General features: G+C 43.3%; 1 protein-coding gene across 1 annotated transcript; it reads right to left on the bottom strand.

Moving 5' to 3' along the window:
* Positions 1-16,841: 16,841 nt before the first annotated feature.
* LOC307236949 (sodium- and chloride-dependent GABA transporter 3-like) lies at positions 16,842-66,236 on the bottom strand (the record flags this gene model as incomplete). Its single annotated transcript, XM_080009544.1, has 15 exons — positions 16,842-16,960; positions 20,391-20,400; positions 21,514-21,684; positions 23,213-23,313; positions 23,419-23,521; positions 24,072-24,209; positions 24,497-24,609; positions 25,368-25,492; positions 25,867-25,970; positions 26,488-26,622; positions 26,849-26,981; positions 32,678-32,789; positions 33,348-33,485; positions 33,830-33,964; positions 66,107-66,236. 15 exons carry the CDS (start codon positions 66,234-66,236, stop codon positions 16,842-16,844), a joined length of 1,767 nt encoding a protein of 588 aa, XP_079865670.1.
* Positions 66,237-72,089: the final 5,853 nt, after the last annotated feature.

Genomic DNA, 72,089 nt, shown 5'->3' with positions numbered 1-72,089 from the left:
TTGGCCTCCAAGTACAGCAGACGCACAATTGAAAAAGGTGTTGTGCACAGTTGAGGAGCCTAATCAACTGTGCTCTTATGGAACTGGATTCGATGATGTCACAAAAGACAAAACATGAAACTGAATGACTGCAATTGGAATTTCTTCTCCAACTAAGAGCTGTGGAATGACTGACCACCTTAAGTCCGGCTGGAAATTATATCTGTGTGATTACCATAAGGACTGCTTCTGTGTTTTCTCAGCCATTGTTTTATCAATCTGTCTATCCTGATAGTACACAGATCATTTCATTTTCTCTAAGAAAAAACGCATTCTAGTAAGAATATTGCCAAATTTAAATTAAATATATATTTTTTAATCACACATTTTATTTATGTATTAATTTGGGACAGTAATAAACACTAAACATTTATTTATTGCAGAGTTGGCAGATATTTTAAATTTCTAGTACTATAAATCGATATAGTGATACCAGTATAATAAAAACGGAAGTAAGCATAGTCTTAATAAATTGAACAAATATATATATATGTAACCAAAGTGTAAATATGTTATAAATAAGTGAAGTTCGCCAAAATATGTTCTTTAGTACTTTTGTTTTTGCATCTGGCACTTTCATACCACGCTTACGCACCTGGATGGTCAGAAGGGGGCCAATGTGAGATTGCTGTTGATTGACTACAGATCAGCTTTTAATACCATAGTCCCCAACAGACTGGCTGTCAAGCTCCGGGAGCTAGGACTGAATATTACAATTTCAACAAATATCTGTGATTGTATAGTTTTTTCCCCTTCAGTGCTACATTGAACAAAATAAATATCGGACCAGTTTTACTTTATGTAAACTTAACATTCAACACTTAAGTAGAAAATTACAACATACTTGGCAATAAAAAACAACAAAACTTTAGCACACAGACTCCAGCTTCGCTCCAAATCAAAATTTAAAAATAAAACAATTATACATTTTTCTTAGTAACAATGCAAAAAAATAGTGGAACAGATACTGCATCTTCACTTTACTAAACCGAACATAATAGCTAACCTAATTACTACCTATCTAACTAACTGAAACAAACTGATTCCTAAAATCCGGGAGAGACTCTTGGTGTTGTTGGGGTACACCAGTGGCTGTTTATCATGAAGCAGATGCCCCCACCTTTGGATGGCCCCGACCATTTAGACCATTCTCAAACCAGAAATATTCACAAATCCTGGCGTTCGTCAGATACGATAAAACAATATATGAGTGATTTTGCTCTTGGCGCTCAAATAACCCACATTCTAGAGAACACACATATAATCACCACCACACCAAATTTTTTCTAGAATCTACCTTTTCTTTACAAGTAACCCAGCAATGTCGAAAATCACTATTCCTGAAATTCACCCTATTGTAATTTCCCGATCACGACCCGATTAGTTTAGAAAAAGAAAGGACAAGAATGCCTCAATAAACTCAAACAACGACTAAAGGAGGTGCACTCCCAACGAGCCCATCATCCACCGAGCAAATACGAAATGAGATCCGAATAATTACATGTCAACATGTTTGTATCATCCGTCAAAAGACACAAGTCCTCATGCAACGAACAAGAGCAAACTATTTTGAATTCAATTAAATTTTTTCAATTTCAAATCAGGTAGATTTCTTGCCAATCAAATGAAATTCAATAGAGAAAAAGCACTTTTTACAGTCATCAAAGATCCACAGGGTAGGATAACCTACTCCACGCAAGACATCAATAACATATTCAGAGACTTTTATAGTAAGCTTTATCACTCGGATAAGGAATCTAATATATCAAACTTGAACTCATTCTGTGATGATATTGACCTTCCTAAACTTTCGACAGAGCAGGCTACCCCTTAGATCAACCACTTACTCTAGAAGAATTCAGGAATGCTCTCTTCTCTATGCCCAACAATAGATCACATGGATCAAATGGCTACCCAGTGGAATTATACAAACACTTCTGGCCACTTATATCCCCATTATTCATCAGAATGGTTACAGAGGTCGAGTCAACCTCCACCATGCCTCCGCATATGAATACTGCTCTCATTTCGGTTTTGCTCAAACCCAATAAGGACCCAAACCTCACCTCCAGTTAAAGACACATAAGCCTTAATAATTGCGACCTTAAGATTATAAGTAAAACACTATCCAACAGAATTGAGAAAATAATTCCATTTTTGAATTCACCCAGATCAAACAGGCTTTGTCAAAGGCAAACACTCATCCAGCAATATGCTTTGTTTATTCAGTATGATCAGCATATCTCAAAGGAACAACTTAATGCCTTGCTATTGATATCTCCACTAATCTGTCAGATTTGTTTACCCTTAACGTCACTCCATTGCTCAAATCCATTGAAGAAGAGCTTATTCGATGGAACAAACTACCCATCTCACTAATTGGTAGGATGGCAGCAGTGAAAATGTACTTCTAAAAATAAACTATATATTTTCAATGACCCCAGTGCAACCAACAGCACATTGGTTTACTACTCCAGACTCAATAGTCAATACATTTTATTGGAAATACAAGAAACCGAGAATCAAACTAGCAACACTACAGAAAAACAAAGACTGTGGAGGTCTACAGCCCCAAACTTTAGATACTACTATTGAGCAAACCATCTTCAATTTATAATTAAATGGTTAAAACCAGGGCAACAATTGGGCCATGGATGGCGAGAAATTGAATTCATTATCTGATCTACCATTCCTTACTAAATCAATAAGGAAACATAATTGCTTTAAAAACCCATTCATCGCAACAACTCTGTCAGCCTGGTGGAGATTCCTCAAACACAGTGGTCACACCTTATCACCAAAGAAATTCATGCCAATCTGGCACAACCTAGATTTTCTGGTTAAAGACAGACAAATAATCTGCAGGTCTTTGAAAAGACAAGGAATAACTTATCTGGAACATCTTTTTGAAAACAATTTACTTATATCCTTCCCAACCTTAACCCAAAGGTATAATATCGGTGGCCACGGCTTCCTTCAATTCCTTCAACTACAGCAGTCCCTTAAAGCTAAAATCAAATTGACGAACAATATCCTCCAACCACCTCCAATGATTGAACATCTCACTCATATCAGTCACTTAAAAAAATCCCTTTTCCAGAATATACAAACTTTTTTTTAAAACAGATGACACTTTAGCTTCACCTACAATGTAATGGGAAAGAGACCTTGCTGTTCCCACCGATATCAACCTGTGGAAGCTTATTTGCAATAACGCCTTTTCTAATGACCCGCAACTCCAAAATGCAAGTCATCCAATATAAGACTCTGCAAAGAGCTCATATCATGGAACGCAAAATATTCAGAAAGGGTTTTTTTGGATGAATACATTTGCTTTCACTGTTCCCTTAAGACCAGAGATGACAACTTTCATGCCTTCTGGCTCTTCCCACCTATCTTTGCATTTTGGCCAACATCACCAAGAAACTACCTTCCGATTTGTCCTTGTTGCGGTATTTGTCCTTACAGGTCGCAGCATTCCAGTCTCCCCGTCTATATGTCTTCTCGGTGAACTCTCTTTAGTTGACCCACCACTTAAACACCACCAACCCATTTTCATCACCTTAACAATTGTCAAGAAAACAACATTACTCAATTGGAAATAGAGATCTAATCTTACCCCATCCCAAAAGGTACAGTTATTAATAGAATACATCTCATTGGAAAAACTATTGGCAATATCCAAAAACAATGTTGATTCATTGAATGAAATATGGGTTACTTTAATCACTGACATAACTCCATCAATTAATACTCGCCAGCGACCCGCCCAGGATGGTGGGTCGCTGGCAGGTCAGTGTGGGGGCATGGTTGGCTGGGGGTGGGCCTGGTGGCTTTAGGTGTACTGCGCCGCCGGGTGCCCTCAGGGCCCTTGGGGTGGCTGCTTGTTGTTGTGGGTGTGGGCTGGGCTGTGGGAGGCTGCTGTTGGCCTTTTGCTCCTGCTCCGCGGCTTCTCTGCGGCAGGCGCCGCAGGTATCGGGGGTGGTGGAGGGCATGTATATCTGGCAGCCTGCTGGCATCGGCAGGGGGGTTGGGGCTAAAATCCAGGTGCCCCGCGCTGAGCACACTCTGCTACGTGGATGGACACTTGGTGCTCAGGCCGGGTTTGGGCGTCTGGTTGGCTGCTGTGCGGCGGGCTTCGACATTACGCTGGCCCTAGGTGGGCAATGGGGGCCCTCCAGCCTCTCTGGGGGACTGGGGGTCTTCTGGCCACAGGGCAGGGTGCTCGGGGCTTTCCTGCAGCCGTAGGGTGTCCACGGGGCTACGGAGTTCGGGGGGGCTTCGGGGCCCCTTCGGCTTCTTGGAGGCGCTGCGACATATTACCGACCTTCTACATCAATGCCAATGGGGATAAGTCATGTACACACACACACACACACACACACACACACACACACACACACACACACACACACACACACACACACACACACACACACACACACACATACACACACACACACACACACACACCATCACACTTGCTTCAAGTGCACACCAGCACCCTCCTGGTTGCATTCCTCTCCTTTCCTCCCTCATTTGCTGCCGTCATTATGACAGGAAGAGACCAAGTGACCAGTTGTAGTTCCAGTTTTCCTGGACCTAATTCACTGTTTTTCAATACATGTTGTCATCCAATGTTCATGTTTTTTTTGTAAATGTTGTGTATTTCTATGTTTATTTGTCTCACCGTGGTGATTCTCCCCCTCGTGGAGTAGTGATCAGTTGTTTATAGACCCAAACATGATAAATAGTTCTCCAAAGAGGGGGGTTGGTGGTGGCTCTACATAACCAAAAACTGCTCTTGTCATTCTACAGGTCATACACATGACAGAGTTATTGCAGCAGTTCTTGATGATTTAAGAATTCATAAAGAGTTGCATTGCAGGTTGAGCACTTGAACTCCACTTGCAGACTAACTCTGTCCTGAATGCAATGGCATACAAATACTCTGTGTTGTATGCCCAGCATGCTGACAGCACAGTTAAAAAAAAATAAAAACAAAACAATGAACATGATGTTGAATTATTAAAGTGTTTTATTTAGTTGTGTTGGAGAATTCTCACTGCGTGGTCGATGAGGTAACCCTGTTAAATTTATTCTGCAGAATAAAGAAAGATACAGATACACTTAAAAGCGGTGAATGGCTGAACACTTTAATGGTATGGTCACAGTGCCGGCGACGGGGCACTGCAAAGTTACATGCTGCAAGTCATTTCAAATGGAATGCGGCTTCATCGAGCTGCAAGGGGTGGAGTGGCAACCAGCGACAAGCTGACATCTTCATGGCAACAAAGAATGTTGAGCAGGTTTCAACTTTATGCAAATGAGCAGCGCTGAGAGCGACAGCCAATAGGGGGGAGATATACTCTCAATGGCACTAGTCCTTTGAAAATGGACACTTGGACCACTGAATTGTTCTTGATCTTTTTAAAATGAAAAATGTCACATAAACTATCGATGAAATAAAGAAGACGTCATTTTATGTTTCTTCAACAAGGACAATTTGTTATTTTAAGGGACAAATGGCAAGATAATTTAAGTAATTTTTTCAAGAGGTTATTTATTGAGCCAAGTATACAAAGTACACCATTTTAATAGAAAATAAGTAGACACGTCGCCATCTATCTATATAATGTCTATTAACTATGGAACTTGATAGAGGTTTGAAATGTTTGGCGCTACCGCAACGATAAAGCCGGCAGTGTGATCATATGGCGACAAGAGGAGAGCTGCTTGGCTTCACAATGCAGCCCTGTTACCTGCGGTGTGACCCTACCATAACCTTGCCTCTGCTGAAGAAGGCTTTATACTGTGCAAGGTTGCGTTCTATTTGTTAGATGTCATTCACAAGATTACACCTTCCAATCAAATATCAGCTGGTGTGTCACTCATACAATGATTTGCAGTCAAAGTCTGGTCAGAGTTACAATCTTATTGTGCTAAAACAGACCACAACACACTTTTCAGCCCCGCTGTGACTATTTTTATCTTTACAAATGGTTGAGGAGACAATGACTGTGATGCGGTCTTAATAGTATGGAAAATAATGAAATCATTATCTCAAATAACCTTTATGTGAGCCATGTGTGAGTCATTTAAAAACAAGGCAATGTGTTTTTAAAGCTGCACAAGTTACAAATAAGGCTATTTCCTTAAATAAGACTTTGGGACCCACGTAATCGGGATTAGGGAGGGAATCTTTCTGGCAGTTGAACGCTGACATGGCAGGGGTTTTATTTATACAGGTACTACTCACTTAACGACCTACCTGTTTAAAATTACCGTTCTCAGTGTCAAGCATCTCATTGCACATCACTGTTCTCAGTCTCAGTCTTGTTCCCGCAGTCTGTCAGTATTCACTACACTAGTGTTCGCAATCGTCATGCCCCCTTACCGACCAATTCGCTTAATGACCGGGTCCTAGGAATAGATCTCGGTCGTTAAGTAAGGAGTATCTGTACTTCCTGGTTCTGAACTACATGGGCGGTGTGTGGCCGATCCTGGATCTACCCACAATGAATCATCGCATAGCAACTCGTCCATTTTGGATGCTCACCGTGAATGTGCTGCTGTGGGCAATCCATGGCAGCGATTTCTGCACCAGCATCGACCTGAAGGATGCCTACTTCCACCTCTCGATAGAGTTGGAATAGCCTACTAATAGCCTAATATGAATAGCTTACCAGTACACCAGGGTGCTGTTCGGCACAGTTTTCCCACTGTGCCGAGGCAGCACTTTTGCTGGACCCAGTGCGCCATTGATTGTGGGTGTTGGTCGTAAAACGATCCCTTGACAGGATCTAGCCTATTTGAGAGATCCCTGGACCCTCACACAGGGTGTGCATCTGGGCTTAGTCTACTTTTACACACAGGTTCACATGGATGACTCCCTGATGGTAACGGGGTGGACATGGCACATCAACCTCCTGTAGCTGGAAGCTGTGTTACTGGTCCTAAAGAATTTCAAACCCCTGGTACGGGGCCAGGTCAGACAGCCGGGCTACGGTGGCCTACATCAACTGCCAAGGGGGCATGAGGGTACCAGCGCTCCATTAGGCGGATGAGATGCTGTGGGAATGGGCGCAGCTGTGGCTTCGATCTCTGTCGGTGAGCCACATCCCAGGCCATCTGAACATGGAGGCAAAGCAGACTCCCGCCTTCATCCAGATATAGTGCTCCAGATGTGGAGATTATTAGGGATGGCACAGGTCGACCTCATTGCGTCGAGGGAGATGGCTCAGTTTCCTCTGTGGTTCTCCCTCCACGGAGGGATGACCCTCCCCTGGGGGTGGACGGGTTCGCACTCCACCCGTGGTCAAAGGGTCTTCTTTATACGTTACCTCTGTCAGGTCTGTTTTCCAGACTGATGCCCCGGGTCACTTTGGTTCACGGAGCTCCAGCCACTGATCATGACAGGGCCATGGCAGATCCCCATGCACCGCGATGCACTGTCGCAGGCTGGGGCCTTGGTGACTTCCTTACCAGCCTGGGACATCCTCTGGTGGCCTGGCTCCTAAAAGGCACAGGCTTGAACAGCATGGACTGTCAGATGCTGTGATTTCCACCATTGTGGGCTCTCACACATGGTCCGCTTCTCGGCTCTATGACTCCAAATGGAATATGCTCAAATAGTGGTGCGTCGACAGTGAGGTCGACACCTTGTGCTGCTGTGTTGTTGAATTCCTGCAGTCTCTGATGGACAAGCAACGCACAGCGTTCACCATGGAGTGTACTCACTGATGATTTCGCCTGTCATTCAAGATTCAAGATTCAAGATTTTTATTTGTCACATACATATACATACTTTCATACATATATGCAGTGAAATGTAATGCAACGCACCCGGTGATAGCACACAATATGTCCTAGGAAAAAAAATAAAAGTAGAAAATTCCTTTCTAATAGACTGACTAACTGACTCCTAAAACGTAATACAGTAAGTTGAATACTTATAGAATAAGATAAAAATATATAGAATAAAATATAATAAAAATAAATTGAAATAAAATGGAATAGATAGAAGGAATATGCCTATGTATATACAGATATGTGCATTTAAAGTGGCATGTGAATTAAAGTGGCATGTGAATGTGAATAGAGTGAGGTAGTGTTTGGGATAATACAGCACAGTATACAACAGTACGGCGCAGCAATACGGCATCACGAACAACCCTGAACAGTGACACAGTATGCGGTACAGTATGCTACATACAGTACAGTAGGTAGTGGAGCCTAGTGTATGGTTCAGTTAGGACCCCTGGTGAGGGCAGCGTTGACAGTTCTAATGGCTTGCGGGAAAAAACTCAGTCTCAGTCTCTCTGTTCTCGCTGTGTGACTGCGGAGGCGCTTGCCTGACCGCAGCAGCTGAAACAGTCCGTTGTTGGGGTGATGAGGATCCTCCATGATCCTGCGAGCTCTGCTACTACACCTCCTGGTGTATAGCTCCTGCAAGGGGGGGAGGGTAGTTCCAGTGGTACGTTCAGCTGAACGCACCACCCTCTGCAGGGCCCGCCTGTCCTGGGCAGTACGGTTCCCAAACCAGGCAGTGATGTTGCCTGTCAGGATGCTCTCCACTGCTCCAGAGTAGAAGGACTTGAGGATCCTCACCGAGACCCAGAATTTCCTCAGCTGCCTGAGATGGTAGAGACGCTGCCTCGCCTTTCTCACCAGAGTGTCTGTGTGAACAGTCCATGTTAAGTCCTCTGTGATGTGGACTCCCAGATATCTGATATAGCTGCTCACCCTATCGACAGAAGTCCCATTAATCCACAAGGGCGCGTGCGTCCTCGATTGTGATCCACGCCTAAAGTCCACAATCAACTCCTTGGTTTTGCTGACGTTCAGGTGGAGGCTGTTGTCCTGGCACCAGAGTGATAGGTCAGCCACCTCCTCGCGGTAGGCCTTCTCATCGCAGTCGGTGATCAGGCCCACGGCCACGGTGTCGTCAGCAAACTTGATGATGGTGTTGGAGCTGGACCTGGCCACGCAGTCATGTGTGTACAGGGAGTAGAGTAGGGGGCTGAGGACGCAGCCCTGGGGGGATCCTGTATTCAGGGTGAGGGAGCTTGACATGTACTTCCCCACCTTGACCACCTCGGGGCGGCCTGTGAGGAAGTCCAGGATCCAGGTGCACAGCGGACCATTCAATCCGAGCTCCATCAGCTTGACAGCCAGTCTGGTGGGGACTATGGTGTTGAAAGCTGAACTATAATCGATGAACAGCATTCTCACATAGGCCCCCTTCTGGCCATCCAGGTGCATGAGCGTGGTGTGCAGTACCTGGGAGACCGCGCCATCCGTGAATCTGTTTTGCCGGTACACAAACTGCAACGGGTCCAAGGTGCGGGGAAGGGAGGCGCAGATGTAATCCTTAATCAGCCTCTCGAAACACTTCATGACCACTGAGGTGAGGGCCACCGGACGGTAGTCATTCAGGCAGGAAGGAGAGGCGATCTTCGGGACAGGAACGACGGTGGACCTCTTGAAACAGGACGGGACCACTGATTCAGCCAGGGAGATGTTGAATATTGTGGTGAACACCGGAGCTAGCTGGTTAGCACAGGTCTTCAGTACTCGTCCAGATATGCCATCTGGGCCCGCAGCTTTCCTGGTGTTCACCCGCATCAAAGCCCTCCTGACCTCGTGCACGGACACTGAGAGTGCGCGCTCGTCCCCAGCGGTGTAACTCCAATTAGCCGGCGAGCTGGCGGTGTTGCTGCCAGACTCGAACCGCGCATAAAAGGAGTTCAGTTTGTTGGCCAGGGAGGCGTCCACACTCGTGGCTGGGGAGGAGCTGCTCTTGTAGTTTGTTATTGTTCGCAGCCCCTCCCACAAGCGTCTCGTGTCCCCCCGCTCCATCTGCAGCTCCACGGTGTCTCTGTACGTCCGTTTGGCGTCTCTGTACGTCCGTTTGGCGTCTCTCACCGCCCTCCACAGATTGTACGACGCCGCTTTGTAATTGTCCATATTACCAGATACAAGACCGTCGTTGTAAGTGGCCGTGCGAGCATTCAGAGCGCAGCGGATGGATTTATCAACCCATGGTTTCTTGTTTGGAAATATCCGAACTTTCACCGTGGGAACGATTTCATCCGCGAGCGTAGTCACAAAACTTACTACAACCTCCGTAAACTCGCTGACGTCACTTGAACTCGTTTGGAACATGTCCCAGTCTACGTCAGTCAGAGCGTCCTGAAGCGCAGCCTCCGATTGGTCCGTCCACCGCTTCACTTCCCTCGTCATCACCAGATCCCGCGCGATCAGAGTCCTGTAAACAGGAAGTAGCGAGATTGCGGCGTGATCTGATTTCCCGAAAGCATGGAGCGAGACGGGCTTGTATCCGTTCTTGTAAGGAGTGTAACAATGGTCCAAAGTTCTGTCTCCCCTGGTGGCACACGCGATGTGTTGGTGGAAATTCGGCAGAACTTTTTTAAGGTTGGCCCTGTTAAAGTCCCCAGTCACCACCACAGCCGCGTCGGGATGTCTGTTCTGAAATCCGCACAACACATCGTACAGAACCGACAGAGCTGCGTCGGTGTCCGCTTGCGGTGGGATATAAACGGCTGTAATGATGACCGTGCTGAATTCCCGGGGGAGATAAAATGGACGGCATAGTATGGTCAGCTGTTCCAGGTTCGGCGAGCAGGAGTGGGAGAGGAATTTGGTGTTGTTGGCGTTACACCAGCGGTTGTTTACCATTAGGCAGACGGCTCCACCTTTGGATTTCCCCGACTCTCCCGTTCTGTCGCCGCGGAACACGGAGAAGGACTCGGCTGGACGTATGGCTTCATCCGGCACCAGTGGGTTCAGCCATGTTTCCGTCAGACAGAGGACGCAACAGTTCCTCGTGTCTCGCTGGAATTTAATCCTCGCTCGAAGTTTATCCATCTTGTTCTCCAGAGACTGGACGTTAGCAAGTAGGATGCTTGGCAGAGGTGGACGGTAAGGTTGCGTCCTCATTCTGACCCGAATGCCGCCTCGTTTACCTCGGTGCTTCCTCCGTGGGCCCGCTCGTGGAACAGCGGCTCCATTTTTGTTGTTGTTGTTGTTGTTGTTGAGTGTTCCCGCGTAGGATTTCCGCCGGCCACTCTGCTCCCACGGATAAAAAGTCCCAAAGTTGTTCGTTTAGGGAAATTTTTATAGCCATGAGTGCATCGCGGTCGTATGAGTTAACTGTTGATGTTTTTTTGGCGGACATTATGATAAAAAAAGGAAAAAAATACTAAAATGTAAGAAAGTAACCGGAGCGCCGGCGCAGGCGACCGCTAGGGGCGGCACCACTATCGCCACTGAGGGTTTTGCTAATGGTCAGGTGTTTAGTCACCGACTCATGCAGCATTTGAACTTTGAACTTTGAACTTTGATTTCTTAATTGGCCTGTGACACGGCAGTCCTGTGATGTGCTCCTCAGTGGGATCCGGAACTGGTTTTGGATGCGCTTTGCAGCACGCCTTTCAAACCTATGTCTCAGATCCTGCTAAAACTCCTGTCCTTTAAGACGGCGCTTCTTTATTGTTCTGACCTCTGCAAAGTCTATTGAGGATCTGTGCACGCTGTCCATGCAACCTGCTTGCTTAGCCATTATTGGTGATCTCAGCAGTTACTTAGGTGTTCTCAGCAGTTACTTAGGTGTTGCGTCCTAACTTGATGTTTACACTGAAGGTTGTGATAAGCTTGTACAAATCGAGGGTGGTTACTCTCCATGCCTTTCTTCCTCCTCCTCACCAGGATGTGCCGGAGGATCGTCTTCACTGTGTGTGTCCCATGCACGCACTGGCTTGCTACGTGGTGCACAGCCACAGGAAGGCCACAACTTCAGTTCGGTTGTCACAACTGAACCCAACTGTTTGTGTGCTTTGGAGCAGGCATGCTAGGTTGGCCAGTCTCTGCACAGCACCTTTCTCACTAGTTATGCGACTGTATTGTGATGGCTTATATTGGCTAACAATGGCTCCGCTCGAAGTGTGGCGGCCTCGACTGTTCTTTTAAGGGGTGTCAGGGTTCAGGACATTTGCACGGCAGAGTATAAGTCGTCTCTGTCTTGATTTGTCCGGTTTTACCTGCACAATGTTTCCGTAGGGTCCCTTTCCCAGTCTGTGCTTGGCAATGTCTAGATAATCAGGTCTGGACAATTTCTGTAGTCACCCTTTCACACATGTAGAACACCGGAACCAGAGATCCTGTCCATATCAGACGTATTCACACCTATTGGAAATACTCTGTTTGGTTTAGGCAAGGGGCAGAGCCTGGGTAGAGCATGCAGGAGGCCGGACGTGATGCAATGACACAAGGCGCTGCAGGGTTTTACAGCACACCCAAGAAGGAGGACGAGGCTAGGTTTTAATTGTGACTTTTGTATTGGACATATCTGCAATATAAATGAAAGGGTTGAAAGGAATATAAATAAAGGAATATAAATAGTGGTAAACGGCCCTTCTTCACCCTCGGTGAATGTGTGTGTTGATGATGTCACTATCATGTAATATATCACATGTTATATATCATATATCATGTCAGTAGCATGAAAGAGGAGTCATAAACACGCTACACGCCCACTCGCTCACTGTGAATTTTCCGGACAATAACCTGCTCTGTTCACACATACCGCAAAATCAGACGTTATGCTGACTTTGTACTAGAGTGCTGGCTGGGTAAAGTCTGTTTAATGTCCAGTCCAACTGATGGGTCGAACATTTTCGTTCAAACGCACAGATTGTCTGGGTAATGTCCGGATAATTTCAGGGTTGCAGTGCATTTGTGGAAGCAGCTTAACACTCTCTCTGTGCATACAGTGTGTGGTGTTTATGAAAGTCTATGAAAATGGCTCCCCATTTTCCTTTATTGGGAACGATGGATTGCCAGGGCCGCAGTTTGTGCATGGTCGTTCACTGTTGGCTTTGGCTGCTTCAGCATTCACCCTGGACCATGATAGACTTGAGGCGTGTTCGGGTCCAGCTTGGAGTATAGTATCAGGGGTCTTCTCGGCTGGTACACCAATAGGGGGATAGCCCCTACTGATATAGAACAAGAGTAAGTGTAGTTTTGTAACTACAGTTCGATGAAGAAGGTGTAGCCCCTAGGGTTTATACTTTACTTGACCCCCCATTAGTCATCCAACCCCCATCAGCTGAATTGGTTTCAGAGGAAGAAGGGGGGCACTTCTGGGGTTTATATAGGCTATGCTGCTCCATCTTGATTGGCTGAAGCGAGTGCATGTGATGAATTGCAGTAGTTCGGAACAGGGGGTTGGATGTATACAAATTGGAGCTGAAGGGGCTACGCCTCCTTCATAGAACTGTAGTTACAAAGCTACGGTAACTGTCGACTCATGGCTCTCCATGGCACATGGTTCCCTATCCTTGGCCTTGACGGATATAGCGTTGAATTCTGAATAATATGAGATTCTTAGTTGTGATTACCAGTTGGATGTTGACATGAACGTGCCATACCCTTATTCTAAAGGTGTTGTCCACCATTTCATTATTTTATTCTCATTAGTTAGGTTGAAGATGTGTAAGTCTGTGCTTAGTTGCTGAGGTGACTAAACTGCGTAGTCCCGTGTGTCATAAAAGTTCAAGTTGTGCCACTCTTAATGGGTCCACTTTAATCTGAACAGAGAACATAATCAGCTTACCGAAATGATGTGGGTGTATTACACCTTTCAGGAACATAACTCTTTGAGAAAGTGGTCTGATGAAATGTTGATGTGTGTAAAAATCGTGAAAAATAAAAAAGGTTTGGAATGCCCAAAATACAAATACAAGTTTTGTAGCAAAGAGGGAGAATATGCATATGTGGGCCATATTCAGACCCATAAGAAGTCAGCTGTTAAACACGTAGGTATTTGTCAGTTTAAATAAATGTACAAATGTAAAATTGCCTCAAAGCAAGAAGGTCCTGGGCTCGATTCCCGCCTGGGGCGCTGTTGGCACCGTGCTCCGGCGGGTTCTCTCCCAAATAGGAGCCTTTCTGTGTGGAGTTTGCATGTTCTCCCCATGCTCACATTGGGTTTCCTCCACCTAACATCAGTATGGACCCCCATGAAAAACATGCACACATCACCATCGTCTGACCAGCGATTGTCACCTGGTGCAAGTTCCCTGGGCGCATCGACGAATGCGGCCCACTGCTCCTGGCTGCCCCCCCGGAGGAAGGACAAGTCAGGATAGGAGAAATGCAGAGGCCACATTTCACTGGCCACCACCCAAAAAGCATGTACGTGTGTGTGTATGTGTGTGTGTGTGTGTGTGTGTGTATATATATGCATGTGTTGTAGTGTGGTGTGTCATGTGACAAATAAAGATTCTCTTACTTCTTACTTCTTCTTACTTCTTGTAAGATGTGCAAATTGTCCACTAGTAATGTTAAGCATTTTATTTCGATGTTAATTTGTATAAAGTTTTATTTTGAATATTGCTATAAGAATATAGTACTGTATGTATGAGTAGTTTGTAAACCGGTTTTCTCTTTGTTTGTAGGGGATAAAATGTACAGACCGCCATTATCAGTGCTGCTATTGTGTAAGGATTATAACCAACGCAAAATGTATTTTTGAGTCAAGTGCAGAAGCCTCCAGCACCTCTGCAGCCTCCAGCGTCTCTGCAGTGTCCAGCAAATCTGCACCCTCCATCATCTCTGCACCCTCCATCATCTCTGCACCCCCCATCATCTCTCCACCCTCCAGCATCTGTGCACCCTCCATCATCTCTGCACACCCCATCGTCTCTGCACCCTCCATGGTCTCTGCACCCTTCATGGTCTCTGCATCCTTCAGTGTCTATGCAGCCTCCATCATCAATGCACCCCCATTGTCTCTGCACCATCCAGCGTCTCTGCAACTTCAGGCGTCTTTGCACCCTCCAGCATCCCTGCACATCCAGAGTCTTTGCAGCCTCCAGGGTCTCTGCATGCTGCAGTGTGTAGTCTAGTCTATTTTTGCTTCTATTTTCACATTCTCACTACCATTTTCCTGCTGCAGCACTTAAAGAAGAAACAGAGGCTCTAACCACTGGACACTTATTTATAAAACTGTTTATAAAAGATTACTTCCAGCACTAGCTACAATGGACACAGCTCCCCTTACTTCAGTAAGATAAGCTAAGATAATTAGCAGCAAGATATCCCCCTTATACAAAGATAACTTCCACAAACTTCTACAGAAGATTGCAGTGCTGGAAACCAAAATTCACGGGTTAGAAGTAAATGTGATGGGTAGGAGCTTTGTAGGGGGTTTTATGGGCCATGGTGTGGAGCATTGATCAAAGTGTCTTAGTCAGTTTGAGCCTGAACCCTCTCAAGGGGCTGGTTCCACTCACTGTGATGGGCCGTCAACAGTTCTATCATCAGCACGTCATTAGTTTACAAAAGTACGCAACTTATTCCTTCGGCCATCGTAACAGAACCTCTTGCGCTGTTCTCCAAAGCCTGGTTGAATGATTCCACCACCTGGACTCAAAACAGTGGACAAGATAATACTAACATGCGGCTAATTTACGCCAACAAACAGACAAGAACTAGGAGGGCTGTGTCCTGGGTAATAAATCTCCTCCCTGTGACTCTCTCGGTGCTAAGTATAAAAGTAAATAATTTCCCTGGGAAGCGAGGGGACAACAAACAGGCACCCTGAGATCTGTGATGCGACCGGCTGGCCTGCATGATCATCCAGGCATAGCACATATTCCACCCCCGACCTTGGTAGAGCACAATCGTGGACAGCTGCGAAAGGGAGAACGAGCAACAAACCTCCCCAACAACCAAGTGTGCAATTCGGGAACAGATTTGATCCACTGTTGCAGGACCCTGGGCCTCTGTCATGGATAACCTTGGGATAACCCAAGGTTATGACATTGATAACCTTTCATCTTCACACAGCAAAGTAAGCACTGAGAGCAACTCAGAATGTAAAAGGTTACAGGGGAAGCTAACGACTGGGCCCCAAACTCTGAATTTGTGTGACTTTGCTGTAAGAGATGTAATAAGTACTGTATGTGCAGTAAGAACACCAAAATGTTCTCTGACATGACAGAAAGAATCAGAATCGTCTTTATTCCCAAGTAATTTTACACGTACAAGGAATTTGTCTTGGTGTATAGTGCATACATGAAACATCAATGTAAAACAATAAGTAAAATATATAAGAATATGAAAAATAAGGCTTTTTTTTAAATAAAGCTGTACAGTTTGTGTAGGAATGCGCAACTGGTTCATTTAAAGTGTAACAGCATGTGCAATGTTCACAGATAAGAGTCCATAAGAATGAGGAATGTGTGTTAATGTAACGCAGTGACATGCCCATTCAATTTAGAGTGTACAGGAGGGTGAGGGTGAGGGTCTGTTTCATTAGTTGGTGGGGTGGAAGGTGTCAGCCACAATCTTAGCTGCACGCCTCAGGGTCCTGGAGGTGTACAGGTCCTGTAGAGATGGTAGATTGCAGCCAATCACCTTTTCAGCAGAGCGAATGACACGCTGCACTCTGCCTCTGTCCTTGATGAACATTACATTACATTACATTACATTTAGCAGACGCTTTTATCCAAAGCGACTTACAACTGTTCAAACACCGACGGACGCAGCCATCAGGAGCAATTAGGGGTTAAGTGTCTTGCTCAAGGACACTACAGCATGCGCCTGGGATCCAACCAGCAACCTTTGGATCACTAGACCACAAGCTCTACCGCCTGAGCTACCATCCCCCTTGATGGTTGCAGCAGCGTACCAGATGGTGATGGAGGAGGTGAGAATGGACTCAATGAAGGAGGTGTAGAAGTGCACCATCATCATCTTAAGCTGGTTGAATGTCCTCAACTGCCCAGGAAGTATGTCCTCTGTTGGGCTTTCTTGATGATGGAGCTGATGTTGAGCTCCTTGATGTCCTGGGAGATGATGGTTCCCAGGAAGCAGAAGGACTCCACAGAGTAGACTGGTGAGTTACACAGGGTGATGGGGGTGAGTTAGGCTGCGTTCTTCCTGAAGTCCACAACCATCTCCATCGTCTACACAGCATTGAGCTCCACGTTGTTTTGGCTGCACCAAGTCACCAGATGGTCAAGCTCCCACCTGTAGGGTGGATGCGTCCCCACCAGAGATGAGCCCAATGAGGGTGGTGTTGTCCGCAAATTTCAGGAGCTTGACATACTGGTGGCTGGAGGTGCAGCTGTTTGTGTACAGGGAGAAGAGCAGAGGAGAAAGAATGCAGCCTTGAGGGGAACCAGTGCTGATGGTCTGAGAGTCAGAGAAGTGTTTACCCAGCTTCATGTGCTGCTTCCTGTCAGACAGGAAGTCTGTGATCCACCTGCAGGTGGAGTCAGGCACGCTTAGCTGGGAGAGCTTGTCCTGCAGAAGAGCCGGGATGATTGTGTTGAAGGCAGAGCAAAAATCCACAAACAGGATCCTGGCAGAGCTTCCTGGCATACCTTCCTCCAGGTGCTGGAGGATAAAGTGGAGGGCCAAGTTTACTGCATCGTCTACAGACCTGTTGGCTCTGTAGGCGAACTGCAGGGGGTCCAGAGGGGGTCTGTGATGGATTTGAGGTGGGAAAGCACAAGGCGTTCAAAAGACTTCATCCACATAGAGGTCAGGGCGACGGTTATGTCATCATTAAGTCCTGTGGTCCTTGACTTCTTTGGGACTGGGATGATGGTGGTGGGTTTAAAGCTGGCTGGTACATGGCATGTCTCCAGTGAGGTGTTGAAAATGTCTGTGAACACCGGAGACAGCTAATCAGCACAGTGTTTCAGGGTGGATGGAGAGACAGAGTCTGGTCAGGCTGCTTTGTGGGAGTTCTGCCTCTTGAAAAGCCTGTGGTGGGGGAGAAGGGGGTGCCTCTAAGGTAAGTAGTTGTGAAGAGTCTTTGGAGCTGGTAGGCTGGGGCTGGTGGAAGGTGTCACAGGGGATGATGTCAGGACTGCCCCATTGTCTTTCAAAGCGACAGTGGAAGTTGTTCAGGTCCTTGGCCAGGCATAAGCTGTTCATGGATTGAGGTGTTTTTGGTTTGAGGTTCATGATTTGTCTGAACCCTTTCCAGACAGAGGCAGAGTCATTGGCTGAAACCTGGTGTTGAAGTCGCTTTGAGTACAGTCATTTAGCATCTCGCACCTCTTTGCTAAACCTGTACTTAGCCACTTTAAACATGTCTCTGTCCCCACTCCTAAATGCCTTTTCCTTCTCTGACCTTTGCTGTCTGAGTTTAGCAGTGAACCATGGCTTGTCATTATTGTAACTCACCCTGGTACGTGATGGTACACAGCTCTCTTCACAGAAGCTGATGAATGATGTCACAGCCTCTGTGTACTCATCTATACTGTTGGTAGAAGTCCTGAAAACATCCCAGTCGGTGCAGTCCAATTTTTTATCAATTTTTATTTTCTGCCTGAATACAGGAATCAGGCAGACCATGACGTGGTCAAAGTGTCCCAGTGCCGCTCGGGGGATGGCTGATAGGCACTGCTTACTGTGGTGTAACAGTGGTCCAAAGTATTCTCCTCTCTGGTGGGGCATTTTATAAACTGACTATATTTGGGGAGTTCATGGCTGAGGTTTCCCTTGTTAAAGTCGCAGACGACAATAACTAAGGAGTCCGGGATTGTCCGTTCCACACACCCTATCTGGTGGGTGAGCATGCCCGGTGTGTCCTGCACGTTGTCCTGCGGTGGTATGTAAACACCAACCAGTATGAATGAAACAAACTCGTGGAGAATGGAAGGGTTTGCAGTTAATGAACAAAGATTCCAGATCAGTAGAACAGTGCTGACGGATCACTATCTTGTCATTACACCAGTTTGTGTGGAAACATAAACCTCCACTTTTTATTTTTCAGCTGGAGAGTTCTGTCCTGATCTGCTCTGAACAGTTGGAAGCCTGCCAGCTACGACGCAGAGTCTGGTATCGTTCTGCTCAGCTATGTCTCCGTGAAGCACAAAAAAGAAGATGAAGAAAAGTCTCTGTTCTTCCCCATCAGTAGCTAATGGGGATGGTAGCTCAGGTAGTAGAGCTGGTCATCTGGTAGTCTAAGGGTTGCTGGTTTGATCCCAGGCTCCTCCTGCTAGCATGCTGTAGTGTCCTTGAGCAAGACACTTAACCCCTAATTGCTCCTGATGGCTGTGCCATCGGTGTTTGAATAATTGTAAGTCGCTTTTGATAAAAGCGTCTGCTAAATGTAAATCCACCCATCTGCTAAATGTAAATCCACTCTACCAGCTCACATGTGATCGGGCTAGTAACCTCTCCATGTGAGCCACACCCTCTTTGATATATTCAATATACCAGAGTGGAAGAAGAATGGAAAAAGAATGTTGGGCTTCTAAAATTACAGAATCTGAAGACGATGACGGGAACAGAAGCAACAACTACAGTAATGCCAAACCACCCCCCACAAACATACAGCACACCAATACATGAAGATCACCCTGAATATCCACATCAATGTTTGTTGAAAGAAATTGAATGGTTAGGTTTTTATTTTTATGTCACATATTCTTTACAATGACATATGTTTTGATTGATCACGTTTCATAAACAACATTAATTAAGGTATGTGCCAACATTTATAGAGGAAACAAAACATGCAAGGCTCTACTTAAAAACAGGCTATTGCTTACATAACACTTATAACGATACTTATTGTGTGTTACAATGTCATGTGTTATAATCACCACTGAAAACTATTCTTTTACATTTAAAATTGATACACATTTTTATATCATATCAAAGGTTAATATTTCTATAATCACATATGTTGTCATATATATCAATTCAGGGGTTGGAAATGCTCAAAAGGTAGCACATTTGTAAATATTTTCTTGCTCTATTGAGAGACAGGTTGAAAGCCCTGAAAACATACAGGTTGAAAGTCCTGATATGAGAACAGGAGTTTGTTTTTCTAATAACCAAATGTGAATGCTGATCATTTTTCTAGCACTCTTGCAGGTAGCCCTTGATGATTCTAGATTGTCAAAAGAATGTTAAGCTTACGCGAGTTGATTTTCTCCCGTACCCTAATTGATTTTTCCCGTATATCCCCCCCTTGGGATATACGTGAGAAAAATCAATTAGGGTACGGGAGAAAATCAAATTTACTATTTTTTTTAAAGGAAATATAATTGTACTATACATAAAGAAAGTATGATAATTATCTTGCCAATATGCTATGAATTAAATAAGTGTTGAAAAAACAATTCTGGTATCAACCTATACCACAGGGAACGTGTGTACTTTTCAGAGATGAACGATGAGACTTCAACCATAAGCTGCTCAAACAAGATGTAAACTGTGTTTGTGTGTTTTGCCGAAGTTGGTGTTCCAGATAGTTTTAGGCTCCGGTCTACGGGCTAGACCCCTAATAATGGACATACCATTCAACTCCTGGAAACACAGACATAAAGAGTCAAGCCCGTCAAGACCTTGTGTGGAAAGTGGGCAGCCTGAATACCCTAGACATACAGACGGAGTCATTGTCATGAGGTATGTCAAAGCATGCAGTTACACACAGATCATTCACACACAACATCAATCATATCATTTTAACTCTAAAGCGGTTACCATATGTTGTGATCTTCAATATTTTTGAAGGGTTCATGTATTTTGGTGTTAGATCATAGCCTGCATTGTAAGCCACAGATGCATATCTTGTATGTGTATTGAACCAGATATAAGTTTTGCTTTCCAACATAAACCGTGCAAGGAACCAACCGTTTCACATCCAACGAATGCTCCTTAAACGTTTGGGTTTCACCTTGGATAATGTGTACTGTGGTTAAGGCACCAATTTCAGACATTATATTCATCTAACAGATAAGAGCTTAGCAAATCTCCAAATCACTCATGGCCAATTTCTGAACAACCTCTCAATATTCCAGTGTTTCCAGGTCTCAGGGCAAGGCCGTGATGGAGCATCATTTCGGCCTCATTTGGAAGGGCTGTCACTGCTGTAGTCGTCTGCAGCTCTTCGCGGCATGCAGAGTCTCCAACGGGTTCACTCAGGAGTTTAAGATTCTGTTAAAATCCAGGGGCAGTGTGTGTGTGGGGGGGGGGGGGGGGGGGGGTAGAGTTGGTGGAGCTGTATACAATTGTCATTTACCCTGTGCTTGGGACACATGTGGCTAATTTCCAATGTCCTAGAATAGGTCTTCATCTACTTCCGATCTTTGCCATCTTAAAAAACCTTCCTGAGACAATAATAAATCAACATACAAATGTGAATTGGTGATGTAGTGATGCCACAGAATGGAAAAGCCCTTTGTTTGTCGAGGGGAACTTCATGTGTAGAAGCACAGTTTGTGTTGTACTTGAGCGACCTACCTAAAAGATATCCTATAAAGACCTCCCTGTATCAAGGAGTTCTGAGTTGTTTCAACACAGAATAAGTTTTACAACTGTTATTCTACCTCACTCCTGAGTATATGACGCGATAAAGAAACAAACGAGAGTGTAAAATCCTAGCCTAATGTCCAGCCCTAATAGCTTGTGAGGTCCCACCTGAGTAAGGCTTCCCCGGGCAAAGCAGATGTTGACAGCACCCCACAGCGGCACCATGAGTATGGAGGAAAGGGCCATGGCCCATCCGACACTGTAGGCCCAGTCTGGGTACACGTAGCCCTGGCTGGATGTGAGTGGCTGGTGGTACAGGAAAAAGCAAACAAGGCAAACCTGGAAGACACAGAAGACCAGACGAAGTTGTTCAGATGGAGGTTTCTCAGACCTCTAAGAGAAACCTAACTGTGACAGTTCTTGCCACCAAACGCCACCCAAGTGGCATTTTCAGGGCCCTCCGGCACAGAGACAGTTGTAAACACCAGTTTATTGGAGATAGAAGGCTAGGTGGAATTAGTTAGGAGCAGACTGAACGTGTCATGACACGGGCTCCTCTCCTGAATGCGTGGAGGGGGTTTTTAAACCTGCCTTTCATTAGCCCAACCAACGAGCATCAGGTGTGGCGCCTCAAGCCACCCCATAACCCCAACACCAAACTGAGGCCATGAAAGATTCCTGGCCAAAGCCTACGCCGGCCCCCGCCACCAAGCAGAGAACAAAAATGAAAAGAAATGCTTAAAACAGACTCTGACCCAGGGTTACTATACCTAAAAATAAATACAATACTGGACTCTGAAACAGGGTTCCCAAACCTTATACAAATAAATGTAAAACAAATTAACTGGTCCCCTTCCAGAGGACCTGGGTTCCAAAGAGCAGCATGGAAAATCAGCCTACTGCCACCAGGGCGACAACAGACTGCCCCCCTACTCCCTTCTGGAGCATGGGGCCTTGGGCTGCTGCGCTGGCTGGTGACACCGTGGCCGGACTTGGCTGCTGTGGGGCCGAGGGGTGGCATGGCTGCTGGGCTGCTAGATGGTCCCAGCAATGGCTGCTGGGCTGAGAAGCTAGCTGCCAGTGGTTACCTGTGATGGATGTTGCGCCGCTTGTCCCCCGGTCCGCCGCCAGACCCCCTGGGTGCTGCTGCTGCCAGTCGGGAGAGGGTTGGTGCTGGGCCGCCCGTTGAACCGCTGGTGGCTCCAGGACATCTTCGGACGGCCCTTCTGTGTCCCTTCCCTGTGCCGGAGTCCCTGCTCAGGTGCCAGTGTGGCAGTTCTTGCCACCACATGCCATCCAAGTGGCGTTTTCAGGGCCCTCCGGCACAGAGACAGTTTATTGTAGCTAGAAGGCTAGGTGGAATTAGCGAGGAGCAGCTTGAACATGTCATGACATGGGCTCCTTTCCTGAGTGTGTTTGTTGATGGGATTTTTAAACCTGCCGCTCATTAGCCCATCCAAAGGGCATCAGGTGTGGCTGCTCATCCCATCCATCGCACTGTTTTGTATTTTTTTAAATTAACAATGCCACATGATTTAAGTTAAGTGCTTCTTAGAGAAATATAATGCAAAGCTTTGTTCAGAGGCCTCGTTAACAATTTTGCTAACATGAGCCAAATGTAGATCGTGTGGACAGCAATGCATGTCTGTTGCCCTGTGAAGTTTAATTTTAGTCATGTTGTTACTGTATCCCATACTGGCTCCATTAGGATGCTCCATTCTCCATGGAGAGAATCGTAGCCATCACACACTTGTAGTAATGCTAAATGGGCAGTATACCCAATAGACATTATGGTGTAGTAAGTGTCATGATGTATCCACTGAGCTACAAAAAGCCTCTTTTAATTCCTGTTGAATATGTGACTCACCAGGCAGAGCAGAGGGGTCAGATAGCGCCAGCAGAGCTTGAAAAGAAAACACGGCTTCTGTCCAACCATATCCTCAATGGCGTCATACATCTTGTCAGCCCCTAAATGATAGTTTTACAGAACACGTTTGAATAAATACTACCTTTTTTGCTTTAAATTCTTTGGATATGCAAATGTAGTTGGATGATGATGTTAAAGGAACTGACCAAAACCCCAGCCCACGGCCAGGGACTCGCAGACAGCCACACAGAGTAGACAAGCTCCATTACAGCCATAGTAGTCAATAAGCTGAAAAACATAACCACCCCCCTGGAAAAAGACAATAGAATTGAAAGTGGCATGTGAACGTAAACAAACATGTTGGTTCATCACCAAAACTCCTAGAAGTAATGAATCGTGAGCTTAGAACTAAAAGCCCATGGACAACACCAGGATTTTTTACTGTTAGAAACCTTTGCCCCATGTCTGCACCTCCTTGATGAACCCACATGGGTTTTTCAAACAACCCCACTAGAGGCAGAGGAGCATTCACTTTCCATCACAAGTAAGCACAGCACTGACATATAATCTTTCACTCTGATTGAGCAAGTACAGCCATAACATACAGTATATACCCACAGAAAGGTATTTTTATTCTGATCTTGTGTACTTTAAAGGAATTCTAGGCTGGCCTTCTCCAAAACAGCCCCAGAAAAAAAACAGCTCTGGTTATCATCAATGTTGTCATGCATATCTTGTCAGCCCCTAAATAACTCCTGCTTGTACAATGAAAAGAGATGATCCCTTAAACATGCCAACTGGATAAAGGCTAACCATTGGTTGGTTAGTCACTAAATACATGAAATTGTGGGGATGAAACCTCAGTAGTGAGTGAAATCTGGAAGAGGAAGCAGGAGAGGCAGACGATGAGGAGGAAGACTTCCCTGCGCCATGGCCGGCGCAACTGCCCTGGGAACATGTCGGTAAGCGAGGAGGTAATGGTCTCCAGACCTACAAACTGAGGGAGAGCCAAAGGAGTGAATGTTCGCTGTGAGATAAATACAGATTTATGCAAGTACATTTAATCATAATTCTAACACAAACAGACTGCTCGTCATGGGGCATGGATCCTTTTTCATTTGAGTTTGCAAAGGGCCCTGCACACCCTGTTTTTCAAATGACCAATTGTGAGACCAATTTATAAAACCAAATTATTTGACCAGATTTCAGGGTAGACTGTAACTTTGACCTCTTACACTGCATGGAACCCAATATTGTGACAGTATTTCCTAGTGTGTGTCTTACCAGTGTGTCCAATCCCAGCAGAATGAGCATGAGGAAGAAGCAGACAGCCCAGAGCTGAGGCAGCGGCATCATGGCCACAGCTTGGGGAAACGCTATGAAGGCCAAACCGGGGCCTGCATGAACATACAGGGAGTTAATGGCTCAACTGAGAAAACACATAGTTATTTTGTAGCTTCTCACATATAGCCTGTCACATATGCATTGGAATATTGATATGTATAACCATTCCATGAGCTCCATCGCCTCTTGTCAGAGAAAAACCCAAAACTATTAGCTCTCTGGTGGGGCTTGCGGGAGTTTGGATAAAAGCTGCGAGATGTATAGGGATTGGTTGACATTACTGTTACTGATGTGTCAGAAACTGTGGCTTTGCAATTGCTTTGTTTGTTAGATTTTGAAGGGAATCTGACCTGGTGACAAGCAATCGTAACGTTTGTAATAATTTTCTCGAGATACTCTCAACAATGATCTAATTTGCTAAGGTCAGGTCGCGATTACCTGGTAATTGACCTGTAGGTACGCTATTCACAATTTATTGAATTAACCTAAATTTACCAATACTTAAATTGTGAGAAATCTACCTATAAATTGTAAGTAAATTGTGAGAAATGTGGCTTTTTTTCCTTATCTACTGCAGCTCTTGTCTTCAGGTTCAAATATAATTGAGGTGTAGGGTTGAAATAACACTTTGGACCAAATTTAAATATACGTATATATATTTATATATATATAAAAATAAAAAAAAAATAAAAAGAAAAAAAAATATATATATATATATAAACTGTATAGTCATTCGTTTGTCGTTCTAGGATGTCAATCAAAGCACATAAACCAGTCCTGCATTGACGACACAAATAACAGAATACTTTACCAGAGTCCACCACCATTTCGATGGAAACACCCTGTTGGTGGGCCATGAATCCCAGTGTAGAGAATACAGCAAAGCCAGCTATAAAACTGGTAGCAGTGTTCAGCACACACAGCCACAGACTGTCCCTGCACAAAAGCAAGAGTATAGTGTGTTTCTTGTGAAATCTGAAGCAGTGAAATTGGTTATGAAACTATTCTGCATGTTTCTAGTGTCAACAGAAAGTGTTATTCATTAAATTAATTATGGATAAGATTTGAGACAAAGCCATAGTCCAGATTCCCATTCTATAACAATACACTGTAATTCTTCATCTTCAGGATTGGCCGTCCATCGGAGAGTATATATTCAATTGCCTCAAAATCAAAATCCAGATCTTATGTAATGTATAAGTATATAATGCATATGTAATGTAATTGTGTTGAACAACAATGATGTTAAGGAAAATTGTGACAATACAGATTGAAAAGATTTTTTAAATGGGGCAGATGTTGGAGCTCACTTGTAACAGTTGTTATTGATGTTGTTATAGCTGCTCAGCGTGTTGACAGTCCCTGCCGCCACACCGTAGGAGAAGAATATCTGAGAGGACGCCTCCATCCACACCTGACTTACCACAAACACATACATTGTATATCGATGCCAGCTAACATTCTCAGAAAGCTACAAATGTTGTAACACAAAGAATGTACATGAAGTGTATCTCCATAATTTTGAGGAAAATAAAGTCTCTACCGACATCTTTATGTTTCAATGTTCAGTGCCAGTAATTGGCTAATCTTCACAAGGTTGATGTGAATTATACATGATTTTAAGCTTATACTATGATAGTGGCATAAAATTAACAAAAAAAGACATCACATGAAGTGATATAAGTCATTCACCCTATGACCGAATACTAGTGATGCAGAAAGAAAAATCATAATTTTGAGACAATCTTTCATTTTAGAATGTGTGGAACTACCATGTGTTGTCCCTTATGACAACATTTTCATCCCCCATCCTTAATGAAACAGAGGGGATCACCACTTCTACCCAAACAGGCCTTCTACTTCCAGCCTGCCCCATCTGACACATCGTACCACTAGGGACAGAAAGTAAGGTCATGTGGGCTCATCCCCACCTGGAGGTCCGCTAGCCGTGTGGGGTCTGGATACAGGTAGAAGACCACACCCTGCCAGGCTCCTGGTAGCGTCAACCCCCTGACCAGCAAGATCGCCAGCATTACATAGGGGAACACAGCCGTGAAATACACCACCTAAATAAAGATAGGCCAAAACAGTTCAGGAAACATTTTAATGAGTCGAATTTTGATCTCCTACTGTTGCTGATATTGCCCATCCGAAAAAATTATCTATGTTTCTGAATGTATTCAGACTCAGAAGAATATGGAAAACTCATTCTGCTTTTCCAGAGGTTACAGACGAAGCCGATCAAACGCAAAAAATGCGGTACTCCACTATACAGGTTCTTGTTTCAATTACCTTTCCAGTGGAGCGGACTCCCTTCCAAATGCTGAAGTAGCAGGCCACCCAGCAGGCCAGGAGACACAGCACCAGCTCCCACCTCACTTCTCCCACCACTTCTATCCCCCCAGATAGGGATAGGACACGTCTCCTGCACAGGGGAAAGACAGACACATTTTCTATAGATACTCATCTTTCAGCTCCGACTTCCCAACTTACATCCAACCTCTACAGATCAAAACACTCAAATCACGAATCACAAATAACAAATCACACATGCATAATAATTATAATAATAATAACATTAATAACAATAACAATATTGTTATTATTATTATTATTATTATTATCATTATTATTATTATTATTATTATTATTATTATTAATAATAATAATAAAACAACAACAATAATAATAATAATAATAATAATAATAATAATAATAACATTATTATTAAAGTAACTGTAATATTATTAGTATTATTATCATCATTATTATTATTATTATTGTACATGTCCTTACATTCCTCAGTGCTTTGGAGGTGGGTGGGAGGGAGGACAAGATGATCGTGGCTGTCAAATCTCATTTAATTTATGAAAAAACTAATGCTACACTATATACAAAGTTATGTTCTTGGACACTTTTGTCACCACAGTTAACCATCTTCAGCAGCTCTTCTTCTGTGCATTTGCTTTAATCACACTTTATTTATGTATTTATTTGGGACAGTAATCAACACATCCTCAACATTTATTTATCGGAGATTTGGCAGCTATTTTAATTTTGGAATACCATAAATCGATAAAGTGATTCCAGTACAATAAAAACAGAAGTATGCATAGTCTTAATTAATTGAACAAATTTATATATATATATATTTATATTTTTACATATTTAAATTTATTTATATATATATAGGTGACCAAAGTGTAAATGTGTTGTAAATAATAAGTGAAGTTCGCCAAAATATGTTCAATAGTACTTTTATTTTTGCACCTGGCACTTTTATACCACACAGACGCACCTGGATGGCCAGAGGAGGGCCTCTGTGAGATTGCTGTTCATTGACTACAGATCAAGTTCAAGTTCAAGTTCAAGTTCAAGTTCAAGTTCAGCTTTCAATACCATAGTCCCCAACAGACGGGCTGTCAAATTCCAGGAGCTAGGACTGAATATTACAATTTAAACAAATATCTGTGATCGTATAGTATTTTTCCCTTCAGTGCTACATGGAACAAAATAAATATCAGACCAGTTTTACATTATATAAACTTAACATTCAAACACTCAAATAGAAAATTACAACAAACTTTACAATAAAAAAAACAACAAAACTTTGGCACACGCACTCCAGCTTCGCTCCAAATCAAAATCTAAAATAAAACAATTATACATTTTTCTTAGTAACAGTGCAACAAAATAGCAGAAGAGATACTGCATCTTCACTGCCTTAAAGCTAACATAATAGCTAACAAAATTACTACCTATCTAACTAACTGAAACTAACTGATTCCTAAAATGTAATGCAGTCAGTGAATAGAATAATATAAATCAAATAAAATAAAAATAAAATAAGACTCAAAAAGATAATACAAAGTGGGGGTACAAAATAGAGGGGAACAGAGTTATGTATATGGGATAGGCTATTTGTATTTACAGATATGTGCAGTAAAGTGCATGTAAATAAAGTGTGTATGGAGATATACAGTACAGTATACAGCAGTATGACACAGCAGTACAGTAACACCGAACAGAACAGCAATACAAAGCAGTATGCAGTAACCCAGAACAGTGATGCAGTAACTTGCAGTACAGTATGCTACATACAGTACAGTAAGGTAGTGGAGCCTATGGGTGTGGCTCAGTGAGGACCCCTGGTTAGTTCAGCATTGACAGTTCTTATGGCTTGCGGGAAGAAACTCCGTCTCACTCTCTCTGTTCTCGCTGTGTAGCTGCGGAGGCGCTTGCCCGACTGCAACAGCTGGAACAGTCCGTTGTTGGGGTGGTGAGGATCCTTCATGATCCTGCGGGCTCTGCTACTACACCTCCTGGTGTATAAGTCCTGCAGGGAGGGGAGGGTAGTTCCACCCAGATATGCCTTTCCTGCTTGTGTTCACACGCATGAAAGCCCTCCTGGCATCATGCTCTGACACGGAGTGCGCGCTCATCCTCAGCGGTGTAATTCCAATGAGCTGGCGAGCTAGCGGTGTTGTTGCCAGACTCAAACCGCGCAAAATTGGGAGTTCAATTCGTTGGCTAGGGAGGCGTCCACACTCGTGGCTGGAGAGGAGCTGCTGTTGTAGTTCGTTATAGTCCGCAGCCCCTGTCACAAGCGTCTGGTGTCCCGTTGCTCCATCGGTCGCTCCACTCTATCCCCGTATGTCCGTTTGCGTCCTTCACCGCCCTCCGCAGATTGTACGACGCCGCTTTGTAACTGTCCATATTTCCGGATACAAGACCGTCGTTGTAAGCGGCCGTGCGAACATTCAAAGCGCCGCGGCTGGATTTATCGACCCACGCTTTCTGGTTTGGAAATATCCGAACTTTCAACCTGGGGACGATGCTGTCCACTAATGTGGCTACGAAGCTCGTAGCTACTTCCGTAAACACACTGACGTCAGTAAGAGCGTCCTGGAGCGCGGTCTTTGATCGGTACGACTGCCGCTTGTTCCCGAAAGCAGGTAGCGAGACGTTCTTGTACAATGTGTAAAAGTGGCCCAAAGTTCTGTCTCCCCTGGTGGCTCACGTTTTGCGTTGATGTAAAATAGGCAGAACTTTGTTAAGGTTCGCCCTGTTAAAGTCCCCAGCTGCCACCACAGCCGCATCAGAATGTTTGTTTTGAAGTCAGTGCGGAACACAGAGATAGACTGGGCTGGACAAATGGCTTCATCCGGCACCAGCCGGTTCAGCCATGTTTGACACAACAATTTCTCGTATCCTTTTGGAATGCAACCCTCGCTGGAAGGTCCATCTTGTTCTTCGGGGACTGGACATTAGCAAGAATGATGCTTGGCAGAGGTGGACGGTAAGTTTGCGTCCTCATTCTGACCCGAATGCTGCCGCGCTTACCGCGGTGGATCCTCCGTGGGCCCACCCGGGGAACAGCGGCTCCGTTGTTGTTGAAAGCTTTGATGCATAACATTTCCAGGGGCCACTCTGGATCCGTGGATAAAAAATCCCAAAGTTGATATTTCAGGGAAATCTTTATATCCACAAGTGCGTTGCGGCTGTAGGAGATAGCTGCCGATGAGTTTTTGGCGGACATAGTAATATAAAACGGATAAAAAAAAATAAAATGTGCATAATCAAGGCCGAGCGCCTGTGCAGGCAGCCACAACGGGTGGCGCAATGTCACAAATAACTATTATTAAGACCTGTTATTATTACCTATTAGGGCCAGAATTAAAATACAATATGTATGAAAATGATTTATAACAATCGTAAAACTATTAGTAGGTTGAAAAACATTGATATGTGGCGATATGATGCAGATGTGGTGCATATACAGTATATTTTTATGACATTCAGCAGCATGCAGACGCGGCTTTTTCTGCCACCAGCGGAAAAATTCTCTCCACGTTAGCGGAACCCATGAATGGATTCATCCATTCATCCCCCATTCATTTGAAATAGATGAATGGATGAAAATCCTAAATAATCGTGACCACAATATTCAGCCAAATAATCGTGCAGCCCTATTTACTGTATATCTAATATCGTAAACGTATAATTCTCCGATTTTTAATTAACATTATTTGTTTATGTAGATGCAAGGGGAAAGGTTTATCTTATCTTTATTCCCCCTGTTTATAAGGTATGAAACCTCCGATTGTTTTCTGATCTGCTCTACATTATCCAGTTAATAGTCTACAAACTCAAAACTTCCTAGATCCCTTTTAAAATTAAAACATGAAGAAATACCGGATGCAACAGCCGGATTATTATATATATATATATATATATATATAATATATATATATATATATATATATATATATATATATATATATATATATATATATATATATATATATATATACACACTGTTTAGCCAAGTTATTGTTTCTACAAATTATTATAATATCCCTGATGTTTACATTTTTCTGCTGACTTTTGATTATTGATTTTTAATATTTTACTGTGTCATTTTTGTTTTTTGGAATTAAGGAAAATGTAAAATGTATCTATTGAATGTGGGGGGGGGGACTGATGGGCGACCATTTCTCAGAGAAACAAATACAGAGATTTGTTGTGATATTTCACAATTTTTTTAAGTAAAATAAAAATGTGATAGTTCAAAGACCCTCATTTTGAAATCAAAAGGCCAAAGACGAGAACCTATTCATTCACACACGTGGCACCTTTTAAAAGAAGGAAAACTGCTGTTTACAACATCTACCACTAGTCGGCTAGGACACATCAGCATGCTACCAGGAGGAGGCTGGGATTGAACCTTCTATCTGCTTCTGGATTCAAATAAAGCATTAAGACCTTTTCTCATTCATATGACAAAAGAACAATTGAACTTCTAAAGATGACTGGTCAAGGTTCAAAGGACAATACCAAAGGGTCAACTGAAATCTCTCTCTGAAATGTGATTGTTTTTTTGTTTAGTTACCGCCATCTCATGGTCACACACTGCAATTGAATGTATGGGCGTGTTTGCAGTTGAAATTAAACACGCCCTCTCAGGACACATAAGAGGACTGGGAGCCGCAGGGTAATCACCTAGGAACTGACTGGGAACTGGTTGCCTGCGACTGCCAGGCCTCCGGTTAGGACCGCCTTCTTTAAATGAGCTGGCAATGTATTATGCTCCTTTTTACACAAGTTAAAATAGGTTTCCGAGATTCTCAAAACATGTTTTTGAATTTTTATTGCTGAAAACACCATTCTGATGATGCATTCTAAACATGTCTCTAAATCCATCGTGTTCCTGATACTCTGTTTAAGGGGGAGGAGCCACCCTCCAGAGGCCCTGCATTCTGTGAGCCAATGGAGTTTGAGCTTTACTCCAGGTTCAGTTGTATGAAGTACATATACATTCACTGTTTTCACCTTATCAGTCCACCAAAATGTGCTTCTGGACAAATTTGAGGTGAGAAATAACCAATCCAGTAGCTGAATCTTTACTCATCCAAGATCTACAAGGCCTAATTTAAAAGCTTGGTCCGAGTTTCACCACGGTGTCCAGGAGCAGCGTAGAGCTTGGAGCACCAGTGTGCTTGGGGCTTTTTGTTTACGGAAACATTGGAAAATAAATTAATCGATGGTGTTGTTTGAAGAAACGCAGAGCGGAACACATGCCACAGCAATACACAGTCAAAACGACACACACACACACACACACACACACACACAGAAAAAAACCCACAGCAAATACTTACATTTCCACTGTCTGCAGTTTTGTCATTGACAGTTGGTATTAATTCCTCTTTCTTTTAGAACATCTGTGCTGGTCTCTAAGCCAACAACAGAGCAGTTCCCATGCTTAGCTCTTAGCTTCGATGCTAGCGGGTCCAGTTGCGCTCCAGCAGTGGGTGGAGTTTCTCAGATGGAGGGCGATTCTTATTCCACCGAGTCTCAACCCTACGTAGTACTGAGACTCAAAGCTGAACCGCTCGTCTCAGGACATGTTTTCTGAAACAGATAGCTCACAAAAACTGACTCGGTTGCCTTTTTTGAACAATAACTGTGTTAGTAGGCCCATCAGAGACCCACATGTATGTGCACAGGCACTGAAAAAATGAGTTTTGCATGATAGGTCCCCTTTACAAACTTTGCAACTTGGGCACTCTGTTACACTTCTTGTTTCTGAGGCAGTGAAACATTTCAGCATTTACTTACTCCCAGAATTCTGCAGCTGCAGAGCTGGTCACACTTTCAGATGTCCAGTTGATTGGCAGGTTACGAACATTTTCAGTGGTCATGTTTGAAGAGGTGAACTCCACACATGCATCTGAAGCCAGAATAACAAGAACTGGTGAGTGCCTCACTCAAGTTAAAAAAAGGCTTCCTTTAGCTCACCATGTTTAGCCCACCTGCATAGATACTGCACTTCAGAACCCAAAATTGCAGTCCGGGGATTAATCAATTGGCACCAATTTACAGTTGTTTTTTTAAGTGACCGTGGACTCCACATAATGCAAGTATTCCATACTCTCTTGCTGCCATTTTTCTTTGCAGAGCATAATTTCACTATGTCATACACTTCTGCCTTAATCGATGTATCGTTGAATCCCCAACACCTATCCATCCTATCTCCTAGCTCCCCCATGTTTTGCCCTGTACATCCTATTTCCTGCATCCTCAACGCTTTGCTCCCTACCATCCCTGCTTTCTACCTCCCCAATGCTCTGCTCCCCTCCATCCCTACCTTCTACCTCCCTAACACTTTGCTCACTTAAATCCTTATCGCCTACCTGGTCAACGCTTTGCTACCTTCCAGCCTTACCTCCTTTGCCTCCCCAATAGGCTTCAACTCCAAAGGCTTTCCCTGTCTCATCTTAAGGCTGACCTGTATTCCAGTAGTTGCCGCATGTGGACCAGGGCAGCTTGGACCGGAACGAGTTGACGAGGTAGAAGAGGGACCATGCCAGGACAATCTCATAAATGGTGGAAAAGACTTGGATCACGATGATGGCGTAGCCAATGCCTAGAACAAGAGTCAGTCATAACAGCCAGAATAAACTTGAAAAGATATCCTATGCAACCTTGCTCTAGAACAAAATTCTCTAATAGTAGACTCAAGGTATAACATGCATTATTACTGAAGCATCAGATGTACTTTTGAATTTCAAAACTTCAAGGATCTTCATGAATCGTTTTTAATTAGTTATATTTTAGATTCATCGAGGCATTTTGTTTGCTTTATATGTAGGTCAAGTTCCAATAGGTTTCTACTTTTTCACAATATGTCCATAATTTGTCCTTTTCAAGTTCTGCATTCTGGCGAGTGAGACTTATTATATATTTTGACAATTTTAATTATGTCTGTACCCTGCGCAAGGGGGCATAGCTTCCTCCAGCAGGTGATGGTTCCCTCTTGGGTGTACTGGCCCATCACAGTCTCCAGCAGGAACAGGGGCGCGCCACATAGCACAGCAAAGAAACAGTAGGGCACCAGGAACACACCTGCATGCGAGATAGAAGTGTGATAGCAATTATTTGATATCACCTTGGAATAGTCAGCGATGTTGCTATCATCAATAAGCTATCTATTAAATAACAAGGAATATCTTTTACCTTTGTATAACTTTTGGCATGGCTAAGCGCAAACTGAACATTGTCGAAACCAAATGCTGTGTACCTGCGGCACAGAACTGGCTCAAGCGACAAATCCTATGGAAACTGCACCTTATCTCTGTTGTCAAGATCAGCTAGACATTCTTTGATCAAGTTAACTGCAAGAACAAGGTTTTGCATTGTTTTAACACGGTCATGACCTGTGTATGTAACTTTTAAAACTGCCGACCCCTACTTATCGTTGCAGAGCTTAGTTGCCACTCCAGAGAGAAGCATTGTTTTCCCTGTGTTTGAAACCACATTAAAAAATACTTCGACCAAGACTGAAGTTGTTGTGGAATAAATTCATTAATTATTTGTCTCCCTCCTGGGTAACATAATATATATTTACAAGCATGCAGCGGTAAAATTCCACCACAGGGGCATATGACTTGGGGACGGGGATGGTAGCTCAGGAGGTAGAGCTGGTGGTCTAGTGATCCAAAGATTGCTGGTTCGATCCCAGGCTCCTCCTGCTAGCATGCTGTAGTGTCCTTGAGCAAGACACTTAACCCCTAATTGCTCCTGATGGCTGCGTCCGTCAGTGTTTGAACAATTGTAAGTCGCTTTGGATAAAAGCGTCTGCTAAATGACTAAATGTAATGTAATGTAATGACTTAGGTTGATTTATTTCTCAAAAGTTACACAATGAACCACAGTAATACAATAGACACAACATCCCCTGCATAAAAAGTTAAGTTATTAAAACATACGTGTTGAATCTCTGTCTTCAAGATAAAATGTATTTGATTGGTGAGTTGATATATGACTGTTTGCGCATTCTGTTTGGTAAATGGGGTGCCTTTATATAGCGCTTCTCTTGTCATATTCCTCAAAGTGCTTTACATTGCATACCTTCATGCATGGATTGCGTCTGCAGCGCAAGGTGCACACCAGCAAAACAAGAACAGTTATGGGGTTAAGTGTCTTGCTTAAGGACACTTAAGCACACAGTACGCTTCCAGGAGGAGCAGGGGAACAAAATGGAAACCTTGCGATCATTAGACGACCTGCTATACCTCCTGATCTAATGCCCCTTTAAGACTAAGACATTAATGCGACGGTCAAAACAATATTAGCACAATGCGCCTGCTGTTCAGGTATGTGGCACAAGGTACTTTAAAATTGGACCTGCATTTGGAGCTAAAATTTAATTTTGCAAACTATCAATCAATACATGTTCCAACAACTGACCCAACGTGCATGCATGCACACTCAGATGTGCTCTTCAGATAGCGAGTAGATAGCTAGCTATACTTTTTGTAATGCCTTTTAATAGAAGGTAGCCAAAGTGCTTTTGAGGTGAGGACTTTATGTAAGCAACTGCAAAAAAGTCAAAGGCGGGATATGAGACAAACAAAGAAACTGCTCGGTCAATGGGTCAAACATATTGATTGGAAAATTTTACGCTTATATAATTAGATTATGCACATCTAGGCTTGAGTCCTCAGTCACGCCTAATGTACAACATTTCACTCTTTCAATTCTAATCCGTCTATTTGGTATTTGCAAAGTCAAGTAAGGTAAATAAATATCTGCTTTTGTATGAAATTAAATCAAATGTCAAATGTATTGTAGTTGTGTATCACATACCTGAGTGTTTGAAAATATTCAGGTATGAATACATTCAAAGATGCAAAATTTTGTGTAAAAAGATTCTGAGGAAATAGATGTACTAAAACATTTTGCAGTTACACATCAGGTTTTTTAGTAACACATCTACCTGTTCACACAGAACTCAATTATATGTGGGAATCCCAAGGTTACTGTTACGAATCAAATCTACAAGTACAAATCAAAATATGAAGTACAAGTACTTTTCACATCAAACACTTGAGATTGACTATCCAATCAGGAATATAATATCACTTTCCAATTACAGAGCCGGGGGGCGAGCCTTTCTAGCATTTTTTTTCTTGCAGTCTGCCAAAAGGTAGGTCCTCTGCCACCCAAATAAGATCATAAATCAATCAAATGAGATAAACTTCAGATAAATAGACCAACGTTAACTGGAATAAATCTGGAGACCAAAACATTGAAATATGAGTCTACAGGAGATGGAAAGTGAAGTTGAGCTCCTGAATCTAACTGTAGTAGGTGAGTGCCTGCCTGCTTGTTTTTAACAAATCATGTTAATAGTCTTTAGCTAGCTATGAAGAGAACGTTGTTCCCCATGATAGTTTCAAGACATGGTTAGATTGATGATGTCAGCATTATGTTGCTAAACAATGAACATGAATTATGAATGTGTTTTATTTAGTTGTGTTGGAGAATTCTCACTGTGTGATCGATGAGGTAACCCTGTTAATGGAATTTATTCTGCAGAATAAAGAGAGATACAGATACACTTTAAAAGCAGTGAATGGCTGTACACTTTAATGGTACGGTCACATGGCTGGCAACTGGTCGCTGCAAAGCAACATGCTGCAATGCATTTCCAGCGGGGTGCAGCTTTATTGAACTACAGGGAGCGGACTGACAATCAGCAACGAGCTGACATCTTCACAGCAACAAAGAAAGTTGAGCAGGTTTCAACTTTATGCAAATGAGCAGCGCTGAGAGCGACAGCCAAAAGGAGGGAAGATACACTCTCAATGGTGCTGGTCCTTGGAAAATGGACACTCGGACCACTGTATTACATTCTATCTTTTTTAAATGAAAAAGTCACAAACTATCGATAAAATATAGAAGACGTCACTTTATGTTTCTTCAACCAGGACAAATCTTTATTTTAAGGGACAAATGGCAAGATTATTTAAGTTATCTTTTCAATTCGGCCAAGTAAACAAAGTACAAAAAATAAGTAGACACGACACTATCTATCTATATAATGTTTATATAACTAAATATGGAACTTGATAGAGGTTTGAAATGTTTGGCGGACCCACAACAGTCAGTCGATTTTGAGCCAACAGGCCCACAACGATAAAGCTGGTGGTGTGACCTTACGGCGACAAGAGGAGAGCTGCTTGGCTTCATGTTGCAGCCCCGGTGGTGTGAGCCTACCATAACCGTGCCTCTGCTGAAGGAGGCTTTATACCATGAGAGGTTGCGTGCTATTGGTTAGATGTCATTCCAAGACTACTGGTGTGCCACTCATACAATAATTAGCAGTCAAAGTCTGTTAAGAGTTACAGTCTTATTGTGCTAAAACAGACCACAACACACTTTTAAGCCCCCCTGGGACTATTCTTATCTTTACACATGGTTGAGTAGACAAGAATTGTAATCCGGGCTTTACAGTATGGAAAACAATGAAATCATTATGTTATAGGAATTTTGTATTTTTGTGTATCCTAAATTGAACTTATAAAGTATTGTGACATAGTGTCCTGATAGGAACAACATGTACGCAGGTGGCTACCTGTCAACTGGTCACAAAAGGACATATGGACCACAAATAACTGTTTCCAACCAGAGGCGCTGGTTGCAACAAGATGATGCAACAAGAGTCTCCAGCCTATAAAAAGTCTCAGCTCTCCGTGGTATCATATTGTGCTGTTGCTTTGTTAACGCTCCTCTTGCGCAAGATTAAATACTTTATTAACCTAAAGTATTGGTCTCGATTTCTTCTGCAACGATTAAGTCCGTCCACAACAAATTTTATAGCCTTTTAGCTTTAACACATTACCTCAAAGAACGGAGCCTTTATGTGAGCCGTGTGTGAGTCATTCAAAAACAAGGCAATGTGTTTATAAAGCTGCGCAAGTTACAAATAAGGCTATTTCCTTAAATAAGAAAGTGGGAGTCTCCCCTCATAATCGTGATTAGGGAGGGAGACCTAAGTCTTTCTGGCAGTTGAACTGCGACGTGGCAGGGGTTTTATTAATACAGGTACTCCTCACTTAACAACCTACCTACACACACACATGCACATGCTTTGGATGGTGGCCGGTGAAATGGTTCCTCTGCATTTAACCCATCCTGGCTTGTCCTTCCTCCGGGGCCACAGCCAGGAGCAGTGGGCAGCATACGTGGACGGCCCGGAGAACATGCAAACTCCACACAGAAAGGCTCCTTATCTCCCAAATAGGAGCCTTTCTGTGTGGAGTTTGCATGTTCTCCCCGTGCTCACATGGGGTTTCCTCCACCTCACGTCAGTAAGGACCCCCCTCAAAAACATGCACACATCATCGTCTGACCAGTGATGGACACTTATCACCTGGTCCCCGGGCGCGTCCACGTATGCTGCCCACTGCTCCTGGCTGTGGCCCCGGGGGAAGGACAAGCCAGGATGGGTTAAATGCAGAGGAACCATTTCACCGGCCACCATCCAAAGCATGTGCATGTGTGTGTGTGTGCAAGCATGTGTTGTAGTGTGGTGGGTTGTGTGACAAATAAAGACTGTTTCTTCTTCTTTCTTCTTTCTACCTGTTTAAAATGACTGTTCTGACTTAGGTCCAGCTCTCTGACCAGTCTGTATTGTACAATACCAGGGCCTGCACGGCGTCTCAGTGTCAAGCATCTTATAGCGCATCACCGTTCTCAGTCTCATTCCCGCAGTCTGTCAGTATTCACTACACTAGTGTTCTCAATTGCCATGCCCCCTTCCCGTGAAATAACACAGGTCCTCGCTTATTGACCGATTTGCTTAATGACCTGGTCTTAGGAATGGAAATCAGTCGTCAAGTGAGGAGTTCCTGTACTTCCTGGTTCCGAACCATACTGGCGATGTGTGGCCTATCCCGGATCCACGCACACTGAATTATCACATAGGGACTCGTCCATTTCCGATGCTCACTGTGAATGTGCTGCTAAGGGCAATCCACCGGGGCGATTTCTGCACCAGCATCGCCCTGAAGGACGCCTACTTCCATGTCTCGATCGCGTGGGAATAGCCTACTAATAGCCTAATATAAATAGCCTACGAGAACACCAGGGTACTGTTTGGCTACAAACTTGCTCCATGCGTAATTTTTCACTGGGCTGGGGTGGCACTTTTTCCGCTGCATTGTCAAGAGGTCATAATTCTGACGTATCATGAAAACCTCCTCATCCCTCCTTGCTCCCTGCATGGAGCGAACGGTTGCTCACACCAAGCTTGTGATCGCATACCACACAGACTAGCGGTTTGTGATAATAATTTTCTTAGACCGATCTCAGAATAAAGACTTAGGACAATGGATAACAACATTGAGAATGTGCATAATGCGGCAGGACCTGCAAGAACGAGAGGGGCCTTAAGATCCATAAGAGCAGGATGAGATGCTTGACAGTGGAACCGACGACACAGCGCACAGAAGTCACTTCTAGTGAGACGCAGGAGGAATAAGGCCAGGAGGCAACCCACAGTGCCCAGAGCCTCCAAGTGTCACCTGCAGGTAAACACCTTCTGCCAGCAGCGCACCTGCCACTCCAACGTTCAGCAATGCACAGAACCTCCAACAGCAGCAAGCTGAAGCCAGAACACCAGGCTGGGCTCCCTTGGCCAGACCAAGGATCCAGTGACCAAAGTCCTCAAAGAGAGCAGAGTGGTAGCAGTTTGACGAGAATGTTGACCTGATCCTAGAAGGGACAGCCAAGGGTGACGTCAACCATCGGCTAAGAACTATGACCACCCTCAAAATCAACATTGCAGCCGAGCGGTTTGGAACAGGGGCCCCTGGGCCGATTGCATCGACCCTCACTCCAAACCACCGAGCAAGGAAAATCCAGCGCCTTAGGGAATAGCTTCAATTGCTGAAAAGGCAATATAAGGCAGTAGGAGAGGTCGAGAGAGCTGGCCTGGCAGATCTACGAGCAACACTCAGCTTGAGGAGAGCAGAAGGCCATAGTAGGAGGCGAAGGGAGAGGGCAAGGAAGAGGGCCGCATTCCTGGCCAATTCCTTCAAGCTGACAAAGCAACTCCTTGGTCAAAAGAAAGCTGGTCGCCTTACATGTCCCAAAGACGCCATCGACGACCATCTCAAAGGCACCTACAGTGACCCCAACAGAGAACAACTACTGGGTCCCTGTGAAGCACTGGGAACACCACCTCTGGAGCCAACAGCGGATTTCAACCCGAAGGTGCCTAGCCTGAAGGAAGTGGAGGAAGTTGTGAAGAGGGCAAGAGCCAGCTCTGCGCCAAGGCCCAGCAGAGTGCCCTACAGGGTGTATAAGAACTGCCAATAGCTACTCCATCGGCTTTGGAGGGCCCATCAATTGAGATATGTGGAGGTGGTGTATATCTCGAAAGAGGAGGACTCCCAGAACATCAAACAATTTTTGGTTGCACAGGTATAGTGACCCAGCTCATCAGGGAGGCAAGAGAGGGCAGAGGCGGCCTGGCTGTGCTGTGGATGGGCCTAACCAACGCCTACGGTTCAATACCACACATGCTGGTTAAGGCAGCTGAACCAGAATGCTGTGGCCCCCTCAGCAAGTCTGGAGTAAGGCAACCTCGCATAAGAGCCTTCATGGACTACCTCACAGTGACAACTACAACTGTCGCAGGAGTCAGGTGGATTCTTAAGGGTTTGACAACATCATGTCATGGGCATGCATGAATTTAAAACCCTCAAAGTCCAGGTCCTTGGTTCCAATGAAAGTGAAGATCACAGACAAGTTCTGCTTCAGCGTGGGAGTAGACCAGATCCCCACAAGCTTAAGCTGCCTTTCAGCTTGGTCAGGGAGAAATTCATTGTTGAACGGGCATGGGAACACCTGCAGTACTCACAGTCCAGAGATGCTCAAGTGTCTGGGGCAAGGATCGCTGTGAGGATGGGAAGGAAGTGCAGGGCAGCCGATAGAGGCCAGCAGGCAGAGACCCGCCTGAAGCACAAGCCCATCCTTGGGAGCGTGGCACAACACAGAGCCGGCCTCGGGACCATGAGAAAAACCCAATATCACTCTGCCCAGGGGAAGGACACGCGGGAGATGGTGCAGGATGAGGTGCGAGCTTCAGTGGAGGAGGAGCGAACCAGCAGGGCAGTGGCCATGAAGCAGCAGGGTCCCAAGACGAAATGGGAACAGGCAACGGAGCGGAGCGTCACCTTGAAGGACATCTAGAAATGGGACCCTCAGAGGATCAAATTTTTGATACGGGGCTTCTACGATGTTCTTCCTAGCCCATCTAACCTGTTCACATGGGGAAAAGTTGAAACACCAGCATGCCCCCTGTGTTCCAAGGCAGGGACACTGGAACACATCCTAAGCAGCTGCTCTCAGGCACTGGTTGACCGCCGTTATCGCTGGAGTCAAGACCAGGTCCTTAAATCCATTGCTGAGGCAATCAGTAAGTGGATTAAGGACAGCTGAGGGCATCTCCGTGCTACAACCAAGACCATCTGCATTATCAAACAGTGGCAGAAGCCAACTAAAACATCAAAGGACTGCACTGCAGGTTTGTTCTCCACGGCCCAAGACTGGGTGATGACTGTTGACTTGGAGAAACAGTTAAAGATATCACAACACATCATCCAGACCTGACATCATCCTAGTCTCAGAGGCTACGAGGCAGTTGATCCTGCTGGAGCTAACGTTGCCCTGGGAGGAGAGAATAGAGGAGGCTCACGAAAGGAAGAGGGAGAAATTCCAACAGGGTTGTCAGAGGAATGGATGGAAGACTAGGTGTATGCCAGTGGAGGTGGGCAGTCAGGGATTTGCTGGCCATCCCCTGAACAAGGCCGAAGAAACCCTAGGCATAACTGGCTTCAGCAGGAAAAGAGCCATCAGCAACAACATGGAGGCAGCAGAGAAAGCTTCCAGATGGCTCTGGCTGAAAAGGGGGGTGCAGTGGGGTTAGTAGTCGCCATTTGGGCACAGGCAGATGTCTGATCAGCCTCAGTCGGGTCACCTGGACGAGGGTGTCTGTGGTGAGACCCGAAACACCCAATGACTCCAAGAAACAACACTGATGATATGTCCAAGTGAGTGCATCAGGAGGTGCTTTGATAGACCGGAGAAGAGCACTCCCATACCCAGTCAAAAGGCGGTCTATCTGGGTCTACAGTTAGACACCATGCAGATGCGGGCACAGTTGTCTGAACCACAGAGAGTGGACATTATTTCCATTCTCGGACATGTCCGGGTGGGCCACTCAGTAACGGCACTGACATTCATGAAGCTGCTCAGGCTACTTGCAGCAGCCTATACTGTAGTGCCGTTGGACATCTTACACATGCGAGTATCCAGCGATGGATGGGGGGGCTCCGGTTGGACCCGGGTGTTGGTTGTGCAACGATCTAGCCTATTGGAGAGATCCCTGGACCCTCACACAGAGTGGGCATCTGGGCCTAGTCTACATTTACACACAGGTTCACACGGACGCCTCCCTGATGGGATATGGTGGACATGTCATATCAACCTCCTGGAGCTGGAAGCTGTGTTACTGGTCCTGAAGCAATTCGAACCACTGGTACAGGGCCAGGATGTGCAGATCAGGTCTGACAACCAGGCTATTGTGGCCTACATCAACAGCCAAGGTGGTATGAGGTCACCAGCACTCCATTACGCGGCCGAGGCACGGTGGGAATGGGCGCAGCTGCGTCTTCGAACCCTGTCTGTGAGCCACATCCCAGGCCATCTGAATGTGGGGGCAAAGCAGACTGCCGTCTTCATCAGGATATAGTGCTCCAGATGTGGAGATCATTAGGGACAGTACAGGTGGACCTCATTGCGTCGAGGGAGATGGCTCAGTTTCCTCTGTGGTTCTCCCTCCGCGCGACGGATAACCCCCCCTCGGGATGGACAGTTTCGGATACCACCCGTGGACAAAGGGTCTTCTTTATGCGTTACCCCCATCAGGTCTGTTAGCTAGACTGGTGGAACAGGTGAGGAAGGGGCTGTCAAGGATACTGGTAACCCCCGATTGACCCGGGTCACTTTGATTCACAGAGCTCCAGCCACTGATCATGACAGGGCCATAGCAGATCCCCATGCACTACTCGAAGTGTGGCGGCCTCGACTGTTCTTTTTAGGGGTGTCAGGGTTCAGGATATTTGTACGGCAGAGTCTTAGCATCTCTGTCTCAATTTATCTGGTTTTACCTGCACAATGTTTCTGCAGGGTCCCTTTCCCAGTCTGTGCATGGCAATGTCTAGATAATCAGGTCTGGACATTGTCACCCTTTCACACATGTAGAACACAACGGTTCAGTCGGGTTCACACCTTTTGGAAATAATCTGTTTGTTTAGGCAAGGGGCGTGGCCTGGGTATAGAATGCAGAGGAGGCAGGACGTGACGCAAAGACGCATGGCGCTGCGGGTTTTACAGCACACCCAAGAAGGAGGACGAGGCTACTGTTTTAATTGTGACTTTTGTATTTGGACGTTTCTGCAATAAAAACAAAAGAGGTGAAAGGAATATAAATAAAGAAATACAAATAGTGGTAAATGGCCCTTCTTCACCCTCGATGAGTGTGCGTGTTGATGATGTCACTATCATGTAATATGTCACATGTTATATCATATATCATGCCAGTCGCATGAAAGAGACGTCATAAAAATGCTACATACCCACTCGCTCGCTGTGAATTCTCAGGACAATGACCTGCTAGGAGCAGGTGAGATCTCGGGGAGGGAGCAGGTGAGATCTCGCGGAGAGGAGCAGGTCAGATCTCGTGGAGGAGCAGGTTAGATCTCGCGGGGAAGCAGGTGAGATCTCGCAGATCATGCTGTGATCTCGCGAGAAGACAGAGGCATTGAGTAGTGAGTGGAGACCCAACATGCCGGCGCCCTGCTACACTAACTAACGCACCGGTAGCTCCACCTCAGACAAAATAACAAAGCGAATTGCAAATAATATTTATATATATATATACTACTCACAAAAAATTAGGGATATTCGGCTTTTGGGTGAAATTTCAGAATGAACCTAAAATGCACTATAACCTTTACAGGTGAACTTAATTTGACCTTCTCTAAACTTTTGAATGCACATGTCCAACTGTTCAACGTTTCAGTAGGTGTTTGATCCATGAATCGAAAAAAACATTTCCTGGTTCAATTGGAATTGGTATTTAAACAGTCCTCTTCATCATGCTGTTCACATGTTGACATCATTAGACTAAGATGACACCTAACAATTGATCAACAGTACCTCGCCATTGTGAGGCTTCAAACAGGATGTTCTCAGAGGGAAGTGGACACTGAGCTTAAAGTGTCACAGAGTGTCATCAGCTGCTTGCAACAGAGACAGAGAGATTGGAAGAGTCACAGAAAGACATAGAAGTGGACGTCCTTTGGCCACATCACACACTGATGAGCGCTTCATTGTGAACAGTGCCCTGCGGAACCAGATGATGAATGCCACTCAACGCCAGGCACATTTAAGGGAGGTGAGAGGCACTCAAGTCTCACGTCAGGCCATTCGAAACTGTTTACATCAGCGTGGTCTACGTGCTAGACGACCTGCAAGGGTACCTGACCACACCTCCAGGCACAGGCATCATCGTCTTGCATGGGCCAGGGAGCATTTACGCTGGACAAGGCACCAGTGGGCCTCACTGCTGTTCTCTGATGAAAGTTGATTCACGTTGAGCAGAAATGATGGCTGCCAATGATGTTGGAGACGTCAAGGAGAGCGCTATGCATCAGCCACTGTTGTCACCAGACGAGCCTTTGGTGGTTGTGGTGTTACAGTGTGGGCAGGTGTGTCTAGTCAATACAGAACTGCCCGACACTTTGTGAATGGTACAGTGACAAGCCCATACTACCTGAATAACATCATTAATCCAATCATTGTGCCCCTGCACGAACAACACAGGCCTAATTTCAACTTCATGGATGACAATGCTCCAGCTCATCAAGGTCGCATCATTAGGGAATGGCTGCTGGAGACTGGGGTACCTCAAATGGAGTGGCCCGCACTTTCTCCAGACCCGAATCCCATAGAAAACCTATGGGATCAGCTGAGTTGCCATGTAGAGGCTCGTCACTCTGTACCCCAGAACCTCACTGACCTAAGGGCCACCCTTCAAGAAGAGTGGGGTGCCATGCCTCAGCAGACAATAAGTCGAATTGTGAACAGCATGAGACGTCATTGTCAAGCTGTAATTGATGCTCAAGGGCACATGACAAGTTATTGAGACATTGACATTTTTTGTTGTGGTTTACCCACCGCTGTTGTTGGCTTTTGTTTCAATAAATTGTTTGAGATGAGGAAATCACCATTGCATGCTTCTACTTAAATGCCCTACTTTCATGATATAATATAATTGTAGCGTGAACTTTTTGCATTTTCCATAAATTTCACCCAAAAGCCAAATATCCCTCACTTTTTGTAAGTAGTGTATATAAAAAAAGGAACACTGCGCGAAACCAAAGTGGAGGACCTCGAGGATTCTTTTTTTTTTTAGAATGCATACGTGATGGAAGACGACCAGGATGCAATAATCCCGCAAAAAGGAAAAAGACCGACTCAGCAATGAACACAGACGATCTCATACTGGGTGCTGTAGAGGTTAGTGTCTTGGATGAGATTAACAATAAGCTAGACATGCTCGGTCCGCTTCTCCGAGACATTAGATCAAAGCCAGTCTTGATTTCCTGCACCGCACGGTCGGCGAGGTGCAAAAAGACAACGCCGATCTGCGAAGTGTCTCACAGCGGAGATGGAAGTTGTAAAAAAATAAAATAAAATAATGAAAGAGATTATCTGTGAGGCCCACGGCCTCCCATCACCACTAGAGGCCACTCTTGACCCATCTGCGGCTTCTCCCTTCGGCCAATGTCACACACCTGGGATTTATTACATTCATCACCCACACAGTATCTATTCTCCAGCTCCCCAGTCACTCATTGCCAGACCGTCAACTTGCTTACCCAAGTTGTAATGCTACTGGCCAGTTCCTAGCTCTAAGCTCCTAGAGCTAGGAACGACCTAGCTCTAGTTCCTGGTCCTAGCGCTTGTTCCAAATTCCTGGTTTGTGTCTCCTTGTTTTGTCTTCCCCTAACCTGCTCGTCTCCTCTAGTTGACCAAGTCGGTACATCCCTCTCCATCCAGCCCAGTTCCCCGTCTCTCCGCCTGGATCCTGGACCCCTCCTTCCCAGTCATCATCATCCCTCCCTGCCCGGCTATATCCCTACCTGACCGGGTCCCTCCGGCCATCTCCACCATGTGGTCTAATAAACATCCTTCGTCGGCCTCCTGTCTCTCTCTGTGTCATGGTCCCACCATCCCAAGGCAACACTACCATCCTCACGGTGGTGGATCGCTTTTCTAAGGCGGCTCACATCCTCAGTCTGCCCAAACTACCATCGGCAAGGGCAGGCCTGCTTGTGGCCGAGGTGTTCCACTGCCATGGCATCGCGGCAGATGTGGTGTCAGACAGAGGTCCCCAATTCACCTCCCAGTTCTGGCGTGCCTTCTGGTCGCCCTGGGGGCACAGGTCAGTCTTTCCTCCGGTTTCCACCCCAAGACCAACAGCCAGATGGAACAGGCAAACCAGGAGGTGGAGGCCATGCACTGCTGCCTTACTACTACCAACCCCTCCTCCTGGAGCGACCAGCTGCCGTGGGCCGAATAATCCCACAACACCCTTGTCAACGCCTCCTCCAGCCTGTTGCCCTTTCACTGCTATCTGGGCCACCAATCCCCGCTGTTTCCTGCCCAGGAGGCTAAGATTGCTGTAACCTCCGTCCAGGCCCACATCCATCGCTGCCGGAGGACGTGGAAGAGGGCCCACTCTGCCCTACTCCAGGCATCCACCAGGTCCCAGCGGCAGGCGATCTGGCACCCTGCACCCACACCTACGTATGTCCCCGGACAGAAGGTATGGCTCTCAACCAAGGACTTGCCCCTCAAGGTGGACTCCCGAAAACTCACTCCCCGTTATGTTGGTCCCTTCCCCATTGTATCCATCATCAACCCCTGTGCTGTACGTCTCCGCCCCCCTCCCTCCCTCCATGTCCACTCAACCTTTCATGTGTCCCTGCTTAAGCCAGTGGTCTCCAGTCCCCTCTCCCTTCCTACCAAGGCCCCACCAACCCCTCGCACCATTGACAATCACCCGGCCTACACAGTGCGGCGCCGGGAGAGGGGCCTTCAGTACCTCGTGGACTGGGAGGGGTACGGTCCGGAGGAATGCTCCTGGGTCCCCCGGAAACAGATCCTGGATGCCTCCATCATCCGGGATTTCAACCGCACTTGCCCTTCCAGTTCCAGATGTCTGCCAATTGGTGTCTGTAGAGGAGGGGGGGTTCTGTTAGGCCCACGGCCTCCCAGCACCACTAGAGGCCGCTCTTGACCCATCCGCGGCTCCTCCCTTAGGCCAATTTCACACACCTGGGATCAATAACCTTCATTACCCACACAGTATTTATTCTCCAGCTCCGCAGACACTGATTGCCAGACCGTCAACTAGCTTACCCGAGTTGTACTGCTACTAGCCAGTTCCTAGTTCCTAGTTCCTAGTTCCTAGCTCCTAGCTCCTAGCTCCTAGTTCCTAGTCTTAGCGCTTGTTCCAAGTTCCTAGTTTATGTCTCCTTGTTTCGTCTTCCCCTAACCTGCTTGTCTCCGCTCGTCTACCAAGTCAGTCCATCCCTCTCCATCCAGCCTGGTTCCCCATCTCCCCCCACCCGAATCCTGGACCCCTCCTTCCCGGTCGTCATCATCCCTCCCTGCCCTCTTCCATCCCTACCTGACCGGGTCCCTCTGGCCATCTCCACCGTGTGGTCTAATAAACATCCTTTGTCTGCCTCCCATCTCTCTGAATAGTGAGTTTGGGTCCCTCCTAGCTCCGGTCGTAACACTATCCTGGATATTCAATCCAGAAGTATGCAGGGCAACCTCATATTTTCTGAGATCCCAGAGAACAAAACCGGGTCCCCAGAAAATATGGTGAAAGACTTTCTCCACACCGCCCTGAAACTCCCTACGGACACCGTGAAGCAGATCACCTTTCACCGAGTTCATCGACTGACACCGCGTGGGGAACCATCCCCTCTCCATCATTGCTAAGTTTGACCACTTCAAGCACAAGGAGCTAGTTAAAAGCAAAGGACGGGATCTGAAAGGAACAGCGCTGGGCATGAACGATCAATTCCCCCGAGAGGTCAACGACCAACGGAAAGTGCTGTATCCTGTCCTGAAGGAGAACCGGCAGAAGGGTAAACGCGTATCGATGGTCGTTGATAAATTATATATAGATGGTCTGTTATACCGAACTCCTTCACCACACCCTGGTTATTCTGTAATAATGTATGTATTTCTTGTTATTCTGGTTATTATATACTGCAAGATATAGGAATAGGCTTGTCAGCTATCTATGTCAGCATTTAAAATATTGCTCACTCTCCTCATCTCACCTTCCTAATACCCCCTCTGTACTTCTCTCATCATCTTACCTCCCTAATCCCTCTCTCCTTACTTCTTCTATCACTCTCACTCTATAATGTCTTTCACTTTATGTATGTCTAATCCGGCAATGTTCTCTGTTTATCTTTGTCTACTTGTCGTTTGTTTGTCTAGTTCTGTATCCCTACAAATTTCCTACAATTCTATGGCAGTGAAATGCGATGTCAAGGAGTTAATCCCAGACTTATCTGCGGGAAAGCATGGGAACGGTAGTATAGCTATTGCCTTGGATGCACTGTGCCATCACCCCCTAACTAGCTTCAATGTCAGAGGCTTGGGCTCACCTGCTAAATGTAGCAAAATCCTAACTCACTTCACCAAGATGAACCCCAGCTTCTGTCTACTGCAAGAAACCCACCTCACTGCATCTGAGCACTTAAAACTCAAAGTGAAATGGGTTAATCAGATGTTTTCCCCATCATACAACTCAAAAAAAAGAGGTGTCATCCACTCAGGATGACCCAAATATCTTTCACAATATATTTTCAAAACCCTTAGAATTCTCGGAATCAATTATCATATTGGGAGGAGACTTCAACACAGTACTGGATCCAAATTTAGACCGTTCTCAAACCAGAAATATTCCCAAATCCTGGCTTTTGTCGGACACTATGAAACAATACATGAGTGATCTTGCTCTTGGGGATTGTTGGCGATCAAATAACCCACATTCCAGAGAATACATATATTATTCACCACCCCACCAAAGTTTCTCTAGAATCTACCTTTTCTTGACAAGTAACTCCGCACTGTCCAAAATCACAAATCCAGAAATCCACCCTATTGTAATTTACGATCACGGGCCAATTTGTTTCAACCTGATAAATGAAACAAACTGGGACTCTCCTGGCAGGTGGCGGTTTAACACCTAACTTTTGACAGATAAATAATTTAACAATTTATTTTCAAGAGAATGGACTTCCTTCATTGAACTGAATGACTCCCCAAAAATATCACCATCCTTACTTTGAGAAACAGCTAAGGCAGTTAATTGAACCCCTCGCAGCGGCTATCCATCAAAACAATAATATTGTAGGCATACAAACAGGAAACTCTGTTCACAAAATCAGTTTGTATGCAGACAATATCTTGTTGTACCTCCCTACCGGAGGTGTTCAATCTTATATCTAAATTCTCAGCTATCTCAGACTATTTAATAAATTGGACTAAAACCACAGTCTTACCACTCAGTTGGGGGGACTGTAATGCTGCAACCCAGAAACTTCACTTAACCATAACAACAGGCAATATTAGATACCTTGATATTGATATCTCCCCCAATCTATCAAATTTGTTTACCCTTAACTTCACTCTATTGCTGAATCCATTGAAGAAGACCTCATTCGATGGAACAACCTACCCATCTCACTAATTGGTAGGATAGCAGCAGTCAAATTGAATATACTTCCAAAAATAAACAATATATTTTCAATGACCCCAGTGCAACCAACAGTACATTGGTTTAATACTCTACACTCAATAGTCAACACATTTTATTGGAAATACAAGAAACCGAGAATTAAACTAGCAACACTACAGAAAAACAAAGACTGTGGAGGCCTAGCTGTCACAAACTTTAGATACTTCTATCTAGCAAACCATCTTCAATTTATAGTTAAATGGTTACAACCAGAGCAACAATTTGCCCATGGATGGAAGGACATTGAACAATCTGAATGTCAGGAGTTATTATTATCCGATTACCTATTTCTTACTGAATCTATTAGGAAACATAATTGCTTGAAAAACCCATTCATTGCAACAACTCTGTCAGCCTGGTGGAAATTCCTCAAACTCAGTGGTCACACTGAGTTCTCCAAACAAATTCAGGCCATTCGACCTGGTTAAAAATAGACCAATAATCTTTAGGTCTTGGAAAAGACAAGGAATTACTCCTCTGGAACACTTTTTTAAAAACAATTTGCTTATTTCCTTCTCAACCTTAACCCAAAGGTATAATATCGGTGGCCACGGCTTCCGTCAATTCCTTCAATTACAGCAGTCTCTAAAAGTTAAAATCAAATTGAAGAACAACATTCTACAACCACCTGAAATAATTGAACAGCTCACTCATATCGGTCACTTGAAAAATCCCTTTTCCAGAATATACAAACTTTTATCAAAAACAGATGACACCTTATCTTTACCTTCAATGAAATGGGAAAGAGATCTTGCTTTTCCCACCAATATCAACCTGTGGAAGCTTATTTGCAACAACACCTTTTCTATGACCCGCAACTCCAATATGCAACTCATCCAATATAAGATTTTCCACAGAGCCCATATCACGGAACACAAAATGTTCAAAATGGGTTTTGTGGATGAAGAAATTTTCTCTCACTGTTCCCTTGATACCAGAGATGACTACTTTCATGCCTTCTGGCTCTGCCCACCTATCCTAGCATTCTGGACCAACATCACTCAGAAGCTATCAACGCTTCTGGGTCGTAGCATTCCAGTCTCACGTCTATATGTCTTCTCGGTGACCTCTCCTTAGCTGACCCACCACTGAAACACCACCAACCCATTTTGATCGCCTTTACAATGGCCAAGAAAACAATATTAGTCAATTAGAAAAAGAGAGATAATGTCATCACATTCCAATGGTTGCAGTTCTTAATAGATTACATCTCAATGGAAAAACTATTGGCAATATCACAAAACAATATTGATTCATTTGAAAAAATTTGGGCTACTTTTATCACTGACAACTGCAATGTCATTGTGCTTTGGGGCATGTGGGGGTCCTCCTGGTCTGCCGGGGCTCTGTGGTTGGGTGGATGCCTGGGCGGCTCTGGGGACATCCGTGGTGCGGTTGGTTGTATGTGTGCACCCCTGGGATACGGGGTCTCCTCTTGCTCCCTGGGACTGGGTCATGCTCCTCGGGGCTGGGCATGGGGGTTGCTCCACGGCCTTCTGGCTTCTCTGGGGGCCCGGGAACCCAATATCATCCCGAACGGAGGTGTTCAATCTTATATTTAAATTCTCAGCTATCTCAGACTACTCAGTGAAGGGGACTGTAATGCTTCAACCCAGAAACTTCACAACGGGCAATATTAGATACCTTGATATTGATATCTCCCCCAATCTATCAGATTTGTTTACCCTTAACTTCACTCCATTGCTCAAATCCATTAAAGAAGACCTAATTCGATGGAACAACCTACCCATCTCACTAACTGGTAGGATAGCAGCAGTGAAAATGAATAGTCATAGTTCCAGTTATCCTGGACCTAATTCATTATTTTTCAATACATGTTGTCATCCAATGTTCATGTTTTTGTGTAAATGTTGTTTGTTTCTATGTGTATTTGCCTCACTGTGGTGATTCTCTCACTCTTGGAGTAGTGATCAGTTCTTTATAGACCCAAAAAAAAAAAAGAAAAATACTATGACCTGCTCTTTTCACACATAGCGCTAAATCGGATGTTATGCAGACTTTGTACTAGAGTGTGGGTGGATGAGGTCTGTTTAATGTCCGGTCCAACTGATGGGGTGGACATTTGCATTGACACATACAGCTCCTCTGGGTAATGTCCGGAAAACTTATGGGTTGCAGTGAATTTTGTGGAAGCAGCTTAACACTCTCTCTGTGCATACAGTGTGTGTGGTGTTAGTGGCTAACCATTGGCCTTTATTGGGCACGATGGATTACCAGGGCCGCAGTGTGTTCATGGTCATTCACTGTCGGCTTAGGCTGCTTCCGCATTCACCCTGGACCGCGGCGTACATGAGGCGTGTTTGGGTCCAGCATGGAATATAGTATCGGGGTTCTCTACCGCTGGTACACCAATAGGAGCATTGTCGCTATTGGACTCATGGGTCTCCATGGCACGTGGTTCCCTATCCTTGGCCTAGACGGATATATCATTGCATTCTGAATAACACGACATTCTTAGTTTTGATTAGTTTAGTTTTTGATTAGTTTTGATCATGTTGACATGAACGTGCCATACCCGTATTCCAAAGGTCTTGTCCCCCAGCACAGGTGATTTCATTATTTTTTTCTTATTAGTTAGGTTGAAGTTGTGTAGGTCTGTGCTTACTTCTGGAAGTGACTGAACTACATTGTCCCGTGAATCATAAAAGTGCAAGTTGTGCCACTCTTAACATGTGCACTTTAACCTTAATAGAGAATTGAATCAGTTTACTGAAAAGATGCGGGTGTATTATACATTTAGGGATAATGACTCTTTTTGAAAGTGTTTCTGATGAAATGTTGGTGTGTGTAAAAATCTATAAAAGTAAAAAAAGTTTGGATTGCCCAAACTAAAAATGCAAGTTCTGCAGCAAAGTGGGAGAGTATGCATATGTCGTGGGCCATATTCAGACCCATAAGAAGTCAGTTGTTAAACCTGGAGGTATTTGTCAGTTAAAATAAATGTACAAATGTTACATTTTAAGATGTACAAATTGTCCTCTAGAAATGTTACGCAAGTTTTTTCCAATGTTAATTTTTGGACAGTTACATTTTGAATATTGCCTTAAGCATATAGTATGTATGAGTAGCTTGTAAACTGGATTTCTCTTTGTTTGTAGGTGTGAGAGAAAAATGCATATTATCAAATATTTGACTCGGCACAATAGCCTCTTCCTGTTGAGGGGGGGGGGGGGTTAAAACATTGCCTCTGTGTTTCAGGAGCACCCCCCCAGAGGTTATAGAAAGAGACTGTTCTTTCTCTACAATGTCAATTCTAACATTTATGAAAAGATCACATTTCGTCCTGTTTACCTCGTATGGAGATTGTTAAAGTAAAACAGCTATAAACTTTGTTGGTGGACGGACAAATCGTGACAGAGAAAATCGAAGACAAATACTTTTGGTTAACAAAGTATTTAATCTTCTACAAGAGGAGCAATTTCAGTGTAACAATACAACAGAACGTCACAGAGGAAATGCTCAATTTCTCACTGGAGAACTGAGCTTTTATACAGTCTTCTTACAGAGGAGAAGCAGGATGGAGGTAAGCAGATGTCAAGATGCCCGTGCATAGATCATGCTGACATGATGGGGCAGTTTTCATTGAGACTGACCATATGTTGATGTTGCCGTACTTTACGATCGACACATGTTGCCTTCCTCCTCTTTACATTAAGGCACAGAAAGTGATTGGTTTATGTCCTTTTTAATATATGAATTCTTACTTAGCCTTCAGCAGAAGAACAAAGTACACATATATCGTACAAGAACCTGTGAGAAAAACACAGCAATAAAATGTGAACTCAGCTTAGCCTACAGACAAGAGAGCAGAGTACATATACGTCATACAAGAGTTGATGTAAAAAGCACAGTAATATATATAGAAAAAATTCTTCTAACAGAAATGAAGAATAACCCAGGGGAGCTTGAAAGATCATTGTAAGGGATATTAGTCTGCGTCTGCCACCAAACTTTGCAAGTACAGTGATACCTTGATTTACGACTGAATCTACTTACGACTAATCCAAGATACAAGTAGCGATAGTAGCGAAAATTTGTATCAACTTGCGACCGAATGCTCCAAGATACGACCGTGGAAATCTGCAGTTGGCTCGTTGGCTGCCAGTCAGCAGTCAGTCAGCAGGCGACCTACATCGTGTGTGCACGTAGTTCGTGGCTGATCAATGTATTTGTGCTGTGTATTTTGTTTATTTTCACCCTTCATGATTTCATAATTTATATGGGAAAAATTGCTTCAACATACCAAGGTACCACTGTACCTGTAAATTCACTGTTTGAAGGTAACACCCAGGGAGACAATTGAGGTGCACAGACTTGTAAATGACTTCTGATCGGCCCACAACCTCTCTTTGGTATAAAGCCCTCTTCGTCAGAAATAGCCTCAGAATGGTCAGAACACTGCTTTGGAGCAGTACTCAATCTTTCTCTTTATTCTCCAGAATAAATATCTTTAATATTCTCAGTTTTTGTTTTCTTGTAGCGGGCAGATTAACCTCACCGACAATGCAGAAGAATTTATTTTACAATCTGGCATCACGAACCGAATTCTCTGCTTGGCTCTGTTGGATCTCTTCATGCCTAGGTTGTGTGCACAATGGCAGGCAGGGACCGACCAAAAGATATCCAAGAAGGAGTCGCCTGGACATGACTGGCAGATTCAGAAGAGACATCACAAGATCCCAAACAAACTAAGGTGAGGACAAACTGAGATATTGTACTGATCAAAGAAGATCGAAGGGAAAGCTTTGAGTAAGCTTACATATTGTACCGATCAGAGAAGATCGAAGGAAAAGCTATTGTGAAGGAAATAGCTCTGAGTAAGCTCAAAGATTGTATGGATCTAGAGGATCATTTGAAGAAGCTTTGTTAATTTCAGAAATCCCCCCCTCAAAGAGACGTATCGCTGACCGCTTAGGTTTGAAACGGGCAGCGGATAATCGGACCATGGAAGTGGCCAGTATTGCATCGATCAAGTGAACCGTGGTTTTTGTTTGTTTATCTTTATTTATTAAATTTTTTTTTATATGTTATCCAATAATAAGTCGACATTATTGAATACAAAATCATTTTACAGTATTCTTGATCCCTACTACCAAAAGCGTTGAGGGCAAGAAGCAGAATGGCTCTCTCCCTTATTTCCACTGAGCAAAAGCATTGAGTGTAGGTCAGAAACTTCTGTTATTGTCAAGATTATATTAGAATAATTAATAAATAAAGTCAGAATTGTTGTCTCTTGTTTCCTCCCCGCAAAAGTGTTGAGGGGAGGTGAGAAACTTCTGGTGTTGTAAAAATACAATAAAATTAATGAATAACTAGAGTAAAGTATATTATAATTTTTTATTTTAAATAATAATAAATAAAATTAAAATCAAATACAAAAATAATAATTGTTATCATTAGAAGAAGAAACAATCTTTATTTGTCACACAACACACCACACTACAGCACATGGTTCCTCTGCATTTAACCCATCCTGGCTTGTCCTTCCTCTGGGGCCACAGCCAGGAGCAGTGGGCAGCATACATAGACACGCCCGGGGACCAGGTAATAAGTGTCCATTGCTGGTCAGACGATGATGTGTGCATGTTTTTGAGGGGGGTCCTTACTGACGTGAGGTGGAGGAAACCCCATGTGAGCACGGGGAGAACATGCAAACTCCAAACAGAAAGGCTCCTATTTGGGAGATAACCCGCAGGAGCACGGTGCCAACAGCGTACAATGCACTGCGCCACCGTGCCACTACCGAGGTATTGATAATCCAGCTATGCGACTTACCTTCTTACTAACCCTATTGTGTCACTCTATTTGCAGTATAATACACTTTCACATGAATCCTGTGTGATCCAATTAGTGCCTGACCGATGGATCACTCTGGAACACGTATGGATGAGATGAGTTCGGAGGCTATGTTTAGCCTCCTGGCTGATAAAAATCTCAATGAAACAAGCAAATGTATAAACGCGAGATAAGCGTGGTATGTGTGCTGTACATAACATGTCAAACTTGTTTCACACATGAGTCCTTCGTGTTAAAGTAGCATTATAATCTAAAATATCTGGTAGGATTGCTAGAAAGGATACCGTAAGGTTTTACATTTATTTGACATTTAAAAAAAAAAGTACTGTATATACAGCAAGGCGAGAGAGAGCTGAAAAGTTTGTGACAGACTGAAAGGATTAGAGAAGTTTATGTGAAAGACAATGAAAGTGGGAAGGTTTGTCCATGATGCATTTGGGATTCTTTGTTTAGGATGGAACTTGGAGCAAAGTGAGTTATAAAAGTCATTTCAGTAGGATATTGGTTCAGCAGACGAAGCTGCAGAACTGAATGATTTAACTAATAGTCAAATGGTGTACAACAAGGGTCTATGCTGTGGTAGTATGAATAGATATTGAACGGTTTGAACTGTTGGATTGTGATGTTGACCATAGTGGTGTGGTGAGTTGTAACAAGTTTTAAGTTGATGGAACTTGATGGCGACTTTGGTAAGGTGGTGAGTCTGATGGCTTCTTGTTTTAGAACTATAGTTTGTGCGTTGTTAATCGATTTTATCGCAGAGCATTCCAAATTGATAAAACTAAATTGATCAATATAAATTGGAAAGAAATGCTTCCAAAATATGTTTTAAGACATCATGGAGAGCAGATATGATGCATAGTAGCAGCAGAAATTAATTGTTTTTTTGTTTATAAAGAGTTATTCTTTTTAGATTTACTTTATTTTTCCCTTTTGTGTTCTTGTGTCAAAGTGATCTGCTGGTTGAGATAAAATAATCCTATATCAATCCCACAGAGGGGTAGTCTGCAGTGTTCCAGCAACAATGAATTGGCACAATGGCAAAAAGCATTATTAAATTGGTAATTCTAAATCAAAGGATATGATAAATAACTAAATAGTATAGATTAAGCTATACATCAAATCATGAAATGGACTGAGTGAATTGTCAATTTTGGTGTGATATACAACTGTGTTTGAATGTTTCAGGCCCACGTTAGGCCCACGGCCTCCCAGCGCCACTAGAGGCCGGTCTTGCCCCATCTGCAGCTCCCTCCTTGGGCCAATTTCACACACACCTGGGATCAATTACCTTTATCACTCACACAGTATTCATTCGACAGCTCCCCAGTCACTCATTGCCAGACCGTCAACGCCCTTAGCCCTTAGCCCCTAGCCCTTAGCCCTTAGCCCTGGTCTCCTTGTTTCGTCTCCCACTTACCTGCTTGTTGACCCAGTCTGTCCGTCCCTCTCCAGCCAGCAAGGTTAACCTTCTTGTCTCCGCTTGTCGATCAAGGCTGTCCGTCCCTCTGATTGAATTTAGCTCTATACCGCGTATTGAGCTCCATCGTAAAAAAATTATCAAAGCATCAGATATTATAGAGTGCATTATAGAACCAGAATAATTCTTGATTAGTTCTTATTTTAATGACATTCTAGTTGTTGATGCAATGTTCAGAAACTGAGTTCAGGATTACTGTGTTAACACTCAGGGACACTGTTGTCAGAAAACCCTGGAGTGATTATCTCTGACACTGCTTGTTACAGTGGTAGACCTCTCCTTTCATCGTCTGATAATGTCTGAGAACAGTACATTAAGCACCGCAGGATTTTTCACACAGCCCCAAAGAACATTCCTATTTTCCTGATATCCTGCTGAGAGACATGCCTACTCCTGCATTTCCGATAAGGTCTGTGAACACTTTGTATACAGAGATCCAGTTTGGCCTACAACAGGCTGACTAACTTGGGACATTTTCTGGACAACAAAGTTCTCTTATGTGAAATAAAATGTAAGCGTTGACTGCTGCTCCTCCTCTCCACCAACGATCATCAAGTTTTTGGCCTCCAAGTACAGTGAACGCACAACTGAAAAAGATGTGCACAGTTGAGGAGCCTAATCAACTATGCTCCTTTGGAACTGCACTCGGTGATGTCACTGCACCAGAAAAAACACCAAACTGAATGACTGCAATCTGAATTTTCTACTCCAACTGAGCTGTGGAATTACTGACCACCTGAAGTCCTTCTGGAAATGATATATACTACTCCCAAAAAGTTATGGATATTCGGCTTTCAGGTGAAATTTCAGGATGAACCTAAAATGCACTATAACCTTTACAGGTGAACTTAATTTGACCTTCTCTAAACTTTTGAATGCACATGTCCAACTGTTCAATGTTTCAGTACTTTTTGACAACTTGCTGTTCTCTAACAAGGAGCTGAACGGTGGTGGTGGTGTTACAGTGTGGGCAGATGTGTCTAGTCAATACAGAACCGCCCTACACTTTGTGAATGGTACAGTTACAAGCCCATACTACCTGAATAACATCATTAATCTAGTCATTGTGCCCCTGCATGAACAACACAGGCTTAATTTCATCCTAATGGACGACAATGCTCCAGCTCATCGAGGTGGAGTACCTCAAATGGAGTGGCCTGCAGTTTCTCCAGACCTGAATCCCATAGAAAACCTATGGGATCAGCTGAGTCGCTGTGTAGAGGCTCGTAACTCTGTACCCCAGAACCTCAATGACCTGAGGGCCGCCCTTCAAGAAGAGTGGGGGGCCATGCCTCAGCAGACAATAAGTCGACTTGTGAACAGCATGAGACGTCGTTGTCAAGCTGTAATTGATGCTCAAGGGCACATGACAAGCTATTGAGACATTGACATTTTTTGTTGTGGAATTCTCACCACTGTTGTTGGCTTTTGTTTCAATAAATTGTTTGAGATGAGGAAATCACCATTGAATGCTTCTACCCAAATGCTCTACTTTCACTATATAATATCACTGTAGCGTAAACTTTTTACATTTTTCATAAATTTCCCCCAAAAGCCCAATATCCCTAACTTTTTGTGAGTAGTGTATGTGAGATTACCATAGAGGCTGCTTCTGTGTTTTCTCAGCCATTGTTTTATCAATCTGTCTATCCTGATAGTACACAAATTATAGATGAACGTGATTGCTGCATTGATTGGCAAATATGTTAATAACAGCCTTTCTAGGGTTTAGATGGTCTCAATTTGAATGCTAGCTATGTTATTGTCATTATACAGTACATAAATATTTGTGTTAAAAAGGTGTTAACTTGGAAATGCCAAAAAATCTCAATTTTTTCAAAGCTTAGCACATAATATATGTAATTTTTAGGTGTTGAGTAACTTAAATTGACCGTGAGATAATGGATAGTTGATCAAATGTTATTGATCAATTCCAGTTAGGCTCCTATTAGATTGATGACTGCTGAAATCTCAGGATTATTGTTTGCAGTCATTAATTGTACCTTTAAGGGTATAAGAAGGGATTATACAATAAATACATAAAAAAAAAATAGGAATATAGTATTGAACCCTTAAAATTAAAATGTTTTTGTATGTGAATCACATTTTCCTTACCCTCTCTAGTTGCTTAACTCATTGTTGAAGTTATGTGGAGCCTCCGGTAATGTTTTCTTCTGCCACATTACGGAAATTTATTTTGACCGATTTTGAATTTATCAATGGCAGCCCACTAATAAGAATATTGATGGTTTATTGATTTGCTTGTGTCGTGGATACACAGGACTTAGAACAAGATGTTTATAGTTTCTTTTTTTTCCCTTATATCTCCAGCTGGCACAAAAGAACGTTCATTATTTGAGTTATGACATTTATATTATTTTAATTTTGTCTCCTCAGGGTCGCACCCTGGCATGGCCTTTCTTGGCTTATGTGATTATTGTTGTTTTCAGATTGTGGAATGAGGCAATGCTTGCCCAGCCATTAGATGGGAAAACCTTTTGTTGCTTCTCGAACAAGCTTTTTACACCAGCTCCATGTTGGGTTTTCTGGATAACTTTAACTGTTGATGAATGAGACAGTTTTATGTTAGCTCTGTTGTTGCAGTCTTATGGAGATAAATAATGTCTTGTTGCCGGGGTTATTGGGTTGATCACATGCTGTAGCCTTTATCTTGCTACGAAGCAAACCGGCTCGTTTCTTTCAGACAACACCTCTCCATCATCAACATGTGTAACTTTCCCTTTGCTTTCTCCAACTTCTCTTCTTCACTCTTATGTAGATTCACATGATTGCTTGACAGTGAGCCATTGTGGCTTCGCTCGGCCCAGATCTTGCTACTAAAGTTCTTGAAAAGTTCAACTACAATGATTTAAACTTATGAGTATAACAAAAGGAGGGCTTTTGTTTGGTTTGTTTGTCTGTCATGTGTTGTTTTTTGTGTTTTTTTTTGTATTAAACAGTGTTTCGCTGTCTTTTTCTAACCGGTTGTTTTGTGTCTCTATCTGTGTTAAACTGTCTTTTGTTTTATTTTGATTGCATGAAATGTACGGGCAAGATTGATAAGGTGTGGTGTAGCTGATTGAGACATACAGAACATCTGTTAAATGTTTTGATGTCATAACCCCCACCTTTTTTTTTTCATCTTCCTATTTTTGTGTTTATATTTATGTACTTGACCCCATCTATATAGGAAATGTTGGAGTCAATGCAACCAAGAAAGCCGCCGTACCTAAAATTGCTCTTGTCTAATGATTGTCTCCTCCACAGATGAGGACACAGACTCACCAATATTGTTTTTTTCCTCTACTCAAAGGCATCCTGCACTGAATTATTGTAGTGGCGGAGCCACTTGATACTGTATGTACTGAGCTGTTTCCCTCCCACTAGTTTTTCATTGTTTTACTTTTTTGACATATGGTAAGTACCATTTGTCAAAAAGGAGGGATAGTTAGAGAATTAAGTAAACATAATGATTGTGCTTAGAACAATGCATGAACCTCATGATGGACTTATCAAGCTGACGCTTTGTCGTGGTTAAAATATTGTTTGGTGATAATTTACATGATTTTCTTTATAGCATCCCAGTAAAGGTAAGCGCAGCTGAGTTTCATTCCTACCATTAAAGATGATAGGAATGTGAGGATGATCACATGGTGTGACAGGACTGTGGCAGCATGAAGTGCTGACTGGGAGAGCAATGTGGTTAGGTCTGTCTTCTGTCGACAAAAGGCACCAGTAGTGATCAGATTGTCCAGTTTAGTATTTATCATTTTAGATTTACTTTAATGGATTGTGTAGATGTGATTTTGTTCAGGCAACATTCGAAAAATGGGTTCTAGAAAAAAAAAAAAAAAAAAAAAAAAAAGCGTTGCATAATTTACACACTGTCGATTGTTTTGTAGCCTCATCGTGTTCTTTTGACATTATTGCCTTCATATCAGACATTGTGATAATATTATTGTTGTTACACTAGGGTGCATACACATATTTTTGTACTGAGTCTGTAGTCGGATATTCAACATGACTGTTTGGGGAGTCACATAATTATTCCATGTACCCTGTTTTACATTAGTGGACCGAGACCAAACAATGCTGTCATAATGTGTGTCTCTCACCCAAGTGTTTAAGTCTATGTGGCCAGGTAAAAGCATCACTACCCATCCTACTTGAAGGACCACTACACGACAACAGTCCAGGTGACTGGGCCAGATTCATGTGAGTGTTCCAGATCCTCCTCACCACCACAGCAGCAGTTAAGGTGGCAGAACGACCAACGTGGATACAAGCATCTCATCGCAAGTAAGTTCCTACTCCCCTCTAGCTACTCGTTGAGGAGCCAACGTGAGTGTACGCCGAACGCTGCTCACCCTGCAACTGCGATGGAACCACATCAACCGCACCTATATAGGCTACATGGGTTACCCCCTTTCCCCTGACCACTGCTGAAGAAATGTGCATTTTGGAAGCAGTTATAGAAGGGGCTTTTAACACCAACATTGGCGCCCCACAGTCCGCTCCACCGCTGGACTTCTGCTCCACATTTGATTATGCCTGGCCACTCCCCACCATTTTATATGTTCATCTTTTTCCTCCGCCCTTCCATCACAAGGACTTCCTGGGTATCCCTCTGGGTTTTACCGGACGTCAAGGGCTAGGGTTTTTCTGATAACCATATACAACACGTTATTTTTAGGCATATCGTTTATTCCTTGTGTAACGATCATTTGTTTTGTTGCAATTGCTCCCGTTTTATTCTTGGTATACATTTGCATGTAACTGTTGTTGTTGGTTTGGGATTTCCTTTGTGTATTGTTTGTTTTCTCTTTTAGTTTTGGGTTTGTGTTTCAAGGTTGGCTGGTGGTTTGTTTTCTGTTGTGATGTGCTTTACGTATATATTTTGTTCCCTGCATGTGTTTCATTTTCAGCATTCTATATTCACATTTTACATTTCATGTTTTAGTATTTACATTCAACAGTAAGGTAAAATCAGGGAACTTGTCTTTAGCCATACAAGCTATAAAAGAGTTACATGATGATTTAATGAAAGATCAAGCAGACACCTGAGACCCATTGACTTGGCAATGAAATGCACTGGAACCGTGGATTTCTACGTTCATAAAATTGATACCTGTAGTGATAATGTGTTAATGCTATGTTGTCTAGCGTGTATAGTTCCTATCCGTCATAAGATGGATTGCTAATATGACGGCAGGACCGTTTGTCTCCATTCTACTAAATGATTGAAAACCACCTTATGATAATCACGGAGATGTTGAGACACTGAGATGTTGAAATATAAAGATGTTTGTCTAATTATGTTTATCTCTACTCATAGGATGTGTTAGTCATTACAGGCACAATGAATTTTGCTGTTGTCAACAAGTGATAACCATTGATTAATATGCATAGCATTATGTATTAGTGGAATCTCTCCGTTTATTTTGTTTAATTCATAATGTGATTTATGATTTTTTGTTTTCTAGTTAGAATTGTAAGATGGCTAAACACAGTTTTTCTCTGTTTCTCTGTTTGATATTCTGTTTTTGTTTTCTTGTAGCAGGCAGATAAAGCTCACTGACAATGCAGAAGAATTTCTTTTACAATCGTTTCAAATGTACAGGTGCTGCGGTGGATGTCTTAAAAGCCATTAATATCACTGCTGCTATTGTGCAAGGATTAAAACCAAAGCAAACTGTATTTTTGTGTCATGTGCAGAAGCCTCCAGCGTCTCTGCAGTGTCAAGTGTCTCTGCAGCTTCAAGTGTCTCTGCTCCCCCCATCGTCTCTGCTCCCTCCGGCATCTCTGCACCCTCCATCATCTCTGCAGTCCCCATTGTATTTAGACCTTCCATCCTCTCTGCACTGCCCATCCTCTCTGCACCCTTCATCGCCTCTGCATGCTGCAGTGTCTAGTCTAATCGATCTGTGCTCTGCTCTATGCTTTGCTTCTATTTTCACCTTCTCAGCACCATTTTCGTGCTGCAATGCCTAAAGAAGAAACAGTGGCTCTGACAATGGACACTTATTTTACAACTGTTTATAAAGGATTACTACCAGCACTAGCTACAGTGGACAGGGCTCCCCGTCGCTTCAGTAAGATAAGCTAAGATAATTAGCAGCAAGATGTCCCCCTTCTCAGACAACTTCCACAAACTTCTAAAGAAGATTGCAGTGCTGGGAACCAAAATTCACGGGTTAGAAGTGAATGTGAAAGTGAATGGACTATGTGGGAATGGCACCACCTTACAATGGACTCAAAACAGTGGACAAGATAATGCTAACACACGGCTAATTTACACCAAGAAGCAGACAAGAACAGGGAGGGCTGTGTACCGGGTAATAAATCTCCTCTCTGTAACTCTCTCGTGCAAAGCCTAAAAGTAAATAATTTCCCTGGGAAATGAGAGGACAACTAACAGGCAGAGCCCAGCACCCTGAGACCCTATGATGCGACCGGCTGGCCTGCATTATCATCCAGGCATAGCTCCTCTTCAACCCTTGTCCTTGGTAGGGCACAACCGTGGACAGCTGTGAAGGGGAGAACTAGCAACAAACCTCCCCAAAAACCAAGTGTGCAACTCGAGAACAGATTGGCTCCACGGTTGCAGGATCCTGGACCTCCGTCTGATTACATGGATAACCTCTCATCTCCACACAGGAAGGTAAACACTGAGAGTAACTCAGAATGTAAAAGGCTACAGGGGAAGCTAACGACTGGGCCCCATACTCTGATTGTGGGTGACTTTGCTGTAAGAGATGTAAGAATTATGTGCAGTAAGAACACCAAAATGGTCTCTGACATGACCGAATCCTGCATGTTGTGGCTGCACATCCAACTGTGAAAACAATAATAGTGCACATAGGCACCAATGATGTTGTGAAACAACAGTCTGAAGTACAAAAACGACACTTTATTGATCTGTTGAACACAGTCAGCTCCTTGAATGCTCAGGTGTTTATCAGTGGCCATCTTCCACCAGTCAGAAGAGGAGTTGAGAGATTACACAGATTGTTGGCACTGAAAACATGGCGTTCAACTGCATGTATCGCCCATTCAGTGCAATTTATTGCCAATTTCAACTTTTTCTGGGAGCACAGACATATGTTCCCTCTACCAAGGATAAGAGGAATGGAAATTATGAGTAAAGCAAGAGTGCATAAGAAAAGAGGTGAAGTTGCCATTCTGTGTAATTATTCTCTCAAAGGAAAGCAGATATCTTATGGAAATGTTGCTTCTATTGAATAAACGGCTCTTCAGTTGAATTTCTCCTCTCGAGCTCTGCTCCTAAATTTTTGCAGGCAACCTAAATGCTGGGCAACCTTTTTTTTAATAACTTTGCTGAATTGCTGTCTAAAATCTTTATTGACTGATTATGTAGGTATTGTTGGTGATTTTAACATCCATGTTGACAACCCCCAGGACAAAGTAACCAAAGAACTGTGTCGTGTTCTTGGACTGGCTTTGTTGAAATGTGCGATACAAATAAACTTGCCTTGCCTTGCCTAGAGCTTGACAGCCTGTTGGATGACAACTTTCTATCCAACAGTCGTTATACTGTCTAACAGTGATGACTTGCCTCATCAAATCCAGCCCAAACCAACTGTATGAGAAACCCAAAAATATCCAAGTCAAGGCTCAAAAGAACTACATAGACATTCTGTCATTTGGTTGTGAACCACAAAGCATCAAGATACACATTCAAAGACCACACTCATCATCAAGATTAACATGTTCACCGAACGTCACATATTGAAATCTAATATTGTAGGAGCATCAGTTGATTGATTTTTCCATGAAGAGGTATCTAAACTGAGTAACCTCGAAATGTTTGTACCTGATATAAATGGCACCATCGTCAATGTGATGTAGCTTCAATTAAGTGCTGCAACCAGCAAAACACAGAATGTGACTTTTATATACAACAGAATATGTGATCTTTCATACAGAAGCTACTTAAAGGTTCTTTCCAAGAGCATAAAGCAGATACTGTTGGTGTTGGGATTCCAAGCAAGTTAATCATAAAAATTTGTCCAACCTGAGAAAATATTTTCCTCATTGACATATATATTGGCTAATTACCCGTCTGAGTACAGAAGGTTAAGCTAATATAGCAGGAAGACTAGTGCCTAGTCTGCCAGAAGTGATAAGAGAAGAAGAAGAATGAGCAGAGTCAGATTAACAAGGATAGAAGAAGCCTCAAGACAATAGGTTTACACAAGATGATGGTGGAGGATATGGTTCCAAAGCCAAAGGCAAACATGTAAATTTTCAAGTAAAACCAGTCATGTCATGAGTTTATTAATGGGTAGAAAAAAATCCTTACTGTGGCATCCCTAGTTCTCAATGACAGCTCAAAGAGCACCCCTCACTCCAGAGAATATCAACATACAAATTTTCTTAAAGAACAATTTGAAAATGTAAATGACAGTTGTCATGGCATTAAACCAATGTGTAAATTATTAAGAGCGTGCTAAATGTTCAACAGTTTATCATTCTAGAGTCCAGTTTAAGCTGCTTAGCTAAAACTCTTAACTGTTTAGGGGTGATTAAATATTCTCATATTTATGTTTATTAATAATAATAATATAATAATTATTATTCATAATTGTTATGTTATATGGTCATTATCCAAATAAAAGTTACTTATTAAGAAACAAGTGCTTTCTTTTAAAAATCGAGACTCTATAGTCGAACAATGGCATTGTTTTTCATTGGTGAAAAAACATTTTTTCATCTAAAATGGAACTTTGGATTTGGAGAATGGCAATACCCCTAATATATATATATATATATATACACCCAAATACCCCAAAACATGAAACAGAAATTGTCAGATATTTAAGATATAACTATACAATGGCAACACTATGTACATAATAAATTATTGTTATGGTATATACTCTAGGTTATAAATTATAAAATCAATTATTACCGCGTGCTAACTTGCACTTTTCAATCCCAACAGGGAAACTCAGTTCAGCTACTGGGTAGTACAACTCACCTCCACCGTTCTTGTAGCAGAGATAGGGGAATCTCCAGAGATTCCCAAGACCCACCACGTTTCCTGCCACAGCTAGAAAATACTCCCGTTTTTTCCTCCACTGATCTCGTTCTACTCCTATTCTCTCCATTTTTTTTACTTGTAGCTGGCAAAACTGCTCAACATCAATACAAACAACAATACATCAACAATACTAGCAAAGGTCTATGAAGCAAACTGTTGAAAGAACAGCAAGGAGGGACTAACACCGATACCTTTATATGCCTTCGGAAAGTGACATGCTAAAATGATTTTTGCAAATAACAAATAACAAATGAAAACAATACAAAACCCACCTACTCCATGACAGCACCGAATTCATCCCTATTGGGGAAATTCAGTAATACAAATTATACAAACACACACAACTTCAATATACAGTATATATATATTTACATATACTGTATATATATATATATATATATATATATATATATATATATATATATATATATATATATATATATATAAAATAAACATCCAACAGCATAATGGATAAATACAAAGATGCATATTAGCAATTTAAAACTCTCTCTCTCATGTATGCTGGGAGTTGGGTGTGTCAGAGCATGTATGGTGAGAGCATTTTGGTGCTGAGAGCGATACGAGGCGCTGGCCTGAGAGCTGCAGCGCTTCCTGAAGTTGGCTGGTCCGGCAGGGACCAGAAGCTGAAGCACTTCAAGTGTTTATGTTTTTAACTCCACCCGCACAGTCACTGGAGGTGTCGTTTAGAATTAAACATGAAGAAGGTTACCAAATGATATAGGTAAATTCTGGTGGCATAAAATGTTTGAATGCGGCGACATCGGTCACAAGCGCTACGCCTGTCCGCACCGCCAGTGTCACACTTACGCTCTCTGGCAGGGATGAAGGCGTCGAGGTGGACTGAGTTTTTTGGCCCAGGCTCGCTTCCTCTCTCTCTCTCTCTCTCTCTCTCTTTCTCTCTCTCTCTCTCTCTCTGAGCAGTGTGAGTCCAATCATCACAGTTTTCAGGCTTTAAAGATAAACAATACTGTGGCAGACAAAGGGGCGTGGTCAAGCACTGGCTGCGGACAACAGCAGGGTTTCCGTTTCCGGGGCCCATCAAGCTGCCTTGACTCGAGTCAGGGAGTTTTCTTAATGTTTGTCCGTCATACAGAGGAGATTGGCGCTTATGCTTGCTCCTGCGCCTGAGAGGACTATTATCCACAATTATTATAATAAACCTCAGTCATATATATGATTGTGGCCTGCGTGCCGGATATTGAAATGAACAATTAAACTTGCGCCATGTCGGCGCACTACGGCCGGAAAGACTCCGCCTCCCTCCTTAAACCCTTACTTGTAGGGGTCTCTTCCCACAGAGAAGATGCATATTTTGATTGGTAGTTGAACTCTGAATAAAAACTTTGACTTCAAAAATATTAAACATGAGTTTAATAACCTTGTTGGTCAGGGAACTGGCCTACAAACTATCTCTCGTGTGGAATATTGTCCTGAAAAAGAAAAGAATTAGATGGGGGAACACCCTTCACTATATACTGTAGATGTGGAACAGTGCAGCTTAGTAACGTTTATTATAAAAAATATTATATATTCTGTATAAGTATAATAGCAATTTGGTTTTACATTTTATATTATTTAGATTTATATTATTTTGCCTTTCCCAGGCCATCTTAATTGTTTTTCTCTTTCAAGAAGTTGTTCTGAAGAACATCTAGGCAAGGGATAGGCCTTCTGTAAATCAATTAATTAAATTCAAAGATATAAGCAGAGTGTGAAATTAACAATGATATGCAGGGGGAGTCAACTTTTTTCTCCGGGGGGCGGGGGGCAATGCTCATTGTGACAGTATGGTCCACTATAGAGGTTCCAGGCTTGAATATGGGAAATATATTGTAATGTGTACAATTACCGATGACAAGGATATAAAAATGTTTTGATCCCCAACCTGCTGTTCTTACCTCTTTTAGGAGGGTCCAAGTCTTAATTGGGGAGGGGCGGAGGGGGCAGGTCTGTCAAAGTTTTCTATGATTAGCGAAGTGTTGGGAAGAAAAACTAAAGCCGTTTTATGAGACAGGTGCAAATTGGCACATTTATTTGTATAGCACATATGATTCAAAATCAATTCAAACTGCGTAACCATTGTGGTGGAATTTTACCTAAATGTATTTTATTGTACCCAGGGGTAAGACGATTAAAATAAAGAATTGATTCCACAACGACTTCAATCTTAGCCTAAGTATGATTTTATGTGGTTGTTTTTAGAAGTCACCGTTTGATTGGGGGGACCTGAAGGGTTGATCAAAGAGAATTGCTCTACAATTAAGTAAGGCTAGAACATGTCCAGCATTCAAAGGCCCTTGTGGATGTTATTGATATTATTGCTATTTGTTTTTAAGTCATTTACAAATACAATTAATTAAAATGATCAATTGGAATTATTGCAAGATGAAAGGCATGAAAGCATATAAGTGAAAAAACCTTGATTGAATTTAGCTCTATACCTCTTATTGAGCTCCATCGTCAAATGTATTGTCAAATGTGATAGTGTGCCCTATAGAACCAGAATCATTTTTATTAGCTATTATTTAAATGTGACATTCACCTAAATTTACAGAGTTGTTGAAGCTATGTTCAGAAGTTGAATGAATTATTACTGTGATATCACCGAGAGACATTGCTATCAGAGCAACCCTGGAGTGTTTTCTTTATGACACTGCCTGTTTGACAATGTCTGCAGCAAGCACATTAAGTGCCCCGGGTTTCACCGAGGCCTGAAGGACATTCCACTCTATCTGATATTCTGCTGGGTGACGCTCTACAACTGCATTGCCAAGAAGGTCTGTAAAAACATTGTGTACAGATATCCAGTTTGGCCAACATCAGGCTGAATAACTTGGGACAATTTCTGCAAACGGAATGTTTTTCTGCACCAACTGGGAGCTGTGGAATTGCCTCAAGTCCTGCTGGAAATTATATCCTTGTGATTCCCGGAGGTTGCCTTTGTGCATGTTTGTGGTGATTGTCTTTTCAATCTATCTGTCCTGATAGTACACCGATTATTAAATGTTCTCTAAGAACACTACATTGTAATTTCAGTATTGGCAAATCAACATTAAATCATTTTCAAAATTCTAGGAGATGATTCAAATAGTTAGTCAATTAAATCATCAAGTAGAAACAGGATTAGGCACAGATTATGGACCAAAGTGATTGCTTTATTGATTGCGTTTACTATGTTAATGGCCTTTATAAGGTTTTAGATGGTCTCAATTTGAATGTTGGCCATGTTATCGTCATATATTTATTTTAAGTAAAGGTATTAACTCGATTGAAAATTCCAAATAACCTATACATTTTTCTCTGATCAGACTGCAGAATGATATCACTTATAATTGAATACCCCTGGGCCAAGAGATGAGACTAGCAGTTTAAAGCTGAACGCATAATTCATGCGATTCTTTAGAAGTTAGGTGATACACAATGACCATTAGATAATGGATAGTTGATCAAAGGGTAGTGATCGACACCAGTTTGGCATCTATTAACTTGATGAATGCTGAGGATCCCAGGCTTATTCTTTATGGTTATTAGTTGTACCTTTAAGTGTATAAGTAAAATTATATCAATAAAAAAGGAATTAATAATTCAACATATATATTGAACTCTAAATTTTAAATGTTTTGGTGTGTGAATCGCATTATTTTTCCTCACCCTATTTGCTTTACTTATTATTGAAGTTATGTGGTGCCTCCCGCAATGCTTTTCTGCCAAATTATGGACATTTATTTTGGCTGATTTTGAGTTTATTAATGGCAGCAAATTAATTTGAATGTGATAGTTTATTGATCTGCTTGGGTCATGGATAAACAGAACTTCCTAGAGCTATCTGTTACTGTGTGATCCGCAGAGAGAGCCGTATCGCCCCCACGTTTTTCATTGCATTGCTTGTTTGACATATGGTGAACGCCATTTGTCAAAAAGGTTAGAGAATTAAGTAAACATAACGATTGTACCAACAACAATACAGTAAGAGGCATTTCTACCACCAGTTTTCTGCATTCTATTTCAAGTGCTCCCTTCAAACACCCCATGATGGGATTTATCTGTTGTCTGACTTGTCAGAGTGTCTTCAGCCAGAGGCTCCTTCAGCTTCGCTGCAATAAGGACCGTTACAAAAGGTCATTCCTGCCGACCGCCATAGCCACCTACAATGACTCCCCTCTGTGCCAGGAGAGGAAACTCCTCCTCTGAATGGCAATTCACAAGGCACATTTTAACTTCACATTTAACTTCCACTTTAAAGCTTTACATTTCACTAAGTTAAATTCTATTTTATTATTTACTTTATATATATATATACACTACTCACAAAAGGTTAGGGATATCCGGCTTTCGGGTGAAATTTCAGGATGAACCTAAAATGAACTATAACCTTTACAGGTGAACTTAATTTGACCTTCTCTAAACTTTTGAATGCACATGTCCAACTGTTCAATGTTTCAGAACTTTTTGCACAACTTGCTGTTCTCTAACAAGGAGCTGAACAGCAAAATTCACAAAAGGTGTTTGATCCATGAATCTACCAATACATTTCCTGGTTCAATTAGAATTGGTATTTAAACAGTCCTCTTCATCATGCTGTTCACATTTTGACATCATGAGACCGAGACGACACCTAACAATTGATCAACAGTACCTCACCATAGCAAGGCTTCAAACAGGACATTCTCAGAGGGACGTGGCCACTGAGCTTAAGGTGTCACAGAGTGTCATCAGCAGGTTGCAACAGAGATACAGGGAGACTGGAGGAGTCACAGAAAGGCATAGAAGTGGACGTCCTTTCTCTTATCCCATCCCACATCCCACACTGATGACTGCTTCATTGTAAACAGTGACCTACGGAACCGGATGATGAATGCCACTCAACTCCAGGCACATTTAAAGGAGGTGAGAGGCACCCATGTGTCACGTCAGACCATTCAAAACCATTTACATCAGCGTGGTCTGCATGCTAGACGACCTGCAAGGGTACCTGACCACACCATCAGGCACAAGCATCATCGTCTTGCATGGGCCAGGGGCATTTACGCTGGACGAGGGACCAGTGGGCCTCAGTGCTGTTCTCTGATGAAAGTCGATTCACGTTGAGCAGAAATGATGGCCGCCAACAATGTTGGAGACGTCAAGGAGAGCGCTATGCATCAGCCACTGTTATCACCAGACGAGCCTTTGGTGGTGGTGGTGTTACAGTGTGGGCAGGTGTGTCTAGTCAATACAGAACTGCCCTACACTTTGTGAATGGTACAGTGACAAGCCCATACTACTTGAATAACATCATTAATCCAGTCATTGTGCCCCTGCATGAACAACACAGGCCTCATTTCATCTTCATGGATGACAATGCTCCAGCTCATCATTAGGGAACGGCTGCTGGAGACTGGGGTACCTCAAATGGAGTGGCCTGCACTTTCTCCAGACCTGAATCCCATAGAAAACCTATGGGATCTGCTGAGTCACCATGTAGAGGCTCGTAACTCTGTACCCCAGAACCTCAATGACCTGAGGGCCACCCTTCAAGAAGAGTGGGGTGCCACGCCTCAGCAGACAATAAGTCAACTTGTGAACAGCATGAGACGTCATTGCCAAGCTGTATTTGATGCTCAAGGGCAAATGACAAGTTATTGAGACGTTTACATTTTTTTTGTGGTATACCCACCACTGTTGGCTTTTGTTTCAATGAATTGTTTGAGATGAGGAAATCTTCATTGCATGCTTCAAATTAAATGCTCTACTTTCACGATATAATATCACTGTAGCGTAAACGTTTTACATTTTCCATAATTTTCACTCGAAAGCCAAATATCCCTAACTTTTTGTGAGTAGTGTATATATATACTGTATATAAAGTTATTGATTCCAAAACAATGTGTGTTCTTGTACATTATATGTGTTTTGTCAT

This window comes from Zeus faber, assembly GCF_960531495.2.
Source record: "Zeus faber genome assembly, chromosome: 11".
Classification (NCBI taxonomy): Eukaryota; Metazoa; Chordata; class Actinopteri; order Zeiformes; family Zeidae; genus Zeus; species Zeus faber.
This window is presented reverse-complemented; position numbering and strand designations above follow the sequence as displayed.